The 52,702-nt window shown below is 34.5% G+C and overlaps 3 protein-coding genes across 5 annotated transcripts; 2 read left to right on the forward strand and 1 right to left on the reverse strand.

Annotated features, from left to right (window-relative positions):
* Positions 1 to 8,856: 8,856 nt before the first annotated feature.
* Positions 8,857 to 14,080, forward strand: LOC109006797 (pectin acetylesterase 5-like). Its single transcript, XM_018986186.2, has 12 exons — positions 8,857 to 9,241; positions 9,346 to 9,428; positions 9,591 to 9,720; positions 9,837 to 9,916; positions 10,053 to 10,142; positions 10,308 to 10,432; positions 11,276 to 11,336; positions 11,696 to 11,749; positions 11,872 to 11,949; positions 12,050 to 12,149; positions 12,799 to 12,944; positions 13,664 to 14,080. The coding sequence occupies exons 1-12, from the start codon at positions 9,031 to 9,033 to the stop codon at positions 13,769 to 13,771; spliced, it is 1,266 nt and encodes a 421-aa protein (XP_018841731.1). The 5' UTR covers positions 8,857 to 9,030; the 3' UTR covers positions 13,772 to 14,080.
* Positions 14,081 to 25,021: 10,941 nt separating this feature from the next.
* LOC109006795 lies at positions 25,022 to 27,838 on the forward strand. 3 transcript variants are annotated; one of them, XM_018986185.2, is made up of 4 exons: positions 25,022 to 25,151; positions 25,483 to 25,564; positions 25,711 to 25,863; positions 27,255 to 27,838. In XM_018986185.2, exons 2-4 carry the CDS (start codon positions 25,553 to 25,555, stop codon positions 27,726 to 27,728), a joined length of 639 nt encoding a protein of 212 aa, XP_018841730.1. In that variant the 5' UTR covers positions 25,022 to 25,151; positions 25,483 to 25,552; the 3' UTR covers positions 27,729 to 27,838. The 3 variants fall into 3 exon arrangements, with proteins under 3 accessions (XP_018841730.1, XP_035545635.1, XP_018841729.1); XM_035689742.1 differs by having other exon boundaries at positions 25,029 to 25,151; positions 25,427 to 25,564; XM_018986184.2 differs by lacking the exon at positions 25,022 to 25,151 and having other exon boundaries at positions 25,183 to 25,564.
* Positions 27,839 to 44,964: 17,126 nt separating this feature from the next.
* On the reverse strand, positions 44,965 to 46,594 carry LOC109006759 (dof zinc finger protein DOF5.1-like). Its single transcript, XM_018986134.2, has 2 exons — positions 46,394 to 46,594; positions 44,965 to 46,236 (listed from the first exon to the last, which is right to left on the reverse strand). Exons 1-2 carry the CDS (start codon positions 46,442 to 46,444, stop codon positions 45,250 to 45,252), a joined length of 1,038 nt encoding a protein of 345 aa, XP_018841679.1. The 5' UTR covers positions 46,445 to 46,594; the 3' UTR covers positions 44,965 to 45,249.
* Between the last annotated feature and the right edge of the window lie 6,108 nt (positions 46,595 to 52,702).

Genomic DNA, 52,702 nt, shown 5'->3' on the forward strand with positions numbered 1-52,702 from the left:
TAGCTCAAACTTGACTTGAGGAGCGGGGGCAGAACTAGGATTTGATGTTTGGAGGGGCGATTGATAAAGTGTGGGGTATGTGTGAGTATGAGTATTATGTATTTTTTACACGTGACTATATGAAAAATAATAATCATACGTCATAAAATTGCATACAAAAAAATACATGTCTATAAATTATCTTATAAGATAATTTTCCTTAAGATTTCCATAGTTTGCTAGAGACCATTACAAAAAGAAAGGAAAATGAAATATCAACTTAAAATTTCCCCTTCAAATTAAGCTCGACGACGATCTTTCATGGAATAAAATTCATCCATTATCATCTCTGAAGTGAAATTCTTGACAATTTCTTTCTCAATATAAACTAGCAAATGATCTGCAAGAAACTCATCTTCCATTCGAGTACGCAATCTAGTTTTTATAAGTTTTATGGGGGAAATGCTCGCTCAGTAGTCGCAGTAGAAACATGAAGAGTTAATACTAGACGAATTAACTTGTCAATCAAATAATAAATCTTTAACTTTTTTGAAATTGCTAGTCCTCTGCATAGCTCAGATAATGTAGACATATCTTGAAAATCTAGATGTGTCAGCACATCAAACTCATAATGCTGCAATTGAATTCTCAAAAGGAATTTTTCTTGCTCAGTAAAATCTTGTGGATAAAACTTCTCCACCAATTTGCATATATCATCAATTTTAAATGATTTGTATGCACCTTTAGGATTCAAAGTAGCACTAAGAATGAGATGTTCCATTATATGGTCGTTAAATCTATTATTCAATTCTTGTAATTGGAAGTCTATTGTAGTAGTAAATATATCAATCCTAAAATTCATAAAATACTTTTTAGAAGTCTGTGGCGGCGTGACTCTCTCTCAAAGATCTTAAAGTACCCTTTATGAGCATTTGATCCCTAAAATAAACTCATAAAAAAGATGCAGACAAATTAGATAACACTACTTAAAAGTTTATGAGTAAACTACATAAAATAACAAACTTATTTTTTTTTCAATTTTCAGTATTTCATACTAATCAAAAGTACATAGAACACTCATGACTCATGTGTTACTATTATTCACAAGAAAAATTATTATTTTTATCAATTAAAAAAGTCACATCCCAACTTTATTCTTTTCTCCAACTTGCAAGAAAAGTCGATAACCTTCCAACACTTTTTTCTTTTAGTTTATTAGTTCATCAAGGCAAGGGTCACAAGAAAAATTATTATTTTTATCAATTAAAAAAAGTCACATCCCAACTTTTTTCTTTTCTCCAACTTGCAAGAAAAGTCGATAACCTTCCAAGACTTTTTTCTTTTACTTTATTAGTTCATCAAGGCAAGGGGTCTTCGGTCTTCCTTCTTCCGTCTTACAGTCTTGCCATCTTACTCTTAGCCTCTTAATATAATAATACTCGAAAGTCGAACTCAAAGGACAAACTATGAAGGGCACATGCACTGATTTGCAGAACCCATTTTTCTAAAAAAAAAAAAAAACCAAACAAAATTGGATAGTTTGAACTTACTTCGATGAGGTCAAGAACTAGAAGAGTAGAAGCATTGCAGATGAAAGGTGAAGCACTGAAGAGGCGAAACTCACAATCACTGCAGATGCGGAAAAATTGAGATTTGAGAGAAACTTTCCCAGCTTAACCTCACTGCAGATGTGGAAAGGCGAAGTAGCGAAGCTCACTAACATTCGATGGTCAAATAAAAAAAAAATGAAACTTGCAAGTCCATAGGAAATGAGCCTCGATGAGAAAGTAAAGTTTCATATTTTCAAGATATGATCATGCATGCACGACAGTCTGACTCTTGAGTTGCCCGTTGGTATTCTCACCTCTCTCCTCTCTCTGTGATATGTTATCTGCCTATAAAGAGTTCATTTCTCAAAATTTATGCTTTATCGGTAAGCAACAAAGATTTGTGCATCTGGTAAAATGGAGTGAAAAGTTAGAGTGAAGTTACGTGAGTATTGGGATTTGGGGGGACAATTTTAATAAAACTTTTGAAAGTATGAGTATTGAGAGGCGATTTTAATTATATAAAGAAATATTATATTTATTTACATATAATATTAATGTTTTAAAAAACTTACAGCCCCCCAACCTTATAGCTAGTTCCGCCCCTGTTGAGGAGTGACAGCCCGCAGCTCTCGCTGTCTAGACCCTCCTATCCAGTTCCTAGCAGATAAGATGTTATTATGGTCAAGTATCATTAGAGAAGCCACATCTAATACTCTTTTTAGTGAAGAAAAAAAAAAAAAAATCAATGGCCAGCCCAAAAGGAAAAGTTTTTTGTTTTTCATCAATCAAAGCTTTGTTTCTTCCTTTTACTTTGCGAGAAGGCTTATCAGAGAAAGGCTAACACAATGGCTAAATGAAGTTGGTCGATCCGTTTGCTGTGGATGTGGATCAATCCCCTTCTTATATGGCCCAATAACCTCAAACCTTATCCTCCTCCATGATCATAAAAATATGTACTCAATTGCATAGGAATGTATCTGCAAACTGTTATGTTCATGACTTTGAGATGCGTACAGGTTAAGTAGATGCCTTTAGGACAGCAGTTTTTATATATATTTATTGGGATTCGGAGTTTATTTAGAATCGGTGTGTGAGTCATGTTTATTTAAATAAAGAGTTCGTCTATACATCAGCCTTTACTTCTCCAACACCACACACGGGTGATGTGGCATTTTATTTATTTTTTTTTTCAAGTAAAACGAACGTTTTACTGGATGTCGTCTTCCTCCGCATGTCTCATTCGAAATCCCCTCCCCTGCATCGCTCCTCTCCAGTATTGCTCCTCTGCCCTCCTTCGGCCAACTATTCTTCTCGTCACTGTGTTGTGCTGCCGCCGACGACGACCGACTAAACAAACTCCTAGGGAAGGAAACATATGGGTGGAACCTACAAAATGTTGAGAAACCTGCAAAATGTTCAGAACTTGCAAAATGTTGAGAAAAGAAAAATGTTCAGAACTTGCAAAATGTTGAAAAGGAACCTGCAAAATGTTGAGAAATCGCCTAGAAAAATAGAGGCTTGGTGGGTGCATTTTGTATTTCTCTCACTGTGATGCAGCAGATTTGAGCTAGGTGGGTGTGATTTTAGAAATGCCATTTTGGTGGGTTGAGGACAAAGGGAAGTGAGGGAGACGGGGAGGAAACTCTCTGAAGGGACAACGGGTTGGTGGGTGCACGACGATGCTGTTGAAGGTGAGATTTTGCATGATTTTGGTTACGAACAGAGGGGAAGTGAGGGAGATGAACTCGGGAGGAATGAATTTGTGAAGGGATGAATCCTATCTGGGTGGGAAGTGTAAAACCGTGATGTTGCGACCAAACCGGATTCGCCACGTCACGGTGTGTGGTGTTGGTAACTTCAACTGACTTAGGAATAAATTTTCCCTTCAACAAAATTGCAGCCAAAAGAGGAATGATGCACTTCTAGAGATGTTTAGAATCAACTATGATGGAGCCTCCCCATACATCACGTGTTTCCCTTCTTCCTACCACCTAGTGGGTACCCCATGATTCATATTGTGCCCACTAGAAGTGTAATCGGTCCGATTTTAGATAAAATTTGAAACCGAATCGGTATGCATCGATTTTACGTTTTTAAAAACCGATTCTACACTGGTTGCCATCTTAAATCGATACTTTCAATTTTATCGGTTCCGATCCGGTTCAGTTTGATTTTTCGGTTTTAATATACTATATACTATATACTATATTATATAATATAATATTATATAATATAATACTATAGTGATAATATATTGTAGTATATTATAATATATAGTGATATAGTATTAGTATAACTATTAATACGCACTATATAATATTAGTATAACTATTAATACAATAGGCTATAATGATATAAGATTTTAAAATTTAATATTATATTAATTAGTAATTTATCATATAATATAAAATTATTTGATATATAATTATATATAAAAATTACATACAATATAAAAAATTATAATATATATATGAACCGGTTCAGTTCGGTCTAATCCGATTTCAGAGAAAGAAAAATCAGGATCGATTTTGACCCTTTTTTTTACACCCCTAGTATAATATTTTAATTTTATAATATTTTAATTTGATTGTTTTCTTATTTTCTAATAATATCTTATTCAAATCATTTTACTACTATTTACAAAATTTTAAAATATTCTAAATATACAAACTAGGCTAAAGTATTGTTCTGAGCAGAAAAAAATGCCGGTATAGACTTTTACTATGAACATTCAACTACATGAGGTGAGAAAAAGCACAATATATAATAGATTAATTAAATCTAATGACATTGGCTTTGTGATATTGCATGTTTTCACTAAAAAGAAGTTTTAAATAGATAAATTTTGTGTATGTTATTTGTAATAAAATAGGTCATATTTTAAAAAAATATTTTTTTTTTATATTTTTTTAAAATGGAATCTAATTTTTTACAAAAGTTTGTGTAAAATTTATCTATTTAAAATTTATACAAATTATTTTTTTGTTTGAAATAATTGGTAAAATAAGTATTATTTTTAAATAATATATTATGTCACGTCAAGAATGAATGAAAACATTATAGCTAAAAGATCATAGTACAAAGGGCTGTGCATAAAGGGCTTTTAAGCCCGATCCGTCCAACTAACCGATCCGCCCAACCCAAACAAAAACGAGCTCATCGAGTCAAACATATATTAGGAGGGTTGTGTTTACTCGAAAACGTCGAAACAGATTCTCTTTCTCCCCCACTAGTGCTTGCAAAAATCCAAGCGTCTCAGGGAAAGTTTAAGATGGTGTTCGAAGAAGATCGTAGTCGCCATAAGGTTTTGAGGCAGATCATAGTTGCTGGAAGGTTCTCAGGATGGTGGGCTTAGAGTTGCAGGACGATGAGTGAGAAGAAGAAATGCCAAAAGTGAAAGAGAAAAGGACCGAAGCTAAAGGGGGTGGATGACATCGGCACCATAAAGTCTCTCTCTCCGATCCGAAACCCTACCCCCATTCCGACTTCCGTTGCTTCGGATCCTTTCCTTTTCGTTTTAAAATGCTCTCCAACCGCCGTACCTCGCTCTTCCTTTCTCTCCTCCAAAACTCAAACACATTGACCTAGTCTCAGTCTCCTTTCGGAAATGCTGAAGCTTTTGGAGAGAGATGAAAGCAGATTCGGGAGACTTGGTTTGGAGGAGTTGTTGATGATGGTTTCTGAAGTGAGTTCTGGATCTTGCAGGGAAGCAACGTCACGTGTTACGGCCATTTGGTTCACTCCTCTTCTTGTACACAACTGCCACGCTTAGAGCTGGAGATGCTCTGTTTCTTGAACACGGTTGTTTCTTTAAAGTGAGCTTCGTCGACTTTGGGTTCGTCGATGGAACTGGAAATAACGTCTAAGAGAGTGGAAGAGAAAGAAGGGGTCCTTCTTCTTTGGGGGAATGAGTATTCTCGTGGTGATTCCTCCCTTTCATACATATTTGCGATGTGTACAACAACGACTTTGAAATCAGAGGAAAACAGATTATTTAAAGAGAAAACAGAGAGGAGAGGAACAGGGAAGGAACAAAGGCCTGAGAAAGAAGAGGACAAGATTGAGGTATTAGTTTAGTTTAAGGTGTCTGGGTTCCTACTTAGATTAGCTCAATCTTGAAGCCATGGAATTTTATATGCAATTAGAGCATTAGCATTGTCCTGTACATGTGCCTATTCTCACGTTAAATTATCTCTTTTATATAATCAATTTGTCATGTAAGCGTTAACTTATGTATATTTGAATCAAAATAATAATAAAATATTATTAATTTATTGTTAAAATCAATTTTTTTTATATATATTTTATATTTAATATCCACTATATACAATTTGCAATAATAAAAAATATAATTTTTTTTATATATTATATTAAAAATATAATAAAATAAAAAAAATATATAATATATTATAATAATGAAATAAATGTGTAAGTAAATATTTGTTATGTTGTTGAATGAGAGAGAAAATAAAAGGATTGTGAGAAAGAGTGGAAGGAGAGAAATAATGATTAAAATATATTTTGTAGAGTAAATAGTAGTTATCTAAATTTAGATAAGTATTGTTTATAACTAACTAAATATTTAAATATGCTTAAGTCAATGTAGATGATTTTAAGATTATATTATATAAATATGACTTTGCATATATATATATATATATATGTATAGACCAATATAAATACTCTTACTTTTATATTTGGTTATGGGCGGTTTTTTGATTCCAATCATCTTTAAAACCGTCATTTTTTTAGCTTTAATGGTAATTTGATGGGATTCAATGAGATGAATGTTTGAACTTTTTTTCCTTTGGTCTTTTTTTTTTTTTTTTTATGGATCATCAAATTAATATTATGCTGATGCTGATTGTGATGTTGATGAATTTTTTTGTGTGTAATGAGAGTTTGGTGGCTGCAATATTGGTGTTTGCTGAATCTCTGATCTTCTCTTTGCAAAACAAACCCGAATGTGCCAGATCGGGTCAGGTCAATTTCGGACTAGCTAATCGTCGGGTCGGGTTGGACCAATAGGGCTAGGATGCAGGTCCAATTATATACTTGATACAAAATGGGATATATTGAAAAAAGTAATCTTATTATAATTATATACTTATCTTGGAGGGCACTTCTAGATAATGCATTATCTTTCGTCTTCTAGTCTTCTTCTTCTTCTTTTTTTTTTTTTTAATTTTAAAAATTTTTTTTTTTTTTAAAAATTTCTATAACAAGACTTCTTCATTAATACTAAAAGCATTACAACATTGTTTGTCTAAACAAATAACAGATGAAATTACATGAGGGAATGACTCCTCCCTAACACTAATGCCAAGCATATTTGGCAAGTCTGTGTTCTCCTCATTTCCCATGCGTCCAATATGCTGTATTTTGCAGTTGCTGAAGGTCTTCATCAACTCTTTAGCCTCTTTAATTATAAGATGTTGCATGGATCATATAATTATAAAAAATTATCATTCAGCCAAAACCTAAACTTACTGATCGAGTTGTTTTAAGCGTCACTAAATTTCTTCAGTCTTTATTATTTTACTTATTTTCTAAAATATATTAAAAAATCATATGCAATTTTAATATTTGAATAATGTTACATGTAGTCATGGAGTACGTAAGTACTGTGCAATCGCTTTGAAAAAAAATGAAATCTACTATTAAAAAATTATTATTATTTTATATAGGTCTCGTATTTATTTATTTTTTTTAAAATGATTGAACGACGCTTATACACTTACGGCTGCAATTATCATTTCTCTTAATATTTACCATTTAAATATTCTCCTGATATGTTAATATATTTGGTTGCAACCTTGGTACTGAATGGTTGATCTAAATGCCAAACGCTAGTGGGGAAAAAGCAATTGTAAGGTCTTGTTTGGTTATGCAGTTCAGATTTGATGAAATGTTTTATTAGAAATATAATAAAATATTATTAGAATATAATTTTTTAATATAATTTTTATTTTGAAATTAAAAAAACTTGAATTATTTATTATATTTTATGTGAAAGTTTGAGAAAATTTTAATGATGAAATGAAATGAAATGTTTTGTGTATACTAACTGGGGGATTACATGAAATTGAATGCCAAACTAAGATCCAAAAAATTCTGAAGAAAAATGAGGTGATTACAACAAGAGAGTACACGAAGAAAGAGTTTATTTATTTATTTATTTATGAATACTGTATATATAGGACCGCATGCACGTTGTTAGGTCCATCAGGGGATGCCGCCTCATAAAACAGTATGTACTACAACGAAACATGACAACTAATATGAGGGGAAGAGATCTGAGCCATATATAATTGGTTTGAGACATAAAAAAGATTCTAACAAACCATTACAAAAATCCATTTCAAGTCATCCATTCCAAAATCAATCTTACTATCAAGCTAGCTAGCAAGAGGAGCTACATCCTATATATGCTGGTGGTGGTTCGTGCCAGTAGCCACCTCTTCGGTCAAATCCAGCTAATCGGAATCCAATCCCAGTGGTATTGGAGACTTTTCGAACAGTTGATAGCCTCTCGATATGGTGGCCGCCATCCGAGTGGTGCCCGGTGTTGATGACATGTTTTGTACACTTGGGCTAAGTTTCAGTAATTCGGGCCGAGATCTTGTTATCTACAACACAAAGACAAATGTGGGTTTGAGGGTGGCTCGGCGAGACTCCAATGTTAAAGTCAGTCTCGTTTCTTCTTGGAGAATTTTCTTCTAATCAAAGTGTCTAGAGAGATTATTTGTACATAGAGTTTGGCTTTTATACGAGGTATCAGGGAACATTTCATATCCTGTGTCAGGAATTAGCATCCTGCCAACAGTTGCCAGACCCTATAGTCTTTAATGCGACATGACTTTTGAGATGACACAATTAATGCAACGTGACTCTCTCGATCACACGACGCGGTCACTTCCTATTCCCTTCGTCAGGGAACGAAGAGCTGGCCGTGATCCATGCTCACATGCCGGTATAGATCTATCGGCGAGTCCTGTCTGTCCCGTTCGATCTGATTCCTGCGCCAGGATGCCCCCACTTTTCTCATACGGCTCCTAGGCTGGGTTCCATTGGTGGATCTTGGGCCTGCAGATGAGGAATAACGTGAGCCGAGATGGGCCTCAACATCTCGGTCAGGCCTTACCCAAAGGTGAGCGAGAATATCCCCTCCAACAGGAATGAAGTCTAAAAAATGATCTATAATTAATTAGCATTAGTATCTTTGAGAATCTCGAATTTATATTTTGAGGATTGAAATCTAATACGGTGTTTATGTACGTTTGGTTGTGTGTAGCCGTGTAGGTATTCAATCCCACAGCTGAACTCATGTCCTCATGTTCTACGACAAAGTATATAAATATAATAATAGAAGAAGATTAGAAGTATATGATAAACAATGTAGCTAATATGTCAGTCGTCGTTGAGCTCCGTCTTCCCCGGGGCTGGTGGTTTAGTTGACTCCAATTTGCTGGTGGAGTGAGTACCTTGCCTCCCTTAACCAATGGCGAACCCTAGGCTCCGCTCTATCACTTGGTGGAGGAAGTGGTCCAGGAAGGACTGGGCCATTGCCGCCGTCGGATTCACCCTCATCGTCTTTCTCTGCACCCTCATCTCCAACTCTATGATCGACCAACCTTTCGATCACGATCACGCCATCGCGGCCGATCTGGTCGACCTAACCTTGCTGCACAATGCAAAGGATAAAGGCGCCCGTACGTGATCCTAGCTTTTCACCTCCCATGAACAAATTGATTCCTTTTATTTATTTTTTCCTTTTGATTTTCACATAATTTTTCATTTTTGATTGAATTTGCAGTTTGTTTGGATGGGAGTTCGCCTGGATACCATTTCCAGAAGGGTTTTGGATCTGGCTCTAACAATTGGCTGCTTCACATTGAGGTTTCTTCTTTTCTTTTTCTTTTTGCGTATTAGTCGTAGTAGTGTCGGCATAGGACAAGACGATTCCTAGCTTTTCGATTGAATCGATAGTTCCACCACCTGTCATAAAGGAATAGATTTATATTCATTTATTTTCCATTTTTCGGTGGTATTGTGGTGTAGGGTGGAGGTTGGTGCAATACAATAGCATCATGTTCTTTGCGCAAATTAACATCATTAGGTTCTTCCAAGTACATGGAACGTCGAGTTAGCTTTTCCGGGATCTTGAGCCCTGACTCGTCTCAAAACCCTGGTAGTTTTCACTCAAAACTACTGATTTAGTGCTTGCATTCGCTTTACTCAACTAATTTTTATGTTGATGTTCAGAGAATGATGTCTTTTGATCTGATGTTTTGGAGCATGTTTCAGATTTCTTTAGCTGGAACAAAGTCAAGATACGTTATTGTGACGGTGCATCTTTTGCTGGCCACCCCAAAAGCGAGTTGAAAGTAAGTGTAATATGAGAGATTTTAACTTGTTTCAGACTAAGTAATACTTAACTTTGCATTTTCCTTCTTTTCATAGCCGATGAAGTGAAATAAAGTTCCTTCGTGTTAGTTATGTTCGTTCTTCTTCCATGCGTAGAATGGGACGAAACTTTTCTTCAGGGGGCAGCTCATCTGGGAAGCACTTATGGATGAACTCTTGTCACTTGGCTTGTCTAGTGCGAAGCAGGTAGCTTCCTTGGTGTTAATATTTTTTTTTTCCTTTTTTGAGAACTTCACTTCAATTTAGATGGACAGATGTTTTTATTCACGTATGGCCTTCTTTGGTGAAGCTCACGTTGATGTTTACTGTCCCCATGTTTGCTAAGACTTGACATATTTGATATGATTGCAGGCTCTTCTTTCAGGATGCTCTGCTGGGGGATTGGCAACTCTTATACATTGTGATGACTTCCAACAACTTCTGCCTAAGGATGCAACTATCAAGTGCCTTGCTGATGCGGGTTTTTTCCTCAATGAGTATGTTTTTGTGCACATAATACTGCACATTTTCACCATTTTTTCATTAGTCTCTATCGAAGGCATTGTACCCATTCTAGAGTCCATTAAGATAATTATTTCTGAGTATACATACATACCCAGAAGTTGAATGTTATCTCTGTGAATTGTGGTATCTTAGATAGGTGACTCTCGTGTGTACACCCTGTGTACTTGGATGCACCTTTTTGTTCATTAATGAAGTTTTATCACTTGTAAGAAAAATATACACCAAGTTTTGTTTGTCTAGAAGACTGAACTAAGATGACGAACAACCATCTAGACCGCTATATTTTTCTGCAACTCCACTTGACTTCTGCTCAAGTGGATTTATACTTAGGAGATCTGTGCTGGAGTGACAAGCTACATTGGGGTTTTGATATAAATTCATGTGTGCCTGAATTTTCCAACCACTATGCTTGTGTATGTTCAACTTTTTTGATAAGTAATAAGAGATTTTATTGAGTCAAGTAAATAGGCATAGCCCAAGTCCACAAGGAGTATACAAGCAGAAACACCTAGATACAAGCTAAAGACTAGGAGCTAAAAGAAGATCATTTAGATCATCCCCATTCAATACCAGACCTTTCGCCCAAAGACAGAATTCAAAAGAAAATTTCTCTAAATTCTCCCAACGAGCGTTCTCTATCATCAAAACACCGCCCATTCCTTTCCATCCATAGGCACCACATCAAACATAAATGAATTGTCTTCCAAATAGCAGGAATGTGATTCACAAGCATAGCTGCTATTTGTTCAACTTCTATGCTTTAAATATAATTGCATAAAAAATATCTGGGCCCCTTTGTCTTTTGCTGATTTCAGGAAGGATGTTCATGGAAAACAAACTATGAGATCGTTCTATGATGATGTTTTCCACCTTCAGGTTTTGTTCTCATCTTTACATGTCGTGGTTTATATAATCAATGTCTAGATGGTACATATGGATGCAAAAGTTATAGGAGGCACACCACTAATCAAAGTAGATCCTAATATACAGTGGGGTACATATGGTTGTTTGATTTACTCAACATGTCATGCACAATACAGATCTTCAACCTTGCATGGGCTATATAAAAAATACCTCCATCAAAGCTACTACCTATAATGTTTTATATCCCCTGCTGCTCAGCCAGCGTATCTTCTTATTTTTCCACTAGACAGGAAAAAGAAGAAAGAGTGGAATTTGTTCTTTTGAAATTTTGTTGATATCTATTGCTTACCCACCATCCATCATTCTATCAGGGTGTAGAAGGAAGTTTACACAAGGATTGTGTTTCGAGAATGGAACCATCGAAGGCATGTTTATTCCTTTTTAAGTATATGTTATCAGTTACCAGATTTGAGATGGGGTTTTCATTCTTCTGTTCAATCATGTCCCTAACACATCCCCTATTATATGTTACGAATTGCAATGGCAGTGTCTCTTCCCTCAAGAGATTGTAAAGAACATAAAGACTCCAGTTTTTCTTGTCCATCCAGCATATGACTTTTGGCAGGTAACTATTCCTTAAGATACATGCTTCATTTGCTCATTGAGGGATTATGATTTTTCCACACATATCTCATGATGCTAATTAGATCATTGATTATCTCTAGATACAACATATCTTGATACCAGATGCATCAGATCACAACTGGCGAAATTGCAGACTGAATATTAATGATTGTAATCCTAACCAGATTGAAATACTACATGGTAATTGATATTTACCTTGGTTCCCAATTTATATTTGGTCTACTAAATACCTATAATTTTTTTTTTTTAAAAAAAAAAGAGAGAAGAAAAAGATTGTGGTCTACTAAATGACCATTGCATGACTTTGCATTTATGCATGGACAGGGGTCACACCAACAGGCAGTTATGAGATCCTCTTTTTTAAGGGCTATTATCTCAATGATCTCATTGTTGAGAATTTACTAATCTGGTATATCATAGATATTTGGGCCTGTAAGCCAGTGTATTCCACAGTACAGAAGAGGTCATCAATGGGATTTGTTGAGTCCGTTTAGCATGTTATTTTGGAGCAGAAAATTCTAAGTTCTAAGTGAAACCACTGATTGAAATACTAGACATGTATTGAATCCTTACACATATTCCTCCATCGATATGGCTATCTTGTGCACAATAGTAACATGAGCATTTCTGGCCAAAGACATGGTGAAGACAGTTCTATCTCAAGGTGCATAGAATGACTAAAACTGTAAACTTGTTATGTTCCTGTTGCCTCTTCACATTTAGAAAATAGCAACCTATACAGTGGTCTTTGTTCAGATTTAAAGTATGTTAAATATTACTCAATTGCCCACATTGTGGCCTGTATCACTTAACAACTTGTTATATACAGGTTTCCGCAATTCTCTGCTCAAGGCATTGAGTGAATTTCAGAAAAATGAGGAAGGGGGGATGTTTATAAATTCTTGCTTTGTTCATTGCCAGACGTGGATGGGTCGTACATGGCATTCTCCCAAGTCTCCAAGACTAAACAATAAGGTAAGCAAAGTGTCACTATGTGATTGCTTGCTTACGGTCCCAATTTCAATTGTCACCAAAATGTTTTTATATGATTATTTAGAAGAAAGCACTTGAGGCATGTGTTGGTGTCAAAATTCCCTCTAAACTCAAATGGGTTTTGACATCCCAGGGATATTTCTTCCCAAACATCCAAAGAGAAAGGGAATTCCAAAAAACACCGAAAATGTCAAAAACTTCTCCCAAATAAACAATAGTTTTTCAAAAAAAAAAAAAAAAGTTAAAAAGAAATACAAACACACGCACAAGAACAACAGTTACTGTGTGGTGGCTGCCACCAGGTGGCCGAGTTCTGGACACCACGGGGTTGCCTGGATCTGGGCCACTGTGGTTTCGAGAATTGAATTCTATAATGCATTAACTTCAAATATAGCTTTGTTGCCACTGTAGGTGAAGTTCATGACTGGATTGAAATGCTTCAACCTGGTTCACAAAAGTTTGGCGCACAAGCCAATTAATGTTACTTTGTTGTTGACAAGTTGTGGGTCTGCTGATTGTAATGGTTCAATTAGAGAATTCATAACTGTTAATGTGTCACTGACCAATGTGTTGCAGTTGAACTATTCTGTTTGATGCTTATGGCATTTGAAGTTGCATTTAAATTTGATTTCTAATTAGACTACTATCATGTTTCCCTATGATATTAGTTGTTTGACTTGAGTTATATTTTTCTTGAACAGACCATTGCAGAGTCTGTAGGTGATTGGTTCTTCAATCGAAACATATTGAAGCAAATTGACTGCCCCTATCCATGCAATCCCACCTGCTATAATATGAATTTCACTTGAGGATGATGGAGCTATTTTCCTGCTTCAATTTCTTCTCATGGCTTGTGGAATTGTTCCTCTTCATGTCTAAAAGGATGATCCTGGTCCTAGAAAGTCAGATGAGTATTGCATTTCTTTTCTTGTTATAGCTGCTTTGTGGTATGGAGGACTGGAAATCTATTACATTGTTCAGGTAGAGATTAGAATTCAGAAGCTGTAAATTATTTTCCAATTTCTTTCTTTATCCTCCATTTACTTTGGAGTCTGTTCAACTTGTCTTGGACGGGAAACGAAAATAAAGAGATGTTCAGTGGCAGGAAAGTTCAACTAGGTTATGAAGAGAGCCCCATATTTAAAGCTCGAGCAATGCTACGTACAATGTCCATTTTGGGGATTGCAATGCAAGTTTAGACAATTTTATCTATAAAATTTTTTAAAATTACAAAAATATCTATCCTAAAATGATGTTTTTTTCTTATTTAATAAATGGTTTGCACATACAGCTCCTATTTGGAGACTACAAATAGAATTTCTCTTAAAGCTCTAATTCCTCCCAGCTCTCCTTGGATTTATCCAAAGTTGCTTCTTCTGCCGATAGCAGCAAGCCATGTTGAAAATATTATGGAATTATGGATTTTTCAGCCGGAGGAAAAAAAAAAAAAATTAAACCGAAGATTCATATGCTGAATGGTTTGCAGTCGACATACCAAGATGTCAAAGATTGTTCGCTTTCTTGACAGGATTGATACTATTGAAAATTAAGTTTGGACTATTTAATCATAAGTGCACGATATTAGAGAGACCAAAACCACAAGCAACCAGTCGTTGGTTTGGATATTGAGATGAGATGATTTTAGATTAGTTAAATAAAATATTATTAGAATATTATTATTATTATTTTAAAATTTGAAAAAGTTGAATTTTTTATTATATTTTATATGAAAATTTAGAAAAATTATAATGATATGATGAGATGGGTTGAGAATATTTCTGTATCCCAAAGGATTAAGTTTGGACTTATCTATGTATGTGATGTACCTAACTTTATAACTCCAAATTTCATTAAGTAGAACTCTTGCGTTAATAATATTTAGAATAATTTTACTTAGTATAGATAACACACAATCCACATCTCTTACATGACAATATAATAATATTTGATTTATAAGATTCTAAGTTTTTAAATGTTTCTTAGAAATCAAATCATGTCATATTAGTAATGTAAAAGGTATGTCATCCACACTTACTTGTAAATAGAATTGTTCTAATATTTAACATATCCAACTCATTTTAAATTAAAATGATAAATAATGATACGATAAAAACATTTAACTCTCGAAATTAAAAAAACTCGTTAACAAGATTGATAAACAAACTGAGAATCTAAGTAGTTTGTGCTAGATTTGGAGGTAGCCAGTATATTCCTTAACAACGTGCATCAAAGTCGTAGACTTCAAACTCTACTAAGAAATTCAATAAATCCTTAGGCAGGTAATACCAATAGTAAAAAAAATTCATATTTATTTCAAGACCTATCACGTACCAAATCATTTTAGAAGTAACTTAAAAGACGATTGAGACACCCATCCTTGATGCGGCTATTCCGATGTTACACCAACCATTAATAAGATCATGAGTTAAGAGTATTGGTAATGGACTAGCCATTGTCAAGTCTAAAATTTAGCTAGAATGTTATCTTTTGACTATAACATGGACTTCTAGCTAAATTAGTCCACATTAGACTAGCTATCCCAAAGTCTAAATAATAATAAAATATTATATATTTTAATATTAATGTTTTATTTTTATTTTTTAATATTTTGCTAACACACATTTAATTTCCACAAAATGCCTATCACAGATCAAATTCAGCAACATTTCCACCAATTTCAACCTCTTGCCTAATTTCAATTCTCAATCCAAATCCAATTCCCATAGAAAACCAATGTCAACCTCTTGCCTATTTTCCTAAACCTTGCATATAAAGAACATATAATTGTGCCTAGTTTTGCAAAATGCCACTGTAATTCCTTACAATGAACCAAATGCATAGTATGGGGATAATCGCAAATCAAGAAACAAATGCATAGCAAAAAACAGAGTTCCAAGCAAGAAACAAATGCATAGCAAACAAATCCATAGCAAAATGCATAGTATGGGGACAATCACAAATCAATTTGTCAAGAAACTAAGAAAATCTAAACCCAAAAAACTAAGATAATTTAAGCAAATTACAGAGAAAAAATGGGTTACACGGAAATAGCCAAATCGCATTTTCAAGTTCAGTTTGTGGAGGACGACGATTCACCGGCAAGGCAACCTTGTGACAGTGTACTCCTTGCAAACCCTAACACAGAAAAATCACTTGATGAAATGAGAAAATAGAAAGAGAAGAAGGAGAGTAAATCTAAGCAGAGAAGAGGGAGAGAGGAGCAAGGAAGAGAAATTACCTTTTGGGCTGGAAGATGATGGCTACGTGGACTCACGACTGAGAGAAGGCATCTTGCGGTTGAAGAAGACGCAGGAATAGTGGGTGCTTGCGGTTGAAGAAGATGAAGGACTCAAGACGGGGTGTTCGCACGTTTCGGCATGCAGAAAGGAAAAGGCCGAAGAAGAGAAGAAGAGAAGAAGGGAGGGAGTTTCGGGAGAGAATGAAAAGGGCGAAGTTTCGGGAGAAAGAAAGAAAATAGCGAAGAAGAAAAGAAGAGAAGGAGTTTCGGGAGAAAGAAAGAACAAGAAAGAAGAAATGGAGGGTTTGGGTATGAAGATAGAGAAAAACCGAGGGAAAGGCTGAGCGAGAGGCAACAAAATAATAAAATAAAAATTTGGTCTATATACAGTGGCTCGCCAGACTTGGCGAGTAGCTAACAATTACTGTAGCATAAATGTTAAATTTCGGATGTTTAACTAGGCCAATGTAGTTGTTTTTTTTTCATATTTACTTTCAATTTGGACTTGCATTGGCAAATGACTAGTCCATTGCCAATGCTCTAAGATGAGATAAGTTGAGAAGTTTTATGAAAATAAACAAGGCCTTAGATATTTATTTTTCCGGTCTGGTAATTAGATGTAACATGTTGATATACATTTCAAACACAAATGACTTGTTTGCCGACCTTTTCTATCTAGTGCTTTAGAAATCGAGAGAAATGTGTAATTTTTTTCAAATCCAAAAACCAAGTAATGATCACTTTTGTCGTCTATAAAAAGATGACAAAAATTATATTTATAAGTCGATGTAATGGACACATCTTTCTTACTGATAAATCACAAGACTTGATTAATAAAAGAAATTAATTTTAAACTTCACAAATTAAATCATGTCACGTCAAGATTGATAAGTATGTCATTTGCTATTTGCATGATGATTGTATCTTGTTCTGTAAGGCAGATATGCAAGAGAATTTGAAGGTACCACAATTATTAGAGAAGTATGAGCAAGCATCTGAACAAAAGGTCGACAGGGACAAAACAACAATGATTTTTAGCAGGAATGTTAACATTGTCTAGCAGGAAGAGATTATGTCATTTTGGGGAATTCAAAGCTTTTAGCAGTATGATAAATACTTGGGATTGTCTCCTATAATTGGTTGTGCAAAGAACCAAGCTTTTTTTGACATAAAGCATATAGGGTGTAGTAGAAGTTACAAAGCTGGAAAGAGAGATTGTTGTCACAAGGGGGAAAGGAAATCTTGATAAAGGTAGTGGCTATGTCGATCCCTACATATTCTATGAGTTGTTTCAAGCTACCTAGAGGATTTTGCAAGGATCTTGAAAATATGATGTCACAAATTCGGTGGGGATAGAAACAGGAGGAGAACAAATTTCATTGGGTGAACCTAAAAAGGAAGGAGGGATGAGTTTCAAAGATATTAAAACTTTCAATATGGCTTTACTAGCCAAGCAGGGATGGAGAATAATGAGTGAAGTATCCACTTAGCTGCATAAGATTTACGAAGCTAAATACTTCCCTCATACTTGTTTTTTCAAAGCCAAGCTCGATCACTCACCATTTTATGCACGGAGAGGTATATGCGAAGCTAAGAAAGGGTTGAAACATGGATGTCGAAGGAGAGTCCAGAATGGAAGAGATATTAATCTCTAGACAGATTATTGGATACCAGACCATAGAAACTTGCAACAAAATTTTCGTGAGGTTGGCTTGGGTATTCATCAAAAAGTGGAGTGCCTCATTGATAAGAATACAAATTGGTGGGACATAGAAAAAGTCAACCATATTCTCCCAGCTAGAGCTAGAGCTACTGTAGAAGTATTCAAGATTATCTTCAGTTCAAGTGAGGAAGATGATAAGCTAATTTGGGAACCAAAGAAGAATGGGGTGTATAGTGTGAAGAGTGCTTATAAATTGTTTCTAATAATGGGAAATGAAAGCAAAGAGGGTGAAAGTCCCGGTGCATAAGAACAAAAATAGATATGGAAAGTGCTATGGAAGTTACAGGTTCCAAACAAAGTGAATTTTTTTGCTTGGAGAGCTTGCAAGAATAGGCTGCCTACAAAAGCTTATTTAAAGAAGAGGCAGGTGCTAATAGATGAAAGTTGTCAGTTTCTATTGTTATAAAGTGGAAGATATTACACATGCATTATGTTACAGTCCAACTCTGAAACAGTGCTGGGAGAATAAGAGTTTATATATGCAAAATGAGGCAAGAAATATAGAAATTGTTGGTATAGCTAGACAGGTGCAAGCTAGAGATAGCAAGAAGGAACTGGAAAAGTTTTTTCTTATTGCTTGGGGCTTTTGGTATAGAAGAAATAAAAAAGTTTATGAGAATAAAGATCTAAAGCCTGAAGAAGCAGTGAATTTTGCCTTATCTTTATTGACAAATTGTAAAGAGGTTAGGAATTGTGCAAAGCCGATTCTACTTAGAGATGGGAGAAGTTCTTTTGACAACAAGTAAGGAGTTTGTTGTCAATGACCCTACAAAGATTGAACTATTGACTATTTTCGGAGGACTGCAATAGGGTTGAGCAAAAATTTAAAAATTCGACTTCGATTCTAACTCTGCTCTGACTTTGATAAGTCGAAATCAGAGTTGGAGTCCGAGTGAGTCCGACTCCGACTCCGATATTGTACATATTTTATAAAAATATATATATATATATTAATCATATATATATATATATATATATATATAACTAAAACTTATATAGTTAGTTAAATTCAATAATATACTAGTATGAGCAAATTATTATAAAATAATATACTTATATTATAATAGTTTAGTATATCTAAACACCATACTGTTAACTATTACTACCATGTAATACTAATGTATAATAACAACTGATGTATAAACACTAATGTATAATAACATGCAATACTAATTATATAATAACTAATGTATAATAACATTTAATACTAATGTATTATGTATAAACACAAATATATAAATTTATAATGACATGTAATACTAATGTATAATAACTAAAGTATAATAACGTGTATTAGTAATGTATAATAACATGTTATACTAATGTAAAAACATTTATATATAATAACATATAATGCTAATGTATAATAACATTAATTTGTACAATGATTTATTTTTTCAATTTTGATTATGTTTTAATAAAATTGAAATTTGAAAATATATTTTTTTAAAAAACTAAAATCTGGAAGCTCAATCTGATTAGTGAGAGCCCTAAATTGTCAAATTGGCTAAAAAAAAGTCCAAATTTGACTTTGCTCCAAAAAATCGGAGTCGGAGTCAAATCAGAGGCCATGCGAATTAGATTCGGATTCGGAGTCAGAAGTCAAATCTGACCTCCGAAAAAATTGGAGTCAGAGTCGGAGGTAGGGTACTCTTACTCCGACATTGTTTGTGCTCAGCCCTAGACTGCAATTCTGTCTTCATAGGAGCATAACTGATCTCATTGTAGAAAGTGATGCACTATTAATGGTACAAGCACTTCAAGATGGAAGAGCATCTATGTCTTTATTGATCTCAATCCCCAATCCTCAAACCTCGCTGCTCACAAATAACATTTAATATTATAGAACTCGTAATTTATGTCTATCCCTTCGAATTGTAAAAGATAATTGAATCATAAAATTTACGAGGTTTTAATGGTTTTCTTGGTCTGCACTCACCTTCGTATATATGTTTGTTTGTAGAGTAATTCTACAAATTATACCTCCACTACACTTTTATCACACTATACAAAATGTGATATTCTTATTATCTTTGGATCATCTTTTATTTAAAAATAAAAAATAAAAAATTGATAGATAATGACATCTCATCGTAATGGGATAGACGTAAATAGAAATGTGGTATGAAGAATTTTTTATAAGTTTGTAGAGTAATGTTAGATACAGTCATGAGTTGTATAAATATCGTAAATTTTTTTAAAAAAAAATGAGATCCGCCATTAAGAGCTTAATTTTTTTTATATAGATATTATATTTACTAATTTTTTTAAAAATGAGTATGTATTATTTAAACATTATACGATGGTGAATATAATTTCTCTTACTTAAATAAATAATAATTAAAAAAAAAAAACGAGAGAGAATATCATCTCTCATGTCTGTATTACAAAACGCAGCAACTTTATATCCAAGGTGATCCCTCAGTTTGGTCTTTCGGTGGGTCCAAGTGATAGCCCAAATAAATGGAACCAATAAAGCAGAGCCCAACACCATGATTCATATTTTATGGTCAGCGTCTTCCCATTCAGCAAAATAAAATCCCAAGGTTTATGGTTCACCATCTCAGGATTCACATCTCTCTCTCTCTCTCTCTCTCTCTCTCTCTCTCTCTCTGAGAAGAAGAATGACCAAGTTCAGGAAGTTAAGGCTGCTTTTGGTTGTAAAATTCAACTAAATTCAGTATAATTTTAAATTGAGTCTAACATCCAAATATTCAACTCTCAAATTATTAAACTCATCTCAACTCAAAACCTTCTTACACATATGACCCACAACCTTTTTCAACTTAATACATTTTTACACGTAAGACCCACAACATTTTTTAATTGAAATAATATTGGGAGCAGCCCCTGTTTTGAGTCATCCAGATCACACCTTACGTGTCATTAAGTAAAATGACCAAAAACACCCTGCAACAAAACACACTTCCCTCTCATTTCACACGTCATTTCTCTCTCTCTACCCAGTCTTGCTCGAGCCCCCTGTCCCTCGCCCATCCTCTCCCCCCACCCCCACCACCCGCTCGCGGCATCCTCACCCCCACCCGGCGTCGGTATCCTTTCCCTCACCCCCACTTGGTAAGGGGCATAACCCGTATAGGTGAAACCCATTTCGGGAAAGAGAGGGATAGGGTTGCTGTGCTCGACGGGGCTAGGGGAAGGTCAAGGGGCTCGATGGTGCTCGACAGTGGGGCTGGAGGCTGATGACGACAACAGTAGCAGCGACAAACCATGTAGTAGAACCCATTTTGGGTTTCGTGTGGGGGCGCTACGCGTGGGGCTTCCGTGGAGGTTTGAAGGTGGTTGGAGGTTGACGGCGTGAGAGAAAGTCGATGGTGGTGGGCGGTGGCAATGCAGGTGGCGCATGGCAGGATTGGGTGAGGTAGTGAGCTGATAGAGGGAATCGAGTGGGGGAGAGAGAATTGGGTGGGGGAGGGGAAAACAGGATTTTGTTTTAAAAAAAGAAAGTAACACACATGTAAGGTGTGCTACGGATCAGCCGTGAACATATGCTGATTCGTAGCATTACTCTTTTTAATTTCTCATAAAAAAATTAAATTCATTTTAACATCCAAATTCATTTTAAACTCAGTTTAGATGAGCTCCACATAACTTCATCTATTACTCAACTTACTACTATTCATAAGCAACTGAGTTCAGCTCAACATCCAAAGAGTCTAAGGCTACGTTTGGTTTTTAAATTCAGCTGAGTTCAGTCTAATTTTAAACTGAGTCTAACATCCAAACACCAAACTCTCAAATTACTAAACTTATCTCAACTCAAAACTTCATTACACGTAGAACTCACAATCTTTTTCAACTTAACACATCTTTATACGTGAATCTCACAACCTTTTTTAATTTTCTATAAAAAGTATTAAACTCATTTTAATATCAAAACACACTTTAAACTTAATTTAGATGAGCTCTACATAACTTCATTCACTACTCAACTCACTATTATTTATAAGTAATTGAGTTGAGCTCAACATCAAAAGCTGTTGGTTCAGGACAGTGACATCCCTATTGGTGAAGCACGAGCGCATTGAAACCACTGTAGCTAAGGTGCCCTCTTTCTTTCTTTTTCTTTTGACTTTTGCTTTCTCTTTTCCTCGCTGGTTTCAGGGTTTAAGAATTTATTTTGATGGATTCAAATAAGTTGTGCTACTTTTCATTTTAAATGATATAACAAGCTTTGTTTATTTATTTTTTTGGTGGTAATTCTGATGGTTCGGAGAAATGCAACTTTTTTTAAGGATAAATTTCAGCGGGATTTTTATTAGTTTTTCCCTTCTTTTCCTATTCACGGGCAAAAGAAATTAGGCGGCTTGCTGATAATATGTTGGGGAACAAACAGGCTTATTGTCGCATGTTATTGTTCCAATGATGAAGCTTAATTACTTTCCCCTCCCCTTTTCTTGTTTTCTTTCCTGAAATATTTAAGAGTAATGCTACGGACAATAATGATATCTTTTTCTATTTAATAAAGAGTCTGCACATGCAGTTCTCATCCTCAAATAGAATTTCTCAACATTTAATCATCTATGTGAATTTGGTAAAAATCATTCGCTCTTTTTAAATGATGACTTCTAGAATTTTGTGGAACTTGACATTTTAGGTAAAGAAATAGGAAAATGATTTACTAATAATATTTTTTACAATACCTTACACAACTCTATTTTAAATGAGGGGTATTTTTATAAAACTTCTTTTAAAAGTAATATCATTTTACAAAAATATCCTCATTTTATAATATTGTTGTGCAATGTATTGTGGAATGTATTGTGTATATATCATTACTCACAAAGGAATAGGAAAATAAAAAAAATAAGACTCATTTGTGTGTGGAAGAAACTTCTTTGTCATATCTTTATCATTTGTAATACTTAAGCTACAAATAGATTACACAAAAGTAAACTCACAAACTGATGTGACTAGATATTGTACCTCAGATTATAAAATTACTTTTATTGTAAATAGAATAATTCTTCTCATTAACCATTATTCATTATCCCACACTCCACCCTCTATGAAAAAAAAAAAAAAACTGTCAGGTTTGGGGTGGTGGATGAATAGTGGCTGATGTATAATAAAACATTTTAATTGGCTTGTGGTGAGAATGCATTTAGCATCCTAGGATAAGCTTCATTCAAATGGATATCATAGCCAAAAACACCATATTTAGAGTAGATGATGTTTAATCCTTTTGATAGTCGTATTCATACATGACACACTCAGCTTTGCAATTTTTATTATTGTATATTGTTGAAGTAAGGCAGTAAGGTTTCTAGCCCCCATCAAACTCCCCTGTTTGCTGGAAACGCATGTCCATTGATTTAACCTTTTGATATATTTACATGAGTGACTGTGTCTGCTGTATTTTCCAAGCAGATAGGCATATTGAACATAATTATTGAGCGAGACAATGAATTTAAGCAATCAAAAACACAAAATCCTCAACCACTGCAGAAAGCTCCCCTTGATCCCTGGACAAGATCCGGGGTCATTAAGCAGTTTGCACTGCCGAAATAGGATAAGTTTGAGGTGCGATTTGGATAGTGAGATGAGATGAAATGATTTTAGATGCACACTCAAAACAGTCATTTGATTTATTTCCACAATGCAGATTTGGCCATTGTTAGTACAGCGCTGAGTTAGCCTGACTGTGTGTGGATAAGTGCTCGGCTCGTCCAACAGGCAACAGCAGTACTTGACCCTCACTCCAAGCAATTTGTAATTCCAGCAGTTTAAGATGTGTGGACGCTACCCAAGAACGCAGCAGTTAACATATTACATTTGTAAATTGTCATTTTTGGTCAAATAGCATTCTCAATTCAATCTTGACGGTTGAACGATTGGATCTCAACCAACAAGAAAAACTTGTATATTATAACTTTTTGATCACTTGAAAGTACAAAAATATTATTATTTTTTTAATTTATTTGTACATTTATTAAATAATTAGATATTTAATGTAAAATATATCATCTACAAACTAATGATAAACAACCTATAAGTATATTAGTATATGTAAAGAGAAAAGATATTTGTAATCGTGAATTGTGTAATCGCTGCGTAATCATTTTAAAAAAAGTGAATAAAACATGAAATCCATATAAAAAAAAATTAAATTACTTCATGAAAATAAGTCCCCATTTGGATGTTGAGATGGATTAACATCCAAATATCACTCAAATGCAAACACTTTTCAATTTTAAATTTCAAGCTTTTAACTTTTTCATCTAATAATTATCTAATTATTACAATTTTTTTAACTTTCAAACAAAACACAAAAAATAATTAAACTTTTTCAAATCTCGAAAAAAAAATTATTATAAAAATTATATTCTAAAAATATTTTAATTTTATAATATTTTTATTCAATTTTTTTTTCTCTCATTTCTTAAAATTTCATAAAACATATTAATTCAAACTATTCTACTATTATTCACAACTTATTTAATTATTATTTATAAATTTATCATCTCATCTAAACATGTAACATAATTATTGAAAGAATACCATTAATAGTTAAAGCATGAGCAGTACATGATACATTAATTATGCTATAAGTTTATTTTTGAAAAAAGGTGTGCATTACTTAGTAATAACTTTCTTTATTATTAAAAGAGAAAATGCCTTATTCTTTATACAGCCAGCACATAACACATTGTTGATGTGGGAGCTTTTCATGACTTATTAATTTGAAAGATTAGTGTTACGTGTACTTATAATTTTACGTATAAAATTTATTTTATTATTTTTTTTAAATTTAAAATTTTATAATTTTTAGCATATCAATAACTGATACGGGAAGTTAATTTTTTGTAAATTTTTCAAAGTCAAAACTAGATTAACCCAATTTCTACACCACTAGACGGCTAACATATCAACTTTTCATGCTTTTCTATATGGGAAAAAAAATACACCATATTGTTTCCAATAATAATTAAAAAGAAAAATTTTAAAAATAATATAAAACTGAAAAAAGAAGAATAAAATGTAATTAAAGGGTGGCTGACTGCATCACAAGTAACCCTTTGATGGGGTTGTTCTGGTCGTTTAGAAAGAGAAGTTCCTGCCTCCCTATGGCCCCCCCCTCTGGCCCTTTTCCCTCTCTGCAGTCTGCAGTAAGGTGCTCCCCTTTTTATTCTCTCTCGCTCGCACTTTCCTCACCTTCCGCTTTCCATTCTGTCTGCTGCCGAGACAGAGTTCCTTTGAAGAAAGGGTAAGACATCACATTCGCTCATCTGCCTCTCAATGAAGGCTTTTGTTTGTTTAACACTTGTGCTTGGAGTGGAGGCAATGCGACTTGAACAGCTTTCGATTGAAGCGCCTGTGCCATTTTCTTTACCCATCTACAGAATCGCAGTTCTTTGCAACTCGTTTTCTTGTTATGTATCAGGGGAATAAAGGCATAAAAAAATAATAATAATAATCTTTCTTGTCCATCTTTTCTATGTTTCCTTGACATACTCTTCATTTTCGTTATTTTGCTAATAGTTGGTCAGGTTTAGGCAATGACGGTGGAAATGACAGTTGATTCTTTCTCTGATAAGGTGACCTCGCTGGACTTCTCGTAGTGTATCAATCAGTCCCAGTATTCCAAATCCTTGGGGCTAGAGAATCATGGCTCATCAGGTACCTCTCTCTCTATCTCTCATACACACAAACACCGAGAATGGTACTGCATTGAGTGCTTTCATTGTTTTCCTTTTTTGGGTTCTCCTTAGCATTTGGAGATTTTGAGTGAAAGACAGAACCCAGATGATGTATGTTTAATGCAGGAAGGGGGATGGCCTTTGGGGTTGAGGCCACTGAATGCGAGAGTAGGGTTGGTGCGAACTCGTGATTTGCCTGGATCAATCTCCTTCAGTAGCACTTTACTCACCGGTTCTCCCACGTCCTCCGCCGTTTCTTCTTCAGATCTTGATACCGAGGTCAGGATGTTTCTCAAAAAAAAAAAAAAAAAAAAAACACGAAAAGAAAAGAAAAGAAAAGAAAAGAGAAGGACAATTGAACATAGAGAAGAAACGAAATCCAGCATGCTTCTTTTGTTTATACTTGAGTGCTCTTTTTCTTTTTCCATCAACTATTACTTGTTTATACTTTTCCTATCATGACTCTATGTTTTGTTCTGCTGGCAAACAGTTTTTGACTGGCATGATAAAAAATGATAATTGCCACGTTTTCCATTTTCTTGTTATACATAGTATAGGTGTTCGTAATGACTGTACATGTCTCCTCCTGTAATTTCATTGAAGTATGACTAGAATGAACATCTCTGCTTTGGACCTTTTTTTCCTTTTAGGTGATTGATTTGTATAGAATAAGCTCTAAATCTGTTTCCTACCCGCTTTTTTGTTTGTGATTGTGTGGATGTGGGCAGTTAATCAATCTCTCTGTCATGCCTATTTAGGACCCGTTTAGATAGTGAGATGAGTTGAGATTGTTTGTGAATAGTAGTGATATTATTAATTGAAATTAGATGAGATGAGATGTGGTAAAACCTCTGTATAGTTGAAATCACTGTTCTTTTCACATGGTTTTCTTTGATGGCTTTTGCCCCTATATGAAGGCTTCAAGTGTTCCTTTAGATCTGAATCTGCTTCTAGTATTTATATATCTGTAATTCATGATGCTTCTCATACTCAGCTTCAACTGACTTCAACTTATTAAAACCCAAAAAAAGGTTTTCAAAACAATAAAAAAAAAAAAAAAAAAAACCTAAAAAAAGCCCCAAGCTCTAGGATTTCTAGCTTATTTGTATTGTGGGTAATGCTACTTTTTTTTTGACACATTATCATTCTTAGCCACATCGAATTGATATATCACACTTTCGATAGCTTCATAAAAGCCATTTAAAGTGTGACACATCCGCCAGTGTGATTGAGATGATAAAATTTAAGATAAAAGACAATATTTTTCTTATATTTTACTGTTTGTTTTGGAAGGCTCCCGGAAACTGACATTCCACAAAAGTCTAACATTGATATATATTTCCTGACACCGACATTCTACAAGAAAATTACTTATTTGTGACTAGATATTTTCTGCAAAAATGATTATTTCTTGTCAAAAGTAGTCTGTTTTCGTCACAAATAATTATTATCATTGCAAACAATCCGTCACAAATGCTTGTTTTTCTTGTAGCTAGATTGGTTTCCAACATATACGCCTTTTGTTTTCTGCCCCTTCCAAACATTGTACACACTATTAATTATATATCTGCAATTTAAAAAAAACTTGGAAACCATTCTGTATAAAATTGATATGCTGTTTCAAGCTGGGTTTACTCTTACAACTCTTCCATGCATGTGATTGGTTTCAGTCCACTGGATCATTCTTCGATATCACGCTTGGCAGCCTCGTTGGAGTCACTCGCATTTTAGAGCTTTCCCGAAGTCGAAGATCGACGAGGGGAAGAGCTGAAGAAAACGTGAGAGACAGAAAGAACAACAAGGCCAAGCCTTGGTTGTTCTCACTTTGCTCAAAACAAAGCACTGATGCAGTGAATGCGAGAAATACTTCATCTCTTGGTAACTTTCTTGAAGCAGAAAGGAGATCATCGGCTGCAACTGCAAGTGTATACAGACGAAGAAATCAGAGTCCAACCAACCTGACCATCTCGGATGCCAACTCCCTGTTTGTGGGTGGCGGCCAAGTTGCTGCTCCCCAATCAAGTGCTGCAAATCTGCGTGAGAATGGTGGAAGACAATCCAACTTCTTTTTACATGGCAATGGGTATGGCCGTATGGGATTCCATTACTATTATCGTATTCGTGCATGCCTTTATACCCCATAAATTGGACTTACTTCCTTCTTCAAATGGACATTACTTTATGCAATATCTTTCGTTTGGGGTCTGGGTTCCTTTTTAATGGATCGCATTCAGACTGCGTGCATCTTCTCCCTCGTGAAGTAGGGTCCAATGTATTAAAGGAGGATTTTTTCTATTCATGTTCGAATTACGCTACGTACAGCTATCTCGGGCTCAGCCAGGAGCCATCATATTAATTTGCTGTTTGTGGTAGTTATTGGAACAGATGATATATATACGAGTACTATAATTTTTTATTTTTATTTTTATAATCCTTATATTTAATTTTATCATCTTTAATCATATCGATTCATATGGCACAGTTTAAATAAATTCTTAGATCAATCACTTATATAATAAACTATTTAAAAATTATTATAATTAAAAGTAACAAAATTCAAGATAAATAATGGGATTGATGAATATATTAAAAGAACGTATATTGTGTATATTAGAGTTGGTTTGGATAGTGAGATGAGATGGTTTTAAATAAGTTAAGTAAAATATTATTAGAATATTATTTTTTAATATTATTATTATTTTGAGATTTAAAAAAATTGAATTATTTATTCTATTTTATGTAAAAATTTTAAAAAATTATAATAATAAGATGAGATGAATTGAGATGATTTCGGTAAATGAAATGCGCACTTGTATTGAATGCGTCCTAGTTTCGTGAATGTATATATCTGGATCTCAATGGGCTGGCACTTAAGATGCACTGTAGCTCTTGTTTTCTTGGACTTCTGCCTTTTTGGGCTATGGGTATGCAAGAACACATCAGTTATCCACCTCTTATTTAGTGCATTCACAATTCACTTCCAAAAAATTTAGTTAAAAAACACCATTTCTCGATTTTAATCATTTATCTTTTCAAAACATCATGCATCTTACTTTCTATTTTTTCTACACCATATTTAAATGTTCTTTCTTTTCAACAATCATATTTTTGAGTAGTGATATTTGAAAGCATTTACATCATATACCGTCCATATGATATAAATTAATTTGTAAGATTTAAATTTTAAAATTTATTTTTCAAATAAAATCACGTCACTTTAGATGGTGTGAGATGTAAAGGCTTTAAAATAGAATTATTTATTTTTGAAACTTTATTTTTTCTAACCATTATATTTTCTGAAAATTCATCCATTGCTAAGTACAGCCATATTTTAAAATAATTTTATGTTGCTAAGGGTAGTATTTTTAAAAATTGGTCTTATCCTACAGATCATATTTTGAAGAATTTTTTATTTGAACGATAATCATGTACGTCAGCCAATGCTAAGATGATACTGATATATTTCTATAGATGAATTATACTCACAGCCTCTATATTCTTCTTTGGAAGAAGCAAAAAGATAGCCAGATAGTTAGAGACAGAACATTCTAGTGTATTTGAACCAGATAAAAGTTTACATAACCCTTTGCTAAAGTCCTTTTCTCTCTCTCTAGTTGTCTTTGGAAAAATGACATTTTGCCTTGTGAGCTTTTTGATCCTCCATATAACATCCACATCCTTACAACTTACTTGAGAGAAGTAGACAATGTTTCTCCAAAACAGAGTTATAATCCAATAATTTTCCCGAGGCTGAGAGCATTTCTATGCCTCAATTGACAAAGCAAAAGAGAGTGCTTCGGTGGAAACCTGAATTCAAGCTATCGAATGGAATGAGGCGAAACCTCAATTGACAAGTTCAATTGCTTTGGATGGAATCTAATGCTTGATCTTTGATCTGGACAGAATGCAAGCGGCTGAACCACCCAAGTTACTAGTATCCAAAGTAGACTAGTATCCAAAGTTCAAATACAAATACAAATACAAATATAAATATTCAAAATAGGCAAAATACAGATACATTAGATGGTCCAAACAGCTACAACTCGCCACTGAACATACTTCAATTTCATCAATTCATAGTCAATTCATGACTTCTCTAAAATTAATCCAATTAGATTTACATAGAAATCTAAATAGACAAAGCTTGCATTAATATAACTTAGTATTTTGAACCAACAACAGGCACAAACAAATTTTTCATTCAAGATTACAACTGGAAACTAGAGAATAGCAAACAAATTTTACCATGATTTTGACTGTGGGTTCGTCGTTGTGCGGATAGTGGGAAATTGAAGCCAAAATTCTATAACAAAACACATACCATTACAAATTAGGAATTACAAAAAATTAGGGATTAGAGAAAATAACCCACCCGTCAATGTGAACTACCCAAGTATTGAGGTCCTCGATGGTGAAGTTGCAAGTCTTGATTTTGGGTTCGTTTTCGTGAGGAAGAGGGAAAGAGAGAGATCGAAAGGGAGAGAGAGGGAAGGAGAGAGAGGTTAGGGATTTCGGATTAGGGTTTTTGTGAGGGAGAGGGAAGGAGAGACTAGGGAAGGAGATGAAGAGGTCTGTGGGTTCGAGTTTGGGAGGAAGGAGAGATCGAGTTCTCGAGAGTGCTGAGTTCGAGCGGGAAGGGAAGAGAGAGAGAGATAGTAGAGTTGATCCCCTGCTATGTGTTGAATACGGTTTCTTGAGGAATCCTTACATGGCAGTTCTCTATTCGTCTTCGAGAACAACTCCGAGACACCGACACGAAGTATTTCTGTTTAAATAAATTCTTAAATCAATCACTTGTATAATAAACTATTTAAAATATAATACATCGATTAGTATAATTAAAAGTAACAAAATTCAAGATAAGTAATGGGATTGATGAATATATTAAAAGGAGTCCGGCTACTCTACCACCCAGAGTAGGCCGCTCAACGTTACCGTCTCTTTACTTTTTTGGTTTTTTTTTTTCACATTTTTAATATATTTAAATATCTGGATGTCAATGGGCCGGCACTTATATGCACTGTAGCTATTGTTTTCTTGGACTTGGACTTTTTTGGCTATGTGCATGGCAGGTATGCAAGGTGGAACACATCAATGATCCACCTCTTATTTAGTGCATTCACAATTCACTTCCTAAAAATTTACTAAAAAAGCACAATTTCTCGATTTTAATCATTTATCTTTTCAAAACATCATGCATCTTACTTTCTATTAATTTTTCTACACTATTTAAATGTTCTTTCTTCTCAACAATCATATTTTTGAGTAGTGATATTTGAAAGCATTTACATCATATACCGTCCATATGATATAAATTAATTTGTAAGATTTAAATTTTAAAATTTATTTTTCAAATAAAATCACGTCACTTTAGATGGTGTGAGATGTAAAGGCTTTAAAATAGAATTATTTATTTTTGAAACTTTATTTTTTCTAACCATTATATTTTCCGAAAATTCATCCATTGCTAAGTACTGCCATATTTTAAAATAATTTTATACTGATAACGGTAATATTTTTAAAAATTTGTCTTATCCTACAGATCATATTTTGAAGATTTTTTTCTGCTATTAAGCAGTCAATCATATCTCAAAAACTTTCATTTTTTTTTTAAAGTCAAAACAATCTTATTTATTCGAAACTTACTCATGCAACCATTACATTGTTTCTCCAAATGAATACAACGCATAATAAATTCAGGACCCTCTTCTAACCAAACTAGCTCCTCTTCACAAGAAAGAGCTAGCTAGCTTGGCCATTTGATGTGCAGCATGATTGCCTTCTCCGGCCAGGATCATGTTGAATCCTCCACATATCTCTTCCTTGTAAAGAAGTTTTAATATCTTCTATCATTTGTCCACAAGATGAATAGTTCTCTTCAATCTTTTGAACATCTTTAATTACTACAAGAGCATCACCTTTGAAAATGACTTTTTCTAGCCCAATTTTCAAACAGACCTCAATAGCTCTCTCTAAAGCAAAGACATCAGCCACAACTCTTGATCATTCACCTTCCCAATTCTTGATTATAATACTAGCTCCCATCCCAGAATTATTCAGCATCCCAGTTAACTTTATAAGATTTGATACCTGGCCTTTTCCACCTAATAGTCTTGTTCACTAAAACTTCAGCTGGTGTTGGATCTCTAATCTTCACTTGTGCCAGTTGAAAGCTCTCCACCTCTTCTTTTGCACCTTGTAAAACTGATCTGGGGCTGTCAAATTTTCTTTAAAAAAAAAAAAAAAAAAAACTGTTTCTCCTTGGCCAAATTCTTCTAAGAACACAAGCAGTTTCCTCAAGTTCACTTTTTTGTAAATATGTTACCATATCTTCCCATATAATATTATAAAAATAAGCATCTGCACATTTCCATTTCTATAAACTACTCAAGAATCTGCCCAGACATCTTGGGCAGCAGCACAACTCCACAAAGTGTAGTAGCTTGTTCCTTCATCTTGTTCACATATAGGTCAAAGGTCATTTTCAGAGATTTTCCTCCTAAAAGATTCCTCTTTGTATGGAGTATTTCACTAACAAATTTTCAGAGAAAAAACTTTAACAGAATTTGGGACTTTCAACTCCCAAATTTTCATCCATCCAACTGAAACATTATTGCTTGTTAATGATTGTTCAACTGTCCCAACTCTCTTCAACTTATCTGCCAAGTGATATGCTGTCTTCATAGATAACATACCAAGTTTATTAGGGCCCTGTATTATTTTATTTGTTGATCCTCTCTTTCTCATTGGTAAGCTTTTAATTACAACTGCCTCTTCTTCACTCATCAGTTCATTAATAAGGTTTATGTTCAAGCAACCCTTGTCATCGATTAACTCTTTAACAATAGCTTCACTTGGAATTAAGAATCTTCACTTGTGATTGATTGAACCATATGAGTAGTAGGAGTAGTTGGTAACGGCCACTTGTCACCCCATATTTTATTCTCTTGCACATTCTCCACTCTCCATCTCATACCCTCTTTTATCAGGTTCGAGGCCCCCAAATATTTCTCCATATCTATGAAGGACCACTACCAATTTTAGCCGCCAAAATACACCATTGTTTAAAGTATTTTTCTTTCATAATCTTGGAAACTAAAGAATTTGGATTTGTCAGCAACCTCCAGAACTGCTTTGCCAACATAGCTTGGTTGAAGCTCTCCACATCTCTAAAACCCAACTCTCCTTGACTCTTAGAATTTCCAACTTTATTCTAGTTTTTCCACTGAATTTTCCTGTTTTGATCCATATATCCCCACTAGAACTGAGCCATCATGGTTAGATCTCTTTACACAACTAATTAAGCAGTTTTTTTTTTTGGAAGTATTAACTAATTAAGCAGTTTAAAAACACTCATTCTTTTTCTAAATGGTCACATGCTTGTAGTATAAATAAGACCGATTACTCTTCCATAAAATAGTTTATGTATTTACCTAGAATTAATGTGGCAATTAGTGTTTTTTTTTTTAATCAAAACTACTTAAAAATTCTTTAATAAAATAGTTTTTTAATGTACTTAAAAATATATAAATATATTATGAAAAAGGTCGGAAAAACAACATAAAATATGAGATATTTTAAATTTAGAATAAAGAAATAAAAAATTTAGCTTTCCTACAGTTGCCGATCTCCATTTGGCTCTTAGTTTTGTGTTTTTTTTTTTTTAGAAAGAGAAAAGACTAATTAAACTAATTAAAGGAGTCATTTTAGGAAGGTTGACGCGAATGCACAAATCATGAGTCAAGTCATCGGTCTAGCTAGCTACCTCCAACCTTCCTTTTTCTTTACTGCCACTGTGCTCTATGAGGGGAGGAGCCCATCCTCCGTCCTTGATACATAACTTTTTTATCTTTTTTTAGCTCGCGATAAACCTTTAGGGTAATGATAGACTTATAATGTTTTTACAATCACTTTATTATTTTTAATGTATTTATTTTTTTAAATATTTTTTTAATATCTTTAATTATTAAAAACAAATTAAAAATTATTATATAATTTTATTAATAGTCACTTTCTTAATTATTAAGTAAAAGAAAAATTACAACAAAATAAAAAAAATAAAAAGTAAAATGGTAGTAGAAGAGTCGTAAGACTATCATTATTCAAACTTTTATGATTCATTTTTTGTTCAAATTTTCATTAGATTTTCGAGATGATAACTCAATTTTATTGATAAATCAATAAAAGAATGATGTATACAAATTAATTTAATATTATATCAATAAATAGTATTATGTCTATTCATGAATTAACTAGCTAGCTAGCTATAAGCTATACAAATTATAGTAATGTTACAAGTAATCATGAGTGCATAAGTATCATGCAGTTATTTTAAAAAAAAGTGAGATACGCTATTAAAAAATTATTATTTTTTATGTGAATATCGTATTTATTTATTTATTTTTAAATAATTACACAACATTTATACACTCACGACCGCAACTCTCATTTCATATACAAATTAAGAATGAAAGAAAATTAACTACATCTCGTTTACGTGATAACCGGCCAATATTTGATTCGGGCTTCTAGCTTATCTCGAGAAACGTACTAATTTTCTTATCAAAAAACAAACTTTATACTTTCCGAGAAAAAAAAAAACATAGCAAAGAAGAAAAACATTTCAAATAGGTACGACGTAAGCTACCTCAAAGATTATCACTCACAGGGAAAGGATACCGGCGAACAATCGTACGTGAGAATCCGAAGAGATCATAAGACAAAACTGATTGTCATGACAATAGTGGTGCAAAAATCGAAATAACGCGTATTCGTTTACTTTGAAGATTTTACTTTTAAGTGGAAAATCACTACTTTTCGGCATGTGTCAGTAGTCCAACGTGGCCAGAGGCCTTTGTCCAATGACGTTTAAAGTTTCACTTATCCAACTGCTTTTTTTCAGAAGTCTTCACCGTTCAACCCTATATCACAGCACTTTTGTAAAAAGAGAAAGTTCCATGAAACATCCCACAAAGTGTTGCGAACTGCAGTCTTTTATCTTTGGACAACAATCATGCGCGCGCAGGAGACGAGAGATCTTTGAACGGACCTCCTGGCCTCTGGCACAAGGCTCACTGCATGAGGGCGAGCTAAGCTCATGAAACTGAAGGCGCAGCACACACACCAAGAAAGAAAGAAATTAAGCTAGCTAGCTAGCTGCTGGCCTTGGGTATAGGACCAGAAATCCGTACTCTCCATATATACTATAAACAGATTATTAACAGATATCTAGGATTGAAAATTGACCTTGTAACTTGTCTTGACTTTTGCCAATTATGAAGGTTGCGTGTTGTTGGTCCTAGAAAGTTGGAGTTGAATTGTCATCATGAATGACGTTTGTCTTCTACCCTATTGTTGTCTTGTTTTTCTTCTAATAATTGATGTGGAGCAGGAAAATCCTACGTACAGCTGTTTGTGATTTGTGTAATTAGTCTTTACTTTATAGTTTTGTTGAAACTCGCAAAAAGCTAGCTTGGATTCTACGTACAACAATGCAAAATGTTTAATTCATCGTTCTTTCTTTCTTTTGATTAGATGTTGATGCAAATTAAAGTGCATTAGCTTCATTTAAATAAAGACGACGTTCTAGTTGATCTCATGTGAATCATTTCTATTCTTTTATCCAATTTGAATGAATGATTTACGGTTCAATCAATCATTAAGGGCGGCTGTTTGGGTATCAATTATGAATTACGCGATTGATTAGATTAACCGAGCTATTTTCTTCGATCGGTTTGGATTTTTGGAATAAGTGATGATATAACATGATTGTATTAGATCATACGTTTGAATTAACAACATTTTCCCCACATTCCAATTCATAATTATCAATGAGTTAGACTAATTATTAAAAAGGATTTTGATACATTTATCTCTTCTCATCAAGTTAAACTTTTGACATAAATTTTTGGCTGTGGTACTTTAACAAACTCCTATGTGATTTCTAAATTTTATGAATTTTGGCTATGACCATGCATTTCAGTGAACTGAATAAAAATTAAAAATATTAATTCTTTTTTCATATTATTATGATCAAAATAATCCAAGCTCAAGATTATATATATAGTGTTTCATGATCACCCAATAGATGATAATGTATGTAACAAAAATGTATTACTTTATCAAACTTGGAAATATATTGTATCACGTGTGTAAGGGGATTTTCCCCACATCTCAAAGCCCACTGAGCCTTGGCCCAATACTCAGCCCAAGGGTCACCAGGACCATACTGAGAGCAAGGTGTCAATGAGGGAAAGGACTCAAACAACTGATAGGACAGGTCAGCCTAACATCACTCAACCGCGTTCTGAACCTGAGAACTGACATGGAATGCAACAGGAAATCTGGAAGACTCTCAATCCATTGGCATCAAAATATCTACAACTCACAAGGGATAAAAGCAAGGCCTGGAAATTATGCCGCATTAATGTTGCTACTACCGAGTTACATGCCACATTTATGGTGCCGTTGCAGAACCATACCGCATTAAAGGATTCTGAGGGTATGAATAGTAGGAGGGGCATGAACTTCGTGGGGACAAACACTGCACCTCCCCAGACTCATGGTATAAATAGCAAGCTCCAGGTACGAGAAAACACTTTGATCTCTAGACTTTTTTACTTATTTACAAACTTTCAAGAGAACTTGCTAACTATATCATCGGAAACTACCCGGCCCCAATGCCACCCTCTCCTAATTATCTTCTCTCATATCTTTTGCAGGTCCATTACTGAAGACTTGAGTTGCCGAAACCTGGCCCAAATGAGTGTGAAACAAGACGTTAACAGTGGTACCGTCTGTGAGATTTTTTTTTTTTTAGGTCTTACGTGAATTTTGTAAGCCTGAGGGAGCCCGTTCTAGACAATCCGGAAGCGGACCAGCCACATCGCTTTTCAAATTACCTTCCCATGGGGCACCAAAGGGAAAGGTATGCCTAAATGTTACCTTATCTCTCTTGCGGCAGAGTGTGGGTCAGACCTTAGCTACTCGAAGAAAAGTTTTACCTTTCTCGTAAGCTTCAACAGGCAGGAGCAGGTTCAGTAACAAACTGTCTGAACGACTTACTTCCCTACGGGATACCAAAGGGAAAGGTAGTCTTATCCCTCCTACAATGGAAAGCGGAATCAGCCTCACGACTACCCAAATAACTTACCCCGACCCCTGTTGTGATGAAGTGTGGGATTAGTACCAGCCTGACCCAAATTTAATCTTTCCTATGTTGTCAATAGGCGGTAGAGAGTCTAGAGCCAGAAAAACCTACCTCCCGCAGGAAGCAAAGCGACGTGACGAGCCAAGGCTGTCATGTTCCTCCCACAGAGGAGAGCGAGTTCAGCCCTAAGGTTGCCCGAATACTTACCCGACCCCCACCACAGTGAAGGAGTGGACCAATCACATCATTGTTCGCATTATCTAACCAAGAGACAACAAGGCAGTTTGACATGAGGCATTTCGACCTCTTTGATGAAGAGCAGGCCGAGTCTATGGACTGCTCCAATAATTGAGTGAAAGACACGGAAGTCATCAACACTAACGTTGACAATGCAGGCAGCAGTGACATGGCAGAAAACGACAAGCACAGTATGACATAAACCAGGGGGCCCAGGTTTGCGACATTAACTCTTGTCCTCAAAAGCAAAATAATGATAACATTCTTATTTCCTGATCAGGACAGAGAAACAAAATGCTAATAGAGGAAGACAGGTACAGTTCCAAACTGTCCAAACAACTTACTTCCCCGCGAACCAAGGAGGCAAGCTGAGCTAGGGGTTGTTTTGACTCCCCGCAACAGAGAGCGGGACCAATCCCACGGCCAACTGAAAAAGAAATTTATGCTAATGGAGGAAGACGAGTACCATTCCAAACTGCCTGGACAAATTACCGCCCCCCATACCAGGGAGGCAAGCTGAGCCAGAGGCCGTCTTGTCTCTATGCGGCAGAGTGGGACCAGGCCCATGGCTAATCGAAGAACAAATCTACGACAATGGAAGAAGGTAGGTACAGTTCCAAATGGCATAAACAATTTACCTCCCTGAGGACCAAGGAGGCAAGCCCCGCCCGAGGCCGACTTGTCTCCCTGAAGCAGAGAGTGGGAACAGTCCAGCTAGAAGACTATACAATAAAGGCAGGGTAAAGTGGAAGAATAAAAGAACCAAACGGGGTAAAATGCGACTAGAAAGTGGATAAAAAAAAATCAGTGCAAGGAGAAGGAGGAGAACGCTGGCCTCGCTAAACAAAGTCGCTAAGGTCCTAGAAGAACAACTACATGATATAGGTCGACGAAAATGGCACGGACAAGAAAGCTGCTGGCAAGCGGGAGTGCCAGGCATAGGTTGGATACTGGCAGGGTGGACTGTAAAGCCCTGCGTGGTGAATCCTAACAACCAAAGGTACTACAAAAAAGCTTGAGCCTAGATGGGTATGAAAAATATTTGTCTGAAATTCACTCACATGTATGAGAAAAGAAATCACTTCATTCTCTCCCTCTCCCTCCCATCTGCACTCCTCCACCCCGACTGAAGCCCCAACCCTTATTGTTTGTTCATATTTCCTCGTATCACATAAATAAACAATATTATACCTAATGAAACAAGTGATAGCAAATAGAGTAATGGATTCAAGGTTGTATTTTTCATTACTATCTAGAGTTGCACTTCAGGCCTAATGGATTTTCCAAAATTTTGCAATTGCAGAATTGTAGATTTTAAGCTATCTGTGCAAAACTGCGTGCTTGATGTTCTACTACTGACTTTTGGGTTTTCTGGAAATTTTTGTGCATAATCAAAATAAATAGAGTAGGGACCATATTTTGCATTGTATTGTTTAAACTTGTTCATGAGTCAGCTTTGTCAGGGAGCAATGTGTATCTTTCGTAGCATTTCAATGGAGTTTTGATGATTTTGGCTGAGATGAAGCTGTGGCAGTATAATCATTTGAGCTCTATCTTATGTATTTGCATAGGTTCATAACAATTTCTGCAAGAAATAGAAATTGACTTTGATGTTTGAACTCTGAACTGGGAAGTAGATATCCATATATCATCCTCATGAAAATAAAAGGTTAGAGCTTTTCACCTGAAGAGCTTTTTACGCAAGGTGAGGGACTCTAGTAATGGTCGGGATTGTGAAACCGCTAGGCGCGTTCACAATTAACCTGCACAAAGTCTCCTTATGCATACTTCTTCATATCTATGCTACGTTTGAGGCTACCTTCCTTCGGCATCAAGCGCAGATATGGAAGGGAGAGGGAGCTTCGGCATACGATTTTTTTGGGGCTACCTTCCGTTGGCGTCGAGCACAGATGGGGGAGGGAGGGGGAGTTTCGGCTTCGTGCGTCTTGCAAATGGGGAAGGGAGAGGGGAGAAAGAAGGAGGGGGAGACATGTTGGGGTGTATGCGGCTATATTGAGTATCTTTATGGAATGCCTACGTGTTTTGTTGTTATTGGTCGATGGGAAAATATTTTTCACACCCATCTAACCCCAAGTTTTTCTCAAGGTAATATTATTAATCATCAACAACCACAACATGTGGCTGCAGAATTATGAAGAGCCAAGTATAGCATAAAATGGCTAGTGCAACAGGGTGCGACTAAAGCTCGTGGGTACAACAAAAAATTGGGAAGGCATCATCGAGTAAAATCGCAAGTAGGTCCCGAGGGGATGACTACCCGACGACTAGCGGGGTAGTCGACTAGCGTGGTAGTCAGGAATCGTGTAATTTCATGCAAGGAACCCCCTAGGTAGACTAAAAAAATGAAGGGAAGAGAAAGCGAAAAGAAGAATGTGGGAAGATGATTGGTCAGGCGCAACAACATGTAAGGCAATATCATTAAACATAATAAGTTACAATATATAGCCGAGTAATTCTAGAGGCCAAGTAGTTCTGGAGTGCAAGGATTAAAAAGGACTGAAGAAAGAATTTCCCTCGAACTCATCTAAGGAGAATTAGCGGGGTAACTGTAAGGAAATTTTTCCCATGTCACAAAGCCCATTGGTCCAAGGGTCACCAGGACCATATTGAGAACAATGTGTCAACCACGGAAAGGACTCAAGTAAATAATAAGACAGGTCAGCTTGACATCGTTCGGCCGTGTTCTGAACCTGGGAACTTGCATAAAAAGTAGCGGGAAATGTGGATGACCCTCGATCCATTGACATCAAAACATTTAATAGCTCACAAGGAATAAAAGCAATGCCTGGAAACTATGCCGCATTAAGGGCTCTACTACTAAGCTACATGCCACATATTTGTTGCTGTCGTAGAACCATGCCACACTATAGGACTCTGACAGTAGGAATAATAGGAAGGGCATGAACTTCTTGGAGACAAACACGATTTGCACTTCCCTGGCCCCAAGGCTACTCTCTCCTAGTTGTATTCTCTCATATCTTTTGCAGGTTCATTACTGAATACCTTAATTGTCAGAGCTTGGCCCAAAGGCATGTAAAATACGACGTTAACAACTTGCATGCTGACAAAATTGGTTGGATATCTTTTTTTCTCAATTAAATTTGTTTTGTACTACGCTTCTATAATTTGAATTCAAACACGTGAATGTGTTAAGTGAACATATCTGCATGTGTCATGTATGTATGCCTTTAGCAGGACTTGATAATTGTTGAATGACCATCTGATCATCATCATGCACAGAATGCCACGTACGCAATTATTGCATCAATTAAGGCTTTTTACGGGTTGCTATCTAATCATACCGCATGCCAGTGAAAATGCCACAAAAATCAATTACATGTATAATTAGCTAGCAAAGATATATCCTGTTGCAGAAACAAATGAGTCTTTAATTGGGCATTCTTGGAAAAGTGACTTCATAGGATGCTAAGCTGATCATGACCTACGTACAAAGCTGTTAAAGAAATTGTTTGGCGCTAACTTTGGGGTCCCCATGGATTATTTATTATCCTGGAATGTGTTCTGGGCGACAAATCTTTTATGGGTTTAATTAGGAAAGCTGCTCCCCTCCAAAAAAAATTAATATTGGGTTGAGTTTCTTTCCTCTGGCCTGAAGAAAACTAGGGTGGCATGGCTTCATATGGCCGTACGTAGGGTCGAGTAGTTTTTGATCATCATGTGTATGAAAAGACAGGGCAGGGAATCAAAAATTCGGGACTTGTACTGCACGATTGAGCACATGTACATGTGGGAGAAAGTGATGACTCAGATTAGCCTGGAATATCACTAGTCTCGCATGACTTTGTTTCTCAACCTGGCCTATTACGTTGATCATGGAGATCATCATCTAGAGACAGATCCAAGAGTATGCTCATGTGTAACAACCAACAAGGAAGTTGCAAAAGTAAAGCTGCTGCTGTGTTTTTGTAGTGCGTCTCTGATATACGTACGTACATGAAGGAATATTGAACACAAATAGATCATTTAGAGAACATGTTACATGTTGGCTAGCTAGCTTGGATTTCCGAGCCTAGCTTCAAATTCTTCTTCTACTACTCTTTCAGTCTTTCTCGTACACAGTTCCTTCTTTACATGGCCGCCTACTATCTTTGCAGATACAGATACATACCCGCATTTCAATATATATCGATAATTTCGGGATCACACTATATATATACAACGTACCCCTTTGATTACTGAGCTCAGAAGCGAGACCGACCGACCGACCAAACCATTGAGATTGTCATCTGTGCGACTGTTTTTGAGAGAGAGAGAGAGACTTTTTTAGACGGTTAGTTTTTGAATGTGCTTTATTCGTTCTTGTTAAGCAGCCTTGGTTCTTGAAAAAAGCAAATCCAAACACCCCCCAAGATTCCTTTCTTTCAAGATGACCAACCAACCCTAGTTGGAATCATATATATAAAATATATTATTTTAATAAGTGTTATTGCCGCCATATCTGGGAAGTTTTTTAAAGACTGAGATGGGATGTGTTTCATACTTCTATCTTTGTTCTATTATTTTTGAGAACTGAGCCATGCACACTGTTGATATTATCTATAACACCCATATATAGCCCTAGATCATGTGATCTATCACACATTTATGAAGATATGTTGCAAAATTTCCATGTGAAATGAACCTATCCGGTAAAATAACTCCTACATTAACTCTATATTTTATTCCTTCAACTCCGCATCAATAGCTATATATAAATATATATATATATATATATATATATATATATATATAGTCATTTGCATGATAATGGATACTTACATATGCACACCACCTAAATACTATATATATATATATAGGAATCCGGCCATAAGCCAACTTCTTGATCTAGATAATTGCGAATGAAAGATCAGGAGTCTACCATTTAATTAATAATGTGCCAATTAAAATCAATTAACTAATATATATAATCTACAGCTATTTCTTGATCACCTACTTCTTTTTGAAATCTAACTACGTTATATATATATATATATATATATATATATATATATAGTAATGCTAGATATAATTATAGGCGTGCAAATCTCACATATTCGTTTTAAAAAAAGTGGGATTCACCATTAAGAAATGAGTTTTTTTTTTACATGATTAGTTACAGATTTATCCAATTTTTTTTAAGAGAAATACTTTAACCACAAAAAGATTCCACATTAGTAAACCCACAAAATAACATGATGGTTTGAAGTGGTACGTTGGATTGTAAAGTTACTTTTGTTGTAAAGTAAATCTAACGTATCATATGAAATCATATCAATTTATAAACTTATTTTTGTGGAATCTATTTATAACTGTAACAATTTTTTTTTAAAAAAAAAAAGAAATGCATGGTACCTTTGAGGATTGAAGAAATCATTTCGGATAGTATAGAAACATACAAATTTTATTCATCATCCTCACATATCACACAATACTACACTTTTTTTTATTTTTTTATTTTTTCTTATTAAATGTGTGTTATATAGATGATAAGTAGAAGAATTCAATAAATTTAAAAAAAAAAAAAAAAACTAAAAAATTAAAAATATTTTTAAAAAAAATGTGATATATAATACATGAAGTTCATGAATAACAAAACTCATATTCAGATGAAACCAAAGTAGATACTAAAAACTCCAGGTTCCACGCTAGCAGCTGCATGTAAATATTATATCATTAGGAAATAATGACTACATAAATCATTATAATGATGGAATGTTATGTGATAAAGCTAGACAATAATTGAAAGTACTTCAAATATTCAGACCATCATCTTCCTGCATGCGAGTCCGTAGTGACATGATACGCGCGCATGACTCACGCGCGTGGAGAATGCCAAAAATATAAAGAGCCGTTTAGATATGCTAGCTTTTCGTTGTGAGGTCTGAGTTAATTATTGCTGTGGCAATAATCTCTTTGACTGAATTTGGCAGTCTTTCACTCTCAAAGCTCGCGATTCTTCCGCAACAAAGTTCGAGATAAATACTGATCCTTAACAGTTTCCTGCTGAGACCCATATACTATGATTTTCCTTTTTCGAACTTCTTTGTTTTTAGATATTATTATAATTAGTCATGGTTTTGAGTGGCATTTTGGCGTCTTTTGAGACCCTTTTGTCTCAATATCAGTCGAAGTACTTGCAGGAGACCAGGAGAGGGTAGAAAAAAATGTCTTAAACTATTAAAATCACCAAATACTAATAATATTTTTAAATTTTTAAATAAAAATTATATTTTAATAATACTTAATTCAACTTTCAACGTTTATCTTATCTGTATATATAACCAAACGAGAGAGTCTCACCCAACAACAGGTACATTCACAAATTATTACAAAATAAATTTCATTACCTTCAATTACTCTTAGAAAAAAATTACTATGCCGTCCAATACTTATCGCTCTATTTGATCGCTCAATGAATTTTATTTTAATTTTACTTAATGATTTTCTATTTTCTCCATTATGTATAATATTTTCTATTTTCTCCATTATTATTAATATACTCTTATATATTTTTCCACTTAGATAGCAGTACTATACCCAAATTCCGATTCCTGACATTAATTACCGATCGACGTGGCTGCACAAGATAGAAGAAACTGATCATTTTCTCAAAGTCTGAGGTTTCTGAAATTGATCAAACTGATCTAGCTAGCAAACTTTTAGGTTTTAATTAGTCATTGGTATAGAGGTCAGGTCTTGCGGTTTGTGATCGCGGCACTGCATGATTTTGATTGCCAGCCAGATCAGTCGACAAAAATTAAACCTCAAAATACCATGCAATTAATTATATAGTTTTGCTGGTTGAAAAAGGAGTAATGTATATAAGAATCATGATGATTCATATATATCCATAGGGTAGAGCTTGTAAAATCACTACTTATCTCAAAAGTTTAAGCTGATGAAAAGAGATAGATTTTATTATTTATTTTATATCTTAACACTTTCATTCACGTGTGGGCCAGACTCCCTCTCATGAATGGGTAGCCCAACACGTGAAATATTTAATTAAATGAGATAGAGTGTAAAATCAGGATTCGAACTCAGAATCTCTGCTTTGATACAATATGAAATCACCACTTATTCTAAAAGTTTAAACTGACGGGAAGATCTAGATTTTATTATTTATTTTATATTTTAACAGAGCTAACCAATATATACTAGATCAAGTCCTCATGAGGCTAGCTTCATCAATATCCGATTTGCTTGATCAACATTTGATCGATCGATGTTAAGTATATATAATATATGTTTCGTAACAATTTTGTGATCCAAATTATTGTGTTGGAATCACAGTACTGTTACGTACGTACACTGCAACTGATCATTTTGGAGAAGACAAAATCACTCTATCTGAATATAGCAGTCAATTATTTGGCCTTTAAATATGCCTTTAACCGACATGAAACAACTTTGATCATGGTCGTAAAAAAAAAGAAGAAGATTCCAAAACTATATATCTGAAGTTAATTATTAGCATCTTCGTCCGTACCAAATGGATCTCAATCGGTTATAAATTCATGACAGTCATATATTATATAATGATCAGATCACCAGGAGTTGCAAGAACGACTTTTTTTGACCAAGATTTTTATATATTATGAATAATGGTTACTTCAGAAGTTTCCAATATGCTGTTGTTTTTTTCCATTAATGTGCTGTTACTGCAATTTGCAAATGATGCAAAAACTACAGCAAATAAGGTAGATGATCATCATGATCATTTGATCCATTTTTTCAGCACATATAACTTCAATTAGTAAAATCATTCGGGACAATGCTTTTGATTTTCATGTCCGATCGAGTACTGGTTCATAAACGCCATGAACTCATAAAACACTCGCCATCGTACGTAAACATATATATATATATATATATATATATATATATATATATGCTCATACATTCAAATCTAAAGCAAAGCGAGAAAGAGAGAGAGAAAAGAAGAAGAAAGAGATTGCTAGAAACGGGGAAAAGATCAAAGCAAATTAAAGTGGAAGAAACCAAACGAAAAAAAAAAAGGGAAAAAAAGAAAAGCTCACCATTTTTAGGGTTTTCAGCTGGTCTTCATACAAGTCCTAGATCTGGGTCCATCACAATTTCCTTATTGACAAGGAACTTATGTATATAGAAGGTGCATGCTGTGGACTTTGGATGAAACGATATCTTTGAAGTTAATTTTCTTTGAATGCAACCACACTTAATCACAAAGCTTCATCATGGCGAGCTTCTTAAACCACAATGGTAGGGAAAGTACTACTCTATAGGGGGTTCCGAGTAGTAGAAGAAGAGCTAAAACCAGAAAGATCTGTCCATGCGGTAGCACTGCCACCCCAAAACGGATCATTCCCTGGCATTCCCAAGAACTGCCTCGACAAATTCAGCTCCTGACTTTCTTCCATTTTCACTGAAGCCTCCGCCACCTGATCATGAGTACTAACCCCCAAACTAGACGCCTTGGCAGCTGGGGCCTGACTCACTCCGCCGCCGACATAACTGGATGCTTCGACACTACTTCCAAACAACCCCAGTGAAGGATCCAAGCCACCCAGGAAGGGAAACTGCTGTGCTTGCTGCAGCCGCCACTGCTCGTAAGCCCCAGCCGATAACAAAGACCCACCATCACCAGCAGTACCAGCACTTCCTATCTGGAAATTCAAGTCTCCAGCTAAACCCATCGGTGCAGAAATCGTACCGTAATTCAAGCCATAGTTCAAGGGGATCTCGCCGGCAGCAAAGTCTGGGAGTTGGTGCAAGGGAGTCATGTAGTGCAGCTGCGGTATCTGCGGGGAGATGCCTATTATATCCGCGGTAGGTCCACCATTAGAGGGGATTGAGCTGGTGGAACCAGCACTAGCCGATTGGCGATCAGTGCTACTTGCTGGGGACTTTGAACTACTCCCTTTGCTTCTTTTGTTCCTCCTACAGCCTCCTCCCACTGGGACATTTCTTAGAGCACCACCTCTGGTCCAGTACCTTCTGCAGGTTTTGCATAAGTGGCGAGGCTGGGTGAGGCTGTAATTGTTGAAGTAGCAAAATTTAGTGTTTGTGGATTCGCATCTTGGGCATTTTAATGCGGTGTCTGGCAATGGTATGTTGGCTTGGCGGGCACGATCTGCCATCGAGCCGGGCCTGATAGATCCCGGGCCACCCCCATGAGGTATTGGGGGTGGCGACAAAGGTTGTGGAGGTGGAAGAAGCTGTGAACTCGAAGTGGTACTAGTCCCAAACGGATCATGGTTTTGTTGCTGTAAGCACAAAAGAAAGAAAGTAAAGGAAAACAACAATCAAATATCTGGTATATTCAGGAAGATATAATTAAAAAGTAACAAGAATATTTATCTTTAAATTTCTCGCTTTTTTTTGGTAAAGAAAATGTAGGAGCAAATTTGAAGAAACCCCTACCTGTTGCCAGTTGGCTGGATCAAGATAAGCTGGGATGGAAGAAAAAACCATGGTTCTTGCTCTCTTCTCTTTTGTAAAGGTAGATAGGTTGAGGAGATGACTGTGGGGAATCAAATCGATATGCAAGAGAGAGAAAGAGAGTTGCAGAGAAAGATAGAGATAGAGAAGAGATAGAGAAAGGAATCAAGGGGGGATATTGGAAATGAGCAGCAAAAATAAAGGAGCTGATCCAGCTAGGGGCCGGACCTTTTTATAAGTATTTATACATATAAATTTCAGTTTCTTGTTCCTTCTCTCTTTTTGTTTTATTGCTTTTTAGGGTTTAGATAAGAGAAGTCTATATTTTTTTTTCTTCACTCATACGCTTCTTCATGATTCTGAGCTCTGGGTACTGTGCTTGCAAAAAGAGATCTAGTGAGAGGTTATAAGTGGCTCTCGTCTTCTTGCACGAAGAAAAGTATATATATATATATATATATATATATATATATGTTCTTTCTGTTTGAGAGAGAGATCAGATATATCACTCATGAATGATAGAGTGCATATATATTTTTTTTTAATGTGGCCATAAGGGTAATAACATGTTTAATAATAGGAGTATTACTATTGGCACTGAATTAATGATGATATATATGTGATGAATTGAGGCAATTAAATAAAATTAAAGTCGAACCCTTTCAGAGGGTCTGCCTTCTGTTGGATCCCACCCCCATGCATGCAGGCCCCATCCATCTCCAATCTGATCAAGATGATGACTGCAGTACTATATATCCCCACGCGCCCTTCAAGACTGGGCTTATTAACTATACATTTCAAGTACTCCTAACGCCTTTATTATTATATGCTGTATAAGTGTTTTATTTAAACTCTGTGATCTACACACCTATCTTATTAGAATTTAGAATAATTCAAAATTTATGATTTAATAAATGATTTATAATGGAATAAGAAAACTCTTGAGAGATAGGATTAAAACTCTATATCTCTAATTGTCAGACTTAAAGTTTTAGATTTCTTGATGGTCATAAGTTTATAAATAAGGCTGAAAGGTTCAAAGGTTCTCACCTATAACATTAGAGTGTCTCTAGTCATTGGGAAACACTTAGGAGGCTAAGTTGTTAGTGCGATTATTCTCTCACAATCAGATCAAATTATTTATCAAATAAATGGAGAAATGTACATATTTAATTATCATTATTTTTATTATTGTGGATATTAGAAAATTAAAGACCCAATTATTAATGTTCATATTAAAATATTTAACATGTGGTATCATAACTTCAGGTTACAGATTTTTTATGATCTTGATAAAATATACGGTGAATATATGTTTTACGTATATCTTGATTTTATCATGTTGGGTAGATTGAAAATACTATGCATTTGATCTGACAGATAAAATTATGATGATGTTTTAAACATAAATTCTATGTTTTTTTATGAAAGAAATATACATTGACACTCATTAATACATTTCGGTTTTTGTACTTATTTCTCTCGTACTATGCATCTACTTTGAGTTATTTCATATTTTCCCTCTTTGATGTTGGAGAAAGTTGAGGGTTTGATGTCTGAAAGGAAGTTGAGGTGTAGAGGCAAAACCATGGCAGCCTTGTGTATTGTGAAACCGATGGGTGTGGGTAGAGCAGCGTGTGTGGTGGCCGGTGGCTCCACACTCAACGGTGTAAAGGAGGTGGCCGACAGTACAGTCGGACTGAGAAGACTCGAATGGGTGTCGCCTTGCCTATTTAAGGCTCTCATTGGACCTAAGGGTTGTCAGCGTTGGGAGGAGGAGTGAAGTCCTCCGCGACGCCCCTGTAACAGCGATAGAGGGCTATAAAGCCCATTGCTGCAGCAGTTCCATGGTATGGACCTAAAAAAAAAAAAAGAAGAGTAAAGTGACCTTGGGGTCGGCGGTGGAAGGAGGACATCGTCCTCTCCTCATCGAAGATGCCCGTAGCTATGGCTGAAGGTTGCGGCAGCTGAAGCTTGAAAGGATAAGTGGCGGTAGTTGAAGGTTGAAGAAGATGCAATTAGGGTTTTTGTTATGCAATGAGGGATGTGCTACTAGGTTGGGTCATGGGCCCTGGCCCAATCCAAGACCAAAGAAAAGCAAATGGGCCAATGAGCTATGACCCAGACTAATAAAAGAACAAAAAAAAGGAGGGGAACGGGTCTGAATAGTAGGCCCAACCCAGGTCAATACTATCAGTTGACCATTTAAATAAACCGGGTCTCTGCCCGATTTACTTAACCCGTCCGATTCAAACTTGGACCGATCAGATTAAAATATATTTTTAAGAAAAAATTTAATTTTTATGCATGTTATTATTGTTAAATAAATGTATTAAATTTTATTAAATTTTCTATAGATGTTATTATTGGTATATATATGTATTAAATTTTATTTCTATACATGTTATTATTGTTAAATACATGTATTAAATTTATGTACATGTTATTATTATTAAATACATTTATGAATTGCTTACTTTGGCTCTTATTATCATGTCATATATATTTGCTTATTCAATATGAGGCAAATGATTTATATCAAAATTAAAGAAAATATTGGTTGTCCAAATGTACAAGATTTTCTTAATTTTTGTGACAAATCATTAAACTCCATAGTAAGTGGATATGGTGAAGTGAATACTTTGTGTGTCAATATCTACTCTCAAATGAGAATTTTGATGACATTACTAATTTATCCATCAAACTAAAGTTGGTGTGAACAATTTGTATGTCAAGATCTACTCCCAAATGAGGACTTTGATGACACCACTAGTTCATCTATTAAAATAAAGTTAGAGTGAATATTTTGTATGTCAGAGTTTTTTCCTAAAGGAGAATTATGGAGATACAGCTAGTTCATCCATATAATTTAAAGTTGGGGTTCACTCCCAAAGGAAGAATTTCGATGACACTATTAGTTCATCCATAATGGTTTAAATTCTATTATTGTTTGAGAGTCAAACTCAAAGCATTAATGTGATTAAAATGCTTTTCTTGCAGTAAGTATATATATAAATATCTTTACAAGGTTTCCTGTACATAACGGACTATAGTTTAGATAAATATGAGCATGCCAAATTTACACTAAGGAGAGGTTTGGATTCAAAACCCACCTCAACTCATCTTAACTCATATCATCTCATCATTACAACTTTCTCAAATTTTCACACAAAATATAATAAAAAATTCAACTTTTTTAAATCTCAAAACAACTTTTTCAAATTTTCACACATAATATAATAAATATTCAACTTTTATTCTACTATCTACAAACCATCTCAATCCATCTCAACTTATTTCTAAATCCAAACCTCTTATAAGAGTTTTAGATCTTGGTTTGTCTATTTTAAGTCTCACATCAATTATTATTAAAAATAGTGATAAAGTTTATAAAAGTACAATGTATAAGAAAACTGAATAAATTGCTGCACATCAAACTGTAGGAATTTCTTATATTTGTGCATAATAGTTTACTTCAGATGCATTATTATGAGATATGAACAAGTTGGTAGTATAATTATTAGCTAGATACAAATTTATTTTGCTAATTTGTATGAAAAATCATTTGTATCTTTTGGAAAAAGAAGGAAATGATGGCGATGAAAATATAACAACGGTGTCAATTGAAGTTTAAAATAAACAATAACACATGAAGATTTAGGTGTCCTATATATAAGATATGATTCGAAGGGAAGGGTAAACTTTTTTCTGTATAAGTTTTGAATCAAATCTTATACATGTTTATACATTTTCTTTTTTATTAAACTCGAGTGCAAATGTTCATATTTCTTTTGTCTGTATAAGTATGAATGTTGATACTTATTTTAGTGGTTGAACTCGAGTACAAATGTTCAAATTTCAAATTGTTTCAAAATGCCATTTATGTTTATTTAATTTTTCATTCTAATAAAATTTTTATTTGTCATGCCTTCATATTAGTGTTGTTGTTAAAAGTTTTTTCTATTCACTCATGAGGCATATATTGGAATCAAATGAAAAATTATTTATGAAAAACTTTTACAATTTGTGGCATAGAATTTGAAACATAATTTATGACATAAAAGTTTAGAGAATATGTCCAAGAAAAGTTATAGAGATTAGTATATAAAATGTTTTCCATATTTAGATTTTCTAATCTCAAAATGTGTGTTGATTTATATAAAAGGAAAACAAATCAAACATATCAAGAAAAGATGGTACAAGGAATATAGAGTTTCTTGAGATAATGCATATAGATGCATGTAAATCTTTTTTTCTATAATGTTTGATATAATTATTTCATTACTCCTATAAATGATTTTCATGATAGGAATGTATCTATCTGCTACATGAGAAGTCTCAAACTATTAGTAATTTTTGAAGTACTTCTCATGGGGAGGAATTACAGTTAAATAGAAATAAGAAAATTATTGAATTGGATTAAAGTAGTGTCATGAAAAATATTATGAGTTGGCTTATAATTCTGACCTATTTCGTTAATTTCTTGAAAAACATAGTAAAACTCTTTAAAATGATGGTGTAAAACTTATATCGTGTTCTTAGTAATGTAGCCTTAATGATTTAATTTTGAGTTATGGATTGATATACATGTATGGATAGTCAGATTAAAGCAATACTTTATAACCCAAATGAAAGAAAGTTGAATCCTATAATAGTTATTGAGTACATTATCATTATTGATTACTCAGAAAGGTTCAAATGAGCTAGACTGTATTGTTTCTATTTATGGTTTGAATTTTGAAAAAATTGAAATGTCAAATTTCTTATGATTGGCAGAATCAGTGGGAGTATGAAAATTAGATATGTGATTGTCGTGAAGTGTATTATTGTATTTTTTAAAATTCTTGTAGTTTTCTTTTATGATTATCTTAATGATAATAAGAAACAATAAACAAATGAACATCCACCTCATCAGAGAAATACCATTGAAGAATTGGCCATAGAGACATTAGAACAAGTAACCTTTTGTAATCTTCTTGATTTGCTATTTGGTTAGGCTACGTGGTGTAGCTTCAAAATTTGGATGTGATATAGAAACAAATAAAAGTTTACATATGTTTTCACAAATTTTAGAAATAAATGATTCTATAATAGATCAATCCATAAAAGAGTGATTGAAATTTATGAATCAAGGTAAAGTTTGTAATTTCGTTTAAATTGTCTAAAATGTATAAAAAGTCGAATGTGTAATGTTATGTATATAATTTAGGTCTTTCTATATTTAGATTGTATAGCAGAGAATTAGGCTAACTATAAATAGACTTAACGTGTATAGACACTTAACGTGTTAAAGAGAAATCGGTAGAAGAAATATCTAGCAAGTTGTAACTCTTTTTTCTATAAATAATGAAAGAAACCTAATGGAAAATGATTCAGACCAATCTTGACAGAACGAAAATGGGTCTTGGAGACAAAATCCTGACTTTAAGAACAATATGGAACAATATAAAGTTATAATTGTAATTAGATATTTCACTAAAAAATGAGCATTGATCAGAAAAATTTTCTATTTAACCTGAAAGAACTCATTAAAGATCACTATGAAATTAGTAACTTATTATGATCTAGAATTCCATCAAATAGATGTTAAAATAATTGTAGAGTGAAAGTCTAAAATCTATAAAAAAAAAAATGAATAAAAAGATTACTTAGAAGAGGTAACAAATCTTTTGAACAATTGGTATCTAAAATCTGAATACCAATATGTTTTGGAATTAATAAAAATATTTATTATTAATATATATACATGTAAGTCAATGCAAGTATAATTATATTTATGGTCATACATGTATATGACTTTTGGCAAGTATGAATTATGGCTTGTAGTATAACATTAAAGTTATATCTCTAAAAATCTTTAAAATTGAAATTTATGAATGAAACATCATTCGTAATTGGGGTTGAATTTTAATACCAAGACAATGATTGTTAGGATTTTCTCAACATAGTCGCATAGAATTTTGGAAGATTTTACCTGAAGAACTTTTGTTTAATAGATGCTTTAAAAATAAAATTTGACATACTCAGTATTTTACAGTGTCCTCAAATTGATTACGTTGTTAAGGAAATTTTGTATATGACTGTTATAATAAATCTGATGATTGCACAAACTTGTATAAGGTTGAATATCAGTTTTCCAGTTGGCATTCTTGGTTATTGCCAAGGTAACCGAAAAGTTGTAAAAAGAGTGCAAGGTCATTTGCAAGAAATTAAAAACTATATTGTTGCCTTAAAAAGAATTGATACTTTTAAGATAACTAGATATTCAGATCTTATTTTGTGGGATTACTC

This window comes from Juglans regia, chromosome 4 (assembly GCF_001411555.2).
Source record: "Juglans regia cultivar Chandler chromosome 4, Walnut 2.0, whole genome shotgun sequence".
In the NCBI taxonomy this organism is placed as follows: Eukaryota; Viridiplantae; Streptophyta; class Magnoliopsida; order Fagales; family Juglandaceae; genus Juglans; species Juglans regia.

Bases quoted from the DNA above. Each gene is read 5' to 3' on its own strand.
- LOC109006797 (XM_018986186.2), top strand. From the start codon at position 9,031: ATGGCGAACCCTAGGCTCCGCTCTATCACTTGGTGGAGGAAGTGGTCC. The intron at 9,917-10,052 runs GTAAGTGTAATA...TTCCATGCGTAG, and splicing joins ACCCCAAAAGCGAGTTGAAA to AATGGGACGAAACTTTTCTT. The intron at 12,945-13,663 runs GTAAGCAAAGTG...TTTCTTGAACAG, and splicing joins CTCCAAGACTAAACAATAAG to ACCATTGCAGAGTCTGTAGG.
- LOC109006795 (XM_018986185.2), top strand. The intron at 25,864-27,254 runs GTCAGGATGTTT...GATTGGTTTCAG, and splicing joins CTTCAGATCTTGATACCGAG to TCCACTGGATCATTCTTCGA.
- LOC109006759 (XM_018986134.2), bottom strand. From the start codon at position 46,444: ATGGTTTTTTCTTCCATCCCAGCTTATCTTGATCCAGCCAACTGGCAA. The intron at 46,237-46,393 runs GTAGGGGTTTCT...TTGTGCTTACAG, and splicing joins ATCCAGCCAACTGGCAACAG to CAACAAAACCATGATCCGTT.